Genomic DNA, 72,089 nt, shown 5'->3' on the forward strand with positions numbered 1-72,089 from the left:
ACGTGCACAACTTTGCACTCCTCTTTCACAATGAGCTCGTTGTCCTAGCGACTCTTCATAGCATTGTAGGTGGACAATATAGAACGTTTGTTTTCCATGTGGAGACTGAGTTCTCCCTTTGATACATTTATCAATACATTTTCCATTGGCTACGAATGGCCGGCCAAGGATAAGCGGCACAGTACTCTTTGTCTTCTGGTGTTTCGCATCTTGATAGATTAGGAATATCGTACTTTTAAAAAATTAAAAATTGATGATTCCGATTAACTTTGTTGTATTATTTTTGATAAACTTATTTGTAAATTTATAGACTTGTTGATATTTATGTTATTAAGATTCAAACCTTGTGGTTTGCAATATCCTCTTTTATGCACTAGCTTTTAATATTTTCTCATCTAATACAGTATATATTTAATTATGTATATATAATATTGGCTTTATTCCTACGAATAAATCCAAGTAATTTAACTAATTGAACCATAAACTAATAATTTCGATCATTATATTATATATCAGGTTTTTAATATATTAGTTGCACTAGTTGGAAGTACTCTCAGAAATATCAAGCAACGTCAATGTTCTCTGTTTCTCCTTAATTTTATTAGATGTGTTGTTGATTACAAATGGATTGATTAATCTATGTGCAGTTTGCCAATTTTGACTATTGTCTTTTTATATTAATTTTTCAACTTTACATGTTATTATTGTATGCTGAAAACAACGACGATTCGTGTGCATATTTCAAGATTTCATATTTGAGTAATAATTTGTCAACATACTGTGTTTGTCCTATCCTTCTTTGAATGACCCAAATGCGTAAGCTTGTTTCCGCAATAAAGTCTAAATTATTTATTGATTTACTCTTATTCAATTACTTGATACCTCTTTAGCATTTATTAATCACCAAAAAAATATAAATATATTATGAATTTTATTGTAAAATTTTCTTTTTCGTAATTCTTGTGAAAATACCGTTCAACTTATAGTGTAACTCAGATGGAAGGAGTTTTAAATTAGTTAAACTGTCACACCTCATGCCACATCTAGTCAACTAGCCTAAATCAAGCCAGTTTTGACTAATTTCAGCAATTTATAAGACGAAAATATACCATAAAAAAGTATGCATACTAGTCTCTTCTTTCCATTCTAATTGAAGTATTTCTAGACATGCCCACCGGTTCCGGTTCCGGCGGTTAACCGCCGAACCGGAACCGGCGGTTCCGGTTTCAAACCGGAACCGTGGCCATTTTCCCGAACCGGAACCGTCGGAATTCGGGTCGCGGTCCGGTTCCGGTTCAAGATATTTCGAACCGGAACCGTCACCGAACCGGCGGTTCCGGGCGGTTCGGAACCGGCGGTTAACCGGCGGAACCGGCGGTTAACCGGCGGAACCGCCGGTTCGGGCGCGTATTTCAAGGCATGTGGATGGGGCAGACCGGCGGCAGCTTTTCAGCTGAAAAAACCGGCCGGTTCCGGCGGTTTTTGGGTCGTGAACCGGCGGTTAACCGTGAAAACCGGCGGTTAATCGCCGGTTCAGGGGGTTCCGGTTGCGGCGCGAGAAACGAGGCGACATGACGTAGCTTTTGCAGACGGTTTCGTTGACCGAACCGGCGGTTTTTGTCCCGGAAACCGGCGGTTCCGGCGATTTTCCGCCAAAAACCGCCGGTTTTGCCGAAAATTCAAATTTTTTTTTTGTTTCAAATTTCAAATTCGAATTCTTCCATTTCCCCCCCCCCCCCATTTTTATCTATAAATACCCCCCTCTATCCTCATTTACATTCACCCCACTCTTGTGTTAATAAGAGTTTCTCTCTTCAATCTCTCAATTCTCTCTCTTTGTCTCCAATTTCTCATTTGTGCTATTGTGCTTCCATTTAATTACGCAAGTGCTACTCTTATTACGCATTGTTATACACTTATACTTGTTCCCGTAGTTCTATAAGTTGTCTTCCTTTCTCAATTGCTAAAACAAAAAAAAATATTATTCCATATTTCTACATTTCTACATAGCAATATGTCTTCATCCCGAGATGCATTGATTATCTATAAATTTTTCCTTTTCCCCCCCCCCCCATTTCATGTTTTTTTTATTTACCTTCCGAGTCCCACGAGGCGACGATACTTGTAAATTATATTATATTGTTGTATGTTGTTGTATTGTATACTTATGTATTGTAAATTGTAATGTATCGTTGTCTGTTACAACTCAAAATCAATAAAATTTATTTCATTTTCTCCTTATTCGTCTTATTTGTGCTTGAATTATGCATTGTCTTGTTCCGATTTATTGTATAAAGCCAAATTTCAAATTTTAAAAAAAATAATAATTGAACCGGCAAAACCGGCGGTTCGAAAACCGGAACCGCCAAAACCGTCGAAAAACCGGCGGTTCCGAACCGGAATCGGAACCGGAACCGCCGGTTTTCGAACCGGAACCGTGAAATAGCCTCACGGTTCGGTTCCGGTTCCGCCATCGACCGAACCGGAACCGCCGGTTCGTGAACCGTGGGCAACACTAAGTATTTCTAATTTGTCTCATTTAATACTTACGACAATTCTTTCTCTCCAATTAACTACGTTAACCAACAATTCTTAATATCTCGTGCAGACTAAGAACTATATCATTTTAGCTAGGACGTAGGGAGTATATAAAATAAGATTCGCATTCCACTAGGTTTTTAACTTGTTTTTTTTTATAAGATCTAATAAATTTTTTCAAACATTTAGGGTGACATGAGTTTTACTGCACAATTGGTAAATTAAGAAATAAAAAAAAAGTTATTGGAATATATTAATGGAGAATGAGATATCTTATTAAAGAGAAAGTAATTACTAGTATAAAAAATAGACTATTTTTATGGACCGATCAAAATAAAAGAGTCTCTATATTTCTACCACGGAAAAAGTATATATAAACGGGGTGTTTCAAATTTTCCTTAAATAAAATCTTGATCATTGACCTATTAATTAATTTAGTTAATCAAATACGACTAAGTGTTGTATGTTGTTGAATTTTCTCAATCGCCATCTCTCTCGTACACATACGTATGTCATAACTGTTAGAAATATTATAGTCATTTACAAGGGCAAACTCTTACTATTATAAAAGAACTAAAAATTAAATGGTAAATAAAATAAAGTAAGTACAATAAAAGGAACAAGATGCAAACTATAGTCTTCTTTAAGTCGAGTCGAGGTATCCCTCTCTCCGCAAGATGAGATACGCCCTGGCTAGTGCTCAGGGATTGGCGCAACGTCCCCAAAGATGAAATGACTTTCCTCCTACCGAGTTGAAGTACCTCAAACTCGTAGGCACCGGCGAACTTGAATTGGAGGCGAGAACCGGGCAATGCAATGCTCCTAATGATGCGAACTAGAATGCTTGAGAGCTAAAGAGAGGAGAGAATGATTTGTTGGTGTGTTTTCCAACTCTCAAATCCACATCTATTTATAGGATATGAGTGATCATATGAGAGGTCTTGGCATTAAGGAACCTCATAAACATTTTGGAGGTTACCCTAGAAGTGAAAAGCCAAAAGACTTAGAAAATGAAAACCTTAAAGCTCTTCAAATTTCTCACGTTTTCAACAATCTCCCACATTGGTTAGAGTGCTGCAAACTCAACCAACACCAGACACAAATGCATGTATGCAGACTCTTTGCTCAATTCTCGAGAAACGATACTGTATTTGGAGAGGTAACTTGTGATTTTGAACCTTCCATAGTCAACACTATCGGACATACCGGCGGGCTAGTAGACGCGATGCCTTGAACTATTCCTCCTTGGTCTATGCCTAGTCAATAGCATCAACACAATATTGTCTCAACTCCATCAGTTCTCACGTTTGTGTCCGTTTTGGCCGTAGAACACCTCTTTGGAATTCATAAGTGACTCACACACACGAAGCGGTCTCACTTCTCACTTGCATAGGTGATTCTTTCATGAGTATCTTGCCATACTGCATCTCCTTGAGATTTCAAGAATCATTAAAAGTCAAAAGACTTAATCTCTTACCACGTGCAGTTACAACACTCAATGCTTTCTAAAGAATGGGCGAAGATTAAAATCTTCTGAGTGTTACAGCTAGATTTGTATAGCTTCGTTTTCCCATTGAACCAATCCCATGGGATCTCCAATCGTATGGTTGGGTTACCACTATACTCATCTTTTAAGATGTGGTTTTCAGTTTCATTTCTTTTAGCAATTTATGCATTTGATCACGGTTTAAACCTTTTGTTAACGAATCCGCTAAGTTATCCACTGACTTTACATAGTCAACTGAGATAATGCCACTTGTGATCAACTGCCTTACGGTATTATGTCGCAGACGAATATGTCGAGACTTACCATTATAAAAGCCACTTTGTGCTCTACCTATAGCTGCTTTGCTATCACAGTGTATCAATACTGTGGGCAATGGCTTCTTCCAACATGGAATACATTCTAGGAAATTTCTGAGTCACTCGGCTTCTTCCCCTGCTTTATCCAATGCGATAAACTCAGATTCCATGGTGGAATGAGCAATACACGTTTCGTTGATTTCCACGAGACAACACCGCCCCTCACAGTGAACACATACCCACTTGTCGAAAATGAGTCTTTTGAATCAGAGATCCAATTTGCATCACAGTACCCTTCAAGTACTTGGAGATATCTTGTGTAATGCAGCCCAAAGTTAATAGTATACTTCAAGTATCTCAAAACTCTACACAGAGCTTTCCAATGTTCCTTGCTAGGATTGCTCGTAAATCGGCTCAACTTGTTTACAGGACAAGCAAGATCAGGTCGAGTACAGTTTGTGATAAACATCAAACTTCCAATGACCTTTGCATACTCTTCTTGAGCAACAAAATCACTCATATTCTTGCTCAGATGGACATTGAGCTCCAAAGGATCTTTGCTGGCTTACAATCAAACGAGTTGAATTTCTTAAGCATTTTCTCAACATAATGAGATTGCGTTAAGGAAATTCCCTCATTAGTCCTCAATATTTTGATTCCGAGAATCACATCAGCTAGACCCATATCTTTCATATCGAAATTTCTTTTCAACATGTTTTTTGTCTCGTTAATAATGGCACTATTGCTGCCCATTATCAACATATCATCAACATACAGACACACAATAACAAACCCGTTATATGTGTTCTTAATCTAAACACACTTATCACATTCATTAATAGTGAATCCATTTGTCAACATCACGTTGTCAAATTTCCAATGCCATTTGAACGGTGCTTGCTTCAACTCATATAATGACTTTACCAGTTTGCATACTTTACGCTCTTGTCCAGGCACAACAAACCCTTTGGGTTGTTCCATATATATTTATTCTTCCAGATCACCATTCAGAAACACAGTTTTGGTGAATCTCAAGATTGTGCAAAGCAGCAATCGCAAGAAGCACCCGAATGGAAGTGATTCTCGTAACAGGTGAATATGTATCAAAAAAGTCATACCCTTCTTTCTGCTTAAAGCCTTGGACAACTAGGCGAGCTTTGTACTTATCTATAATACCATCGGGCTTATATTTGCTTTTTAGAATCCACTTGCACCCTAAAGCCTTACAGCCTTCAAGAAAGTCTACTAACACCCAAGTGTTATTTCTCATGATGGATTCAATTTCACTATTGATAGCTTCTTGCCACCACGCTGCGTCTGGGCCAGACAAAGCTTCCGCCAATGACTTTGGTTCACCATCCAACATAAAAGTTATGATGTCTGGACCAAAAGTCTTAGCAATTTTAACTCTTTTACCACGTCTTGGTTATATATCCTCAGGACTTGACCTCGTCCTTTTTAGAGGATTAGAACTAGTGGATTCATCCATCATTCTTTCACTAGAACGATCCTCCTGCTTCTTGCAAGGGTACACATTCTCAAAGAATATAGCATTGCTTGACTCAATTGTTGTTCCTTCAGCCACGCTAGGCACAACTGACCTATGGACTAGGAAACGATATGCACTACTATTAAGTGCATGGCCAATAAAGATGCAATCGACTGTTTTAGGGCCTATTGCAACTTGTTTCGGAGGAGGCACTTCTACCTTCGCTAAACACCCCCACACTTTGAGGTATGTATATGAAGGTTTCTTTCCCTTCCACAATTCATAAGGAGTCACATCCCTATTTTTTTAATGGAATTTTGTTCAGGATATGATTCGCTGTTAACACAGTCTCCCCCCACATGTTCTAGGATAAACCAGAATTAATCAATAGAGCATTCATCATCTCTTTAAGTGTTCGATTTTTTCGTTCAGCAACTCCATTTGACTGGGGAGAATATGGAGCCGTTGTTTGGTGAATTATACCACTTGCATGACATAATTCTGCAAACGGAGCTACATACTCACCGTCTCTATCACTTCGAACACACTTAATTCGACAATTAAGTTGATTTTCGGCTTCATTTTTGAAGTCTTTAAACACTTCAATTGCCTCATCTTTACTTCTTAATAAGTAAAGGTAACAATACCTTGTGCAATCATCTATAAATGTGATGAAGTACTTTTTATCACCTCTAGTTTGCACAAATTTTAAATCACATACGTCTGTATGAATTAATTCTAGAGGTTTTGTGCTCTTTTCTACCGAGCGAAACGGTAGCTTGGTCATTTTTGCTTCAACACGGACTTCACATTTCTTTTGTGAGTTAATCTCGTAAACTTTTAGTAAATCAAGATTCACTAATCTTTTTATAGCATTTAGATTTACATGTCTCAATCTATTATCCCATAAATCAGAGCTTTCAAGCAAATAAGAGGATGTGTCATCTTCCTTACTGCTTATTCCTTTTCCACGGTGAATGACCGTAACATTCAGCTCAAAAAGCTCATTCACTAGGTGACCTTCACCTATGAACTTTTCATACTTGGTCAATATAACCTTTTCACACTCAAATTCTAGTGAAAATCCATGATTTACTAGAAGTGAGCCTGACACCAAATTATTTCGGATGTCTGGGACATGCAACACATCCTTAAGGGTAAGAACCTTTCCTGATCCTAATTTTAGGAACACATTACCCACACCAACCACCTTAGAAGAGGCTTAGTTTCGCATACGTACTTTTCTACCTCCAACAGATTTGTAAGTAGAAAAAACGCTTCTCTCAGAGCACACATGACATGTGGCACCAGTATCAACAAACCATTCATTTGGATTATTACCATGGTCCATGTCGGAGACCATTGCGACCACCTCGTGATCTTTGTTGTTTATAACAACACGTTCAAATAATTTGCACAATATCGTCTCCATTAATAAGTACACAATTATATTAAATCATATGTGCATTGATATATTCAATAACCTATGCATCCCAATTACTACTACCAAGTCTAAATTGGTCTTGCTTGTCAGATGACAAACGATAAACACCATTCTCAAGAGAATAAATCTCAAGGAATTAACCACTCCATAGCGCATCGACATGATTTCAGCAAGAGTACAATATCTCGTCTTGCGATTGTTAGAAATATTGTAGCCTTTTACACGGGCAAACTCTTGCTATTACAAAAGAACAAAAAACTAGAAGGTAAATAAAATAAAGTAAATACAATAAATGGAACAAGATGCAAACTATAGTCTTCTTTAAGTCGAGTCGAGGTATCCCTCTCTTCGCAAGACGAGATACGCCTCGGCTAGTGCTCACGGATTGACGCAACGTCCCCAAAGATGAAACGACTTTCCTCCTACCGAGTTGAAGCACCTCAAACTCGTAGGCACCGGCGAACTTGAATTGTAGGCGAGAACCGAGCAACGCAATGCTCCTAATTGCGAACTAGAATGCTTGAGAGCTAGAGAGAGGAGAGAATGATTTGTTGGTGTGTTTTCCATCTCTCAAATCCACACCTATTTATAGGATAGGAGTGACCATATGAGAGGTCTTGGCATTAAGGAACCTCATAAATATTTTGAAGGTTACCCTAGAAGTGAAAAGTCAAAAGACTTAGAAAATAAAAAGCTTAAGGCTCTTCAAATTTCTCACGTTTTCGACAATAACGTATTAACATGTGGAATGGAATCATTTGATTTTTTGAAAAATAAAATATATTTTGTTAGAACTGCATGAAAAAAGCATAAAATTTATCAAAGCGCCATAATAATCTAAAATACATAGCAAATGCGGTCACACGCTATTCGGGTCCACTCGCATAAATACTATTGCCAACTTCATGATATATATATTTGAGCTTGGAACTTGGAAGTATTAATATAATATTATTTTATTATTTGTATATACTCCATATAATAACTAAGGCATTGGCATGGTTATACTCTTCAGCTAGACGAAATAGTTGACCCAATGCTGAAGAATTATTATACAATTATTATACCGTATCTCCATAGTTTACAGTTAACTTTGAATAGTTTGGATTATAATATATCATTATCATAATTATACAAGTTATGAAGCACATTTATTTATGAGTTTTTATACCATTTTAGCCAAAAAGATTACAATATCTCATAATGACTAAGGACTTAAAAAACAGATCAAAAGAATTTGGGGCTTTCTCTATGACTTAAAAAATAGATGAAACAAATAACTGCCTTTTTGGTATGATGGAATGGAATAATGGTATTCCTACTTCCATTTTATTTATTTGTTTGATATTTTTTTAGGAATCACTATTTCATTCCTCATGAGAATATTCATTCTCCTCATTTAGCCAAAGAATGGTCATTTCATTTCATTCTCCTCTCTTTTTATTTTAGATTTTAACAAAATTCAACATATTATTATTATTATATTTTATTGTGTTATATTTAAATTCAATATCACCTCAAAATTATAATTTTAAAATAAAACTAAAATTTTAGAATTTTTAATAATTGGAAAAAATTCCTAACGCTACACACTGCGTAGGCGCACACACACACACTCACATACTGCACACTTGATGATTCACACACATTGCCCACGCAACACACACTAGTAATATGCGTCAATTAGTACACAGAGAGAGAGGTTAGTGTGTGTATTGTGTTTTGTAGTGTATATGTGTGTGTATAACGAGTTATGTATCATGTATGTGTGTGTTTGTGTGCATAATGTGTGTACTGGCAAGGTACCCACAATCTTCTTTTTGGATATAAAAATGTTATAGTCAAGAAATGGTGAGCTAGTAACCTCGACAATACATCACACGATCAACAAAATCAACAAAATTTGCCTCGAAAAAAAAACTATACCACAATATGACGTGCTAGATAGCAAACTTCCTACCACAATATGATCACAACACACACAATTTAACCGAGAGAACGACCCTAAAAAGCCACACACCAAATCATACAACTGAAACTTTAAAAACCCATTATTGTGTAATTTAGAGGCTAAATATGTAGCACGGATTCACTCAAAAAAATGATAAATTTTCATAAATACTCCTAAACTGCAAGGGAACAACAGCATAAATTTTCTAAAAATACTCCTAAATTTAGGTTTTCCTTTAAATCGTCTTGAACTTATTTTGAATGAGGAAGTACCCATTTCTAAATTTAGGTTTTCCACGAGATTTTATATAGCATGTTTTGTGACTTAAATGGAGAGAATAAAGTAAGAAAGAGAAAAAAAATAGAAAGAGTGATATTTCTAATTTTAGAAATGTGTCATTTAGAGTGGGACATCCCAAAAAGAAAAATGATTAACTTAGAATGAGATAAAATGAGTATTACTTATTTCATAGTGTTTGTAACTTATTCACCTAAATTAATTTTAATTTCGGCAAATTTATGCAGCATGAGTTTAAGCCTTAGTTAAATGTGATCAAAGACTTAAAAGTAAATAGTTGTTTCATTCCACATACATTTTTTTCCTTATTAAGAGCTTTCGTATTTTGTGATAGTCTGATAGAGTATAGCCAACTTTTATTGATTACGCTATAATACGTAGCAATTAAATCAAACGTATCTCGTCATTAGGAAATCTAGTCAAATAGAAACTACTGGACCAAAAAAGAGTGGACGAAAAGAACTCAACAATTAAACACGTGTAGAAAAATGATTGGCTTGCTATAATACACGCGACGCACGAGGGCATTTTCCCTTGCTAATATGTTAGTTAAACACAGATTATTTATTACCACTACACGACACGAAGGGGTATTTTGGAGATTCAGTTGGTCCATATCATATTTATTCCCCAATTTAGCAATATTTTAGTATATACCGTGGTTAAGACTAAGATGATCTATTTTTGAACCAATTCACCGGGGGCAGATTAGTCAATTATTTTTAAATGACCCCACTTCATGCGTTTAAGGTCATCCACTACGCTGTCTCTATACCGTCCCTTAAATACTATTTGACCACTATTTGAGGGCCCCACTGTCCTTTTTTCCTCCATCCCTTAACTAAGGGACGGAACCTGCAACGCTCCGTCCCTTAACCGTCCCTTATTCCGTCCCTTAATTACTATTCATTCAATTTCATTTTTTATTTTTTTTTCTCAACCCAATTCAATTAAAACAAACACACTTTATTAAAAACACACTTTATTAAAAAACACACAACATAAAAAAACACACAACATAAAAAACACACAACATAATTTAAAATACAAATTTAAAGAAAAATAAAAAAACTACTCTGCCGGCTAATCATCCTCCGGAGGCGGTCGAGGTTGAGGGGGAGTCGGAAGGCCAAGTTGTGCTGCCATATACACAATTCCGTTCCACTAGGCCGTGAATTGGGCATACGAGAAGCGGGAAGTGTCCGCCATTGTGGCGGTCATGTACGCCACCATAAGTGTGTCCAAGCCTCCCCGCGAGCCCGATCCCGAGGCCGGCTGGCTTGATTAGCCTCGGCCCTTCCTTGTTCTAGCCGCTTTCACCGCCTTCGTCCCTTGCGGCCGACGGCGCCCACTCGCGGATCCTCCAGCATCGCCGACCGTACCCGCAAACTCATGGGATTCAGCCTCAGGTTGGCTGATGCCCTCAGCGGTGTCACCACCAGACGAGTATTGGCCACTCGCCGTATGCTTCGTGCGCTTCGAGGTTGAGCCCGAGCTGGAGCGAAAACCGCCGGCCCACCGTTCCTCGTCCTTGACGGCCTGCCAAACATCAACAAATCTGAATTGATGACGTTCGTCCTGGTAGTAGGCGCGCAAAGCGGACATCAAAATGTCGGTTGCCGTTGCGCCGCTTTGGTAGCGCGCCGCTTCGGCCGAGTAGATGCCGCAGAATATTTTGACCTGTCGGTCGACTCGGTCAAAGTGAGAGCGGATCATTTTAAATTTGTGTTTGCGGGAGCCTTTCGGCTTTATCTGGTGGTAGACCTCGCAGATCTTTTCCCAGAAACACTTCCGAGATTGTTGATTCCCGACGATGGGATCGTACGAGACGGTGATCCAAGCGTTGTACACCGCCAGCGTTTCGAGGTTGTTGTACGGATGCCGGCCTAGATCCTCTTCCTCTTCCTCCTCGTCCTCGCCCGCCTGGGGTTGTACACCGCCTCGGCCACCTCCACTGCCTCGGCCTACTCCCGACGTGGGATCAACGGGAAAATCCTCCCGGGTCTGGGATAATCCCTGCGAATACCGCGGGGCGGAGGGACGAACATATGCATCAAGGTCAAAATTGGGTGGTTGGTACCCCCCTGGCGTCGCCGAACCCTGGGTCCCCGGCGTTGACGAACCGGAACCGCCCAATGTGTTGATCATGGTCTCCCAATCGCCGAACGCGTTGAGATCCCACCCGCCGGAGCCGGAACCGCCGTAGTTGCCGTCGCCGTCGCCGGACATCTTGAGTTGTTATATGAAAATTTGAGAGAAAATTTGAGAGAAAATTTAGATGATAGAAAGAATAGATGTGTAGTTTTGTGTGAAATGAGGATGACTTTAGGAGTATTTATAGAGTAAAAAAATTAATTAAAAATAAAAAAATTAAAAAAAAAACAAAAAACGGTATTATTACCGTTACAAATATTTTTTCTTTTATTTTTTATTTTATTTTTTTTAAAATTCGAATTTAAAAAAAAAATTTATTGCGTCAGCACGTGACGACGCCCACTCGCGGGCCGGCGAGTGGGCGTCACGCACGACGCCGGGTCGCGCCACGTCGCTTAGGCGCGTGGCGAGACAGCCCGTCTCGTGGCTCGACGGGACGCGACGCGGGACGAGACGCGGGACGGCGCGGCACGGGATGGCGAGCTGCAACGCGTCGCGCCGGGGTCTCGTCTCTCCGTGACGGGACGCGAGACGCCGGCGAGACGCGTAGTGGATGGTCTAACTGCAACTTGAGAGGTTAAAATTCCAACGCTCTAAGAAATAGGTATTCCTGCATTTTCCATTTTTTAATTCCTTTCTTTCTTTTGTTTCATTGATTAGTAGGGTTCACCATAAATCATTAAATGTTAATAAATGCATAATTGTTGGTAGCTAAAGTAATAAATTAAATACAAATCTAATATTCGGCTGGCCTTAAATAGCCATGAAATAGGGAAGTTACTTGGAGTAAAAGAAAAATACTGTACACAAAATAATACTTCCTCCATCCCTAAGAATACGCACTTTGAGTTCGGCACGGATTTTAATGCAAAATTGGTAAACTGAGAGAGAGATAGAGAGAAAAAGTAATTAAAGTATTGTTAGTGGGGAATGTGTTCCATCCATTTAGAGAGAAAAGAGATTCTGAAATTGGAAAGTGCATATTCTTGTGAGACGAAATAAAAAGGAAAAAATGTATATTTTTGTGGGACGGAAGGAGTATATTCTACAAAAATAGTCCATGTCTTTTTCATTTTGAATGTCCAATAAAATTAAATGTTTATCTATTTTTAATAAGAGTATTTTTTTGGTGGATTTCATTTTCCATTAACAGCCATTTTTCCCTTTAATTATTGGCTATAACTAAAATTAGTATTTTTGTGTTTTTTTATTGCCATAACACATTATGAAATGATTGTACGTTAACTTGTGTAGTAGATTTTTTTGGGTAATTATCAATGGTATTCATTGATCTGCAAACATTTCATTGGTCGTGACAATTGACCCTAGAATTTAAAGTTGCTATATATTCTTATTTTAGTTAGAAGAGAGTGACTATAACTTATTATCATATGATAATTGATTAAGTTGTGAGATTCAATCTCATTATAAATACATACTCTCTGCGTCCCACTGAAGATGATCCACTTTTCTTTTTAGTTTGTCCTAACTAAGATGACTCATTACTAAAATTGGAAATACTATCTCTACTTTATTTACTCGCTCTTACTTTACTCTATATACTTACACACAAAATAAAATTGCATAAAATCTCTTGTCGTCTAAAGAAGGGGTCATCTTCTTTGAGACGGAGGGAGTATTCAATTATGGGATACTATTATAATCATTCAAATCGAATAAGCCCTTATATGAATATACTACTCAATCCGTTCCATAGTATTTGAGATATTTCTTTATAACACAGAGATTAAATAAAAAATTGTGTAGTGTACTCTATGAAATAAAAAGATAAAGTAAAGAGAATAAAAATGAGAAAATGTATTACTATTTTTTTTTGAAAAGGAAAATTACTTACTACTATGAAGCCGAGGAAAGTGGGGAAAGTAGTATTTTAAAAAATTATGATCATGAATGATATTAATGAGAATTTCCAAATCTAACCCATGATAGTGGTTAGTGGTTAGAGCATCCGCAGCGGTGGCGAAAGACGCCACCGCCGTCCGCGCCGTTGGCAAGGCACAGGACCGCCGCCGCTACAGCCGCGCCGCTGGCACGGCGCTGCTCGATGTATCGAGCACGTCCGTGCCAGCGGACGCACACGTGGCGTGCTCCCATTCGTCAACGGCATAGCCGTTGTGTTTAAACTTTTTTTTATTTTTTTTTTAAAAATCGGTATTTAATTATAAATAATGCTAAAAAATAAAAAAAAAATATTTTCCAAATCCCAAAAATATGGCCATTTTTTCCCGTTTTTTCTGAATTTTTTTGATTTTTTTTTATTTTTTTTTCCCCAAAATCATCTATAAATACACACATTCATCATCCATTTATCACATCAAATCATCTCTCATTCATCTCTCATTCATAATTCTCATACAAACTATCAACACATTCATCCCCCACTCAAAATCTCAAATGGATTTCACCCATATTATGGCGGAAGCGGAACGCGAAGAACAAGAATACTACGAACAACATCGTGCCGCTTACGAAGCATATGTCGCGGCGAATACCCCTGCTCCTCCTCCTCAACGAACCAGATCAAATCGACGGTACATCCATCGTGACCGGGAGGGAGCCCACGAAAGGCTCGTTGCCGACTACTTTGCCGACCAGCCGCGGTTTCCGGCAGATTACTTCTGGCGCCGTTTTCGCATGTCAAAGCGCTTGTTCATGCGAATTGTCAACACATTGTCCGCACGTGTTGAATACTTTCAAACAGGTGTAGATGCAGCACTCTTCAATGATTGTGAATAATTTTCAACACATTGTCAACATATTCGTCACCACTCTTCAATGATGTGATGAATGGTGTAGCACCGGCGATCGACTTCACCATCAACGGAAATATATACCGCATGGGTTACTATCTCGCCGATGGTATCTACCCAAGGTGGTCGACGTTCGTGAAGACGCTCCACAACCCGCACGACCCGAGACGAGTTCTTTTTGCGCAGCGTCAAGAGTCAGCGCGGAAAGATGTCGAAAGAGCCTTCGGGGTCCTTCAAGCTCGATTCAACATTGTGAAGGCCCCGGCTCGGCTGTGGTACGTGAATAATATCGCCGACATCATGTTCACGTGTATTATATTACACAACATGATTATAGCCGACGAAGGGCCGAGGGCGGCTAGCTTCTACGACGAGGACGAAGCCGGAAGCTCAACAGCGAGGTCTCCCCTACGCCGAGGCGAGCATACGACGGTTGGCCAGAGGATCGAGACAAGACACACAATGCGCGATACTCGAATCCACAATCAACTACAAGAAGACCTAATCAACCACATGTGGGCGAAATTCGGCAACGAGTAGTGTCATTTTTAATTTTTAGGATTTTAATTATGTAATTTTTAATTTTTAGGATTTTAATTATGTAATTTTTAATTTTTAGGATTTTAATTATGCAATGTTTAATTTTATTTGTCATTTGTAATATTTATTGTGGGTTTTAAATGAATTTTAATATTATGGAAATGTTTTTGTGTAATTGAATTTTATATTAATTGTGCTCGTCCTTGCGGAAGAGCACAGTTGTGGGTGTTGTGCTCTTGCCAGAGAGCAGGCATGAATAGTACCGCCCGGGCCCACAACCGTGTCGCTGGCAAGAGCACGGTTGTGGATGCTCTTAGGTGGCGGTATTGACCCGTCTGGTTTGGTAGGCGTTTGTATCGTTATAAACACCCCCAAAAATCCCCTTTCTCATTCTGTAGAAGTCAGAGTCTCTCCAAACTCACCTACGCTCTCTTCAACTAACCTCCATTCCCCAACGCCGACGGAGAGGCTCTGATTTCCAAATTCGGCGGAAACTTTTTCTTCTGTGCTCGGCTTCAATCGCAATTCTTCTTCTCTACATGGAATCCGCTTCCGAGAAGCTTTCCCCCTTCGATTTGATGACTGCGATCTTCAAAGGAATGAAGCTCGACAATTCGAACGCCTCCGCGGATGCTGCGCAGCCCAACGTGGCGGCGATGCTGCTGGAGAACAAGGACCTCATGATGATGCTCGCTACCTCAGTCGCGGTGCTCCTCGGCTGCGCCATCTACCTGATTTGGCAGCGCGGCGCCGGATCGGCGAAGAAGGCGGTGGAGCCGCCGAAGCTCGTGGTTCCTAAGATGTTCTCTGAGGCCGAGGAGGAGGAGGATGATGGGAAGAAGAAGGTCACCATCTTTTTCGGGACGCAAACTGGCACCGCTGAAGGCTTTGCTAAGGTAAATAATTAGCTAATAATTTCAATTACATCGAAATTCTCCACTGAGAGAGGTGGATCGCTGTAGTTTGAAGTAAGTTGAAAATCTAAGATTCGTGGTGGTTGTTGTTTCTAAAATTCGAAATTCCGAGAATACTCTATTTAATCATTTTGATTAAATAATAAGCAAAAGAAAAAAGATTTTTCACTTTTACTTTAGGTTTTTGGAAAAAAAGAGTGGTTCAATTACATCGAAATTCCGAGAATAATCTATTTAATCGATCTCAATTATTTGTTAAATATGTTTGATTTGTTTTGGTGATAATGATTTGATTCTGCTGCTGTGTAGGCCCTTTCTGAAGAAGCTAAAGCTAGATACCCGGATGTCAACTTTAAAGTGGTTGACTTAGTAAGAGTTCTCTTACTTTTCCGATTTCAGTAATTAAGTTTGCAGATTCATTAATTTCCGTTTCTAATGGCGTTTTGATCTGGTTAGGATGATTATGCGGCTGATGATGAAGAGTATGAGGCTAAGTTGAAGAAGGAGACTTTCGCATTCTTTTTCCTTGCAACGTAGGTTCATCGTTTGTTGAATTATGAGTCTCGATTGCGAAAAGATGCAGTTTTCCCCCTTATGGGTGAAATTGCTTTTGTGTATAAACTCATGTTTATAATAAGTAATTTAATGAGTTGTTTGGGATTGCCTGGTTGCAGATATGGAGATGGTGAGCCTACCGACAATGCTGCAAGGTTTTATAAATGGTTTGGCGAGGTAAAGAGAGTAATACAGCATAATATTTTTTTACCTTAGGGTTGATTTTGATAAAGTTTTGTGCTCCAGGGAAAAGAAAAGGGAAACTTGTATAAGAATCTCCATTTTGGTGTTTTTGGCCTAGGAAACAGGCAGTATGAACATTTCAACAAGGTCTGTATGCACTCTGTTAATTGTAAATGTGAACAACTGCAAGATTGTCTACTCACATGTTATCTCTTTAATTTACTTGATGACAGATTGCAATAGTGGTGGATGAGATTCTCGCCGAGCAAGGTATGCAACCTCTGAGAGTAAATTTTTTTGTTTGAGTGTTTTCTTAGAAACGTGATTGTTAGGATTTTCGAAATGTTTGAGTGGCATGGTTTACAGATTACATGGTCTTATAAGTTGGAAGTTAAATTGGAATCTATGATGAAAAGGGAATGAGTTTTGGTAGCCATGTAATTTGTTATCCACTGTTTCTTACCTGCACTATTTAACTCCAGGTGGAAAGCGGCTTATCCCTGTGGGTCTTGGAGATGATGATCAGTGCATTGAAGATGATTTTTCAGCATGGTATTGAGAGCATGCATAAGTTTTTACTCTATAATTCCATCCATTTATAACAATATCGTAAGGTTTTTCCTAAATCCTAATTTGTGCTCAACATTGCAATGCAGGCGTGAGAATGTGTGGCCCGAGTTGGATAATTTACTCCGTGATGAAGGTGATGCAACAACTGTTTCGACTCCATACACTGCTGCAGTTTTGGAATACCGTGTTGTGTTTCATGACCAACCAGAAGAACTGGCATCAGTGAACGGCTTTGCCAATGGTCATGCCAATGGCACTGCTGCCTATGATGCTCAGCATCCCTGCAGGTGATGATGTGCTCCTGCATTCTCTTTTTATCATGTATAATATTTCCTTTTGCCTAACCTTCTAGGTTTATTTTTCTTTCTTGTAGAGCAAACATTGCTGTGAAGAAAGAGCTTCATACTCCTCTATCTGATCGCTCTTGCACTCACTTGGAATTCGAGATATCTGGCAGTGGGTTAGAGTGAGTCTTTTATTTCTTTTCCATATTCAGACGGTTGGATGTTCTAAATACTGATTGGCCTGTTGTATCTGAATTAATAATTGCTTGTTCTTACCGCGATTGCTATGCGAAAGGAGAATCTTTTCTTTTCGCTAACTTATTATTCTATTCCTCAGGTATGAAACAGGGGATCATGTTGGTGTGTACTGTGAGAACTTGATTGAGACTGTTGAGGAAGCCGAAAGATTGCTTGGTCTCTCTCCTCAAACATACTTCTCAGTTCTCGCTGATAAAGAGGATGGCACGCCACTGGGTGGAAGTGCCTTGCCTCCTCCCTTCCCGCCTTGCAGTTTGAGGACTGCACTAAGCTGCTACGCTGATCTTTTGAGTGCTCCTAAAAAGGTATGCTGTGTAACCGTGTTGCGCTGTTCCCTGGATTTTTTCGTTTGTTACTCTGCTGATGAGAAATTGTTTGTAATTGTTACAGTCTGCTTTGATTGCATTAGCTACTTATGCTTCCGACCCTAGTGATGCTGATCGGCTTAAACATCTTGCGTCCCCGGCTGGAAAGGTTCGGACATGTTTAATTATATATTTCTACATTTATCTCCATCATCTTTAATGTCTGAACTCAATCTGTATTTCAGGAAGAATATGCACAGTATGTCGTTGCTGGTCAGAGAAGTCTGCTTGAGGTCATGACTGACTTCCCATCTGTCAAGCCTCCTCTTGGTGTTTTCTTTGCAGCAATTGCTCCCCGCTTGCAGCCTCGATTCTATTCTATCTCATCCTCCCCGAAGTGAGTATCTATGATAGCATCGCGGCTCTTGTTCAGTCTATCAATTTATGTCCCCTGCTCTAGTCCATTCGGCCTCATTTATTTTAATCTATATTCATCAACTTGATTCTCAGTGCTTTATAATTTTTACTCCAGGATCGCAACTTCAAGAATTCACGTCACTTGTGCATTGGTGTATGAGAAAACTCCCACAGGAAGAATCCACAAGGGTGTCTGCTCAACATGGATGAAGGTATTTTCATTTTCTACTTTAAAGTTGTCTCGTGTATAGTAGTTTCATCCTAATTGATGAGATTGTCAAACTTGTTTGATGATATTTTCATCACTATAGGCGATTTAGTCCATTTTTTGCTCACCTTATTTCTCGTAATCAGAATGCCGTGCCATTGGAGGAAAGTCCCAACTGCTCTTCAGCATCTATTTTTGTTAGGACCTCTAACTTTAGACTCCCTGCCGATCCTAAACTACCAATTATCATGATCGGCCCAGGAACTGGCTTGGCTCCGTTTAGAGGTTTCCTTCAGGTTTGTTTCGATTCATTCATGTTCTTACATATTTGGCCATTGAGAATTTATGTATAGACAATAACATCGTAACTTTCTGTTTGTATTTCAGGAGAGATTAGCTTTGAAGGAATCTGGTGCAGAACTTGGTCCTGCTTTATTTTTCTTCGGTTGCAGAAACAGAAAAATGGTTAGCAACTATTTCACCATTTCCATAAATACATAAAACCTTATTTATTCAAGTTTTTATGTATAACCTTTCTCAGGACTTCATTTATGAAGATGAATTGAATAACTTTGTTGAAGCTGGAGTGATCTCTGAGCTCGTCCTTGCATTCTCACGTGACGGACCTACCAAGGAATACGTTCAACATAAGATGGCACAAAAGGTACAACTCAATTTTATGTAATCAACCACTCAAAACTCTCGAGCAGCTGCATTTAACATTGATGTTTCTATACCAATCTTGTCATATTTATCCCTATCTAAACTTTTACTTGTGAAAAACAGGCCTCGGAACTGTGGAATATGATCTCAGAAGGAGCCTATGTATACGTATGTGGTGATGCTAAGGGCATGGCGCGTGATGTCCACCGAACTCTCCACACTATCGTCCAAGAGCAGGTTCGTGTCTCTGAAGCAAATAAAGGGTTTTCATGAAATATAGATTTTTTATTGATGTAAATCTAAAACTACTTTTTTTGCATCCCAGGGCTCTCTGGACAGCTCAAAAACCGAGAGCTTTGTAAAGAATCTGCAGATGACGGGAAGGTACTTGCGTGATGTATGGTAATAGTTGCTACGTACGGCGATTAATAAAAAGCCGGGAGGCTATTATACCAATCGGCTTTGCACGAAGAGCCTTGTGAATTACTAGGAAGGTAATGTGCAAAGAATTGCCTACCAAAACCCAAGGGATGCCTCAACTGTTGTAATCTTACTTTCTTGTCATTCTTTACAACTAGTTTATTAAGGGATTTTTTTGTTCGGTTGCTATGGAATTTAAATATATATATGTCTTACATACAAATAATTACTGAATTTTATGCTAGTAAACGATTTAGGTAAAGGTCCGTTGTAATTTTATTGAGCTGGGAGGATATGTGCATCTGACTAAACATGGTAATTTGGCACCTATATATGTATTCTTTTCTTTTGTTTAATATAAGTATTGGTTTTTGATTAATTCTTTTTGTACTTCTCTGTCCATTGGTTACTGTACGATTTCTAAGCTTTAGCATGAATGAAATGTATCTCGACTATTTTCTTCTTTTTCTTTTGTAATATACCCTTCATTCCATAACACTTTGCTTTTGCTTTTTAATTTGTCATGTAAAAGATGTCATATTTATTTTTTAAGTTCTCTCTCACATCAATACATCCTCCCGTTAATTAAAGGTGATTCACTTTCTTTTTTATTTTGTTCCAACCACGATGACTCTTTACCTAAGATGGAAACATCTTCATCTTCACTCTATTCACTCTCATCTTCACTTTACATTCTCAACTCAATACACAAAATAAAACTGCATAAAATTTCGTGCCGCCCAAGGAAGGGGCCATCTTCCTTGGGACGGAGAGAATATAAATATAGTATTATTTTCTCTCTCCAATCAACACATAAAATAACATCTCCTAAAATCACGTGTCATTATCCGTGTGCCATCTACTTGGAACGGAGAGAGTATAAATTATAATGTACGGTCATAAATAGCTACATTATATTAGTATTGCGTTCTTTCACAAAGTATAGTCTTATTTTTTTATTTTTGGCCGTTCATGTTAGTTTCTATCTATGTACTCCCTCCGTCCCGGGCTACTCGCACATTTGCTTTTCGGCACGGAGATTAAGGAATGAGTGTATAGCAAAGTCAACAATTGCGGCTGTAGGTGATAATTTTTACTAAAAATGGAAAGAGTGCAAATAACTTGGGACGCCCAGAAAAGAAAATAGTGCATGTAACACGGGACAGATGGAGTATAATACTCCCCCCGTCCCTTAAATTTTGTCAAATTTTTTCATTTTCGTCCGTTCCACAAAATTTGTCACATTTTACTTTTTACCATTTTTGTTAGTGGACCTCATATTCCACTAACCCATTCCAACTCACATTTTATTATAAAACTAATATATAAAAGGAGGACCCACTCTCCACTAACTTTTTCAACTCACTTTCCATTACATTTCTTAAAACCCGTGCCCGGTCAAAGTGTGACAAAATTTAAGGGACGGAGGGAGTAACTCTTTTTTCTAATGAAACGGGTCTCATTTATCATTAATAATATTTTTTTTTTATCTATTTTTATCCTCTATTTTTTCTTAATTTATCAATCTACTTTAAAATTTATGTCGTTCACTACCAAATTTAATTTATATTAAAATTGTGTCATTCACTGACAAAATTATTATTGGTGGACAAAGGTAGAATTGTTACTTTACAGTTATGAGCAATTCAGGCAAGATTTGGAAGCTCGTTGGATTTCAACGTGATTTAGAGCCAGCCCTAGATAACTCCAATGTTGTGTGTAACTAACTCTAAGGTACTACGAACACACAAAGTTAGGAACTGTATCGAGAGAAAATATCATATCATGTGAAATATAGTGAGACGTTGAGTTACAGAAGTTTGCATCAAAAGAGAAACAAACAAATTCTTTCACAAAAAGCTTTGAAGGAAGTGATGGAGGTTAGATGCATCAAGTACTTGCTTAGAATATAAGTGGGAGTAATATAGAGTTTTTTATATACTTATAAGAATGTTTTGATTAGAAGTTGGAGATCGCTAGAGAATATACTAAAACCATGTTTCATGCTTCTTTATTATTTCTCTGTCCACCATTTAAAGAATGTTTTGCTATTTTATGCTGTCCACGATTTATACAACCATTTACTTTATTTCACTTTTAGTATACTGCCATATTCCACCAACTTATTACACATGCAGTCCAATATAAAACTAACACTTTAAATAGGTTTCACATTCCATTTACTTTCTCCTTTTACTTTTCTTCATAGAGTCAAATAATTTCTTAAAATATGTGTTAAATCAAAAGGGCAGGAGTATAATCCTTTTCTCCTCGAGTTAATGAGAAGAAATATTTATACCATGTAGTTGATTTCTCTGTTTAATACTCACCTTAGGAGCGGATGATAAGTACCGAAAAATCAATATAATTAAAGGAGTTTTATTGCTGTCATTAGTGAATTTAAAATCAATATTCACTCCACCACCCTGCTTCCGTAGATGAATTAATTACGTAAATAAATATTCTGCCTAAATAGATGGACAGGGTAATTGGGGAGAATTTTCGATTGCACGCCTAATTCGAGCGGCTCTATATTCCACGTGGAAGAGTCTTGATTTTTAGCTTTTTCTTTTGTATATTTTTTTATTTTATATTCTAGAACTAGTTTTTTGTTTCACTTTCCTTTCTCTTAGTTTAAAAATATCCAGCAGTTCATCTTGACGATGACTCGGGCCTTCACCTCGAGTCGTTTTATTCGATCTTCATTATTCTAATCTATTTCCAATATAGTATTTTGACTTTTGTGACAAAACTTAGGAGTATTAAATAATATTTCTTCCATCCACGAAAAATAGTTTTATATATGAACGACACAAGTTTTAATTAGAAATTGATAAAGTTTGAGAGATGAGAGAATAAGTAGATAAAGTAAAAGAGAGAAAGAAAAAAAAGTAAGAAAGAGAAAAAAATAAGTGAGAAGCAAAAAATAGGTAAAGTATGAGAAAATATTTCTATTTTTAAAATGATATTATTTTTTTCGTGGACATTTTAAAATGACAAAATGAAATTATTTTTCGTCGAGAAGTAGATAAAAAAAGGTGGCAGTTCCCTGCCCTCCAAAACAAACACCCAGGAGAAAAATAGAGAAAAGAAAAATGAGAGAAATGTTAATTTTTCTTAGAGAGAAATTAAACACTCGAAACAATAAAAAATTTTCCTCAAAACAACAATTTTCTTTTTGAACTGACTTCACTGCCTATTAATAGGCCATATAATACTTTATGATATCAGACTTTTAATGGTGAATAAGAAAAAAAATTAATGTCAACTTATGTCAAAATTGATCCAAAACCATCCCTTTTGCAATCAATGTTGCATTTTATTTTTTGATAATTTATTTTTATATAATATTTTTCTTGCAAACTATTTTCTCTCTTCCTCTTTCTCTTTAGCTATAAATATCGGACTAGTGGACTAAATTAAGGCTTAACCATTGAATTTGAAGATTCTTAACGAGTACTATTTGTCGTATTCGCATTTTAGTTATCAACATACATCGATCACTCTTCTAGCTTTGGCCTCCATTTAAGAGTTAAGTGAATCCTAATATTGAAACTATATCAAAAAGAAAGTTGTGGGTTATAAAATCTAAGAAAATGAGAACAATTGAGATATAAATTTGTGATTGTGAATTTGTGATACATAGATAATCAAGGAACAAATTTGTGAATTTGTGATACATAGATAATCAAGGAACAAATTTGTGATTGTGATACATAGATAATCAAGGACCTAAGCGAAACCATAAACAGAAAACTATTAACTATACATCAATTATTTACGACTTATAATATTGTGGATCCCACTATCCACTAAAACTATTTTAACGACCCTTCTCCTTATCTCTCTTAGTTTATCAATTATACATTAATTTTCGTAACGTCCCAAATGTCTTTATTGTTTTGAGACGAAGGGAGTATATTTTTTTAATTAAATTTCAAAGATCACTCAATAAACATCACGCAGTCGGATTGTTCAAAGCAATTCTACAAGAAAAGGGCATACATATTAGCCTGAATTATACCACACAAAGTACGAAAATATAATAAATTTTCATCAGTGACAATGGACCTTCGAGTCATATATATGTATACAATGGCAATGAGACCTCCGGGTCATATTATACAACAACAATGGACCTTCGGGTCATATATATATATATATATATATATATATATATATATATATATATATATATATATATATATATATATATATATATATATATATATATTATATATATATGTTTGATAAGGCATATTTCATGCATCGCTTTAGGGGTAAAATGTATGCTACTTGATCAGTTTATCGCGCAAAGCAAGTGTTAATTGTGCAGGAATGCCGCTTGACCAAGGCAACAAGGCCAAGCTGATCAAGTTGGTACAAAAGGTGAAAAAGGCGAAAATCGAGTGAAATGATCAAGGGGGTGATCAAGCAGTTAGGCGGGGACCACCGGTATCTAGAAGACAGACACGTGAGGCTAATGAGCTGGATGGTGATCATCATTCTGTTATCAAGGACGACGTTCTAGAAGGGGACACGTGCTGAAACGCAAGACGCAAGGACGGAGCCGAGTCATCATTCTGTTATTGAGGAGCGACGTTGTTCTAGAAGGAAGACACGTATCAATCGATGAGACGCTCGATCACAGTGTGAGCGAATATCCTCTTCCGAGATCGTTATCCAGCTGGAGGTCATTGCGGCGAGCTTATAAATAGAGGACGTGCCACCATAATTAAGGATCTTCTTTTTAGCATCCTCTTCCTTCGACATCTAGCTTAGTTTTCATTTTCTTTTAGTTTAGTTTTTCAATTCCAAAGTTAGCTTAGATAGAGAAATGGTCAGTTAGGGAGAGAGAGAGCGACCGAAAGGGAGCGCGACAGAATACTCAATATCTATTCGGCGTTATCTCAAGTTTTTGACCGGGAACACTCTCGGTTTTGCTCGCTTTCCTATTTTACGAAGTTGTTAGCTTAGTTTAATTCCGTAGTTAAAGAAATGATCTTTTTGTATTCCGCATGTTCGCAGTACTGTTCTAAGTTTGAATATAAAAATCGGAGTTGTTTTGTTTTTGTCATCTTGTTTACTGTTCCAGTTCAGTTTCGCTTTTTTGTCTTTGATTAAGTGTCTGAATCTTTATTATGTTGAATGGCAAAGTGTTTGTGTTTCTCGTAGCATGCTTAGGTAGTTAAGTTCTTATTTCCGCCTGTCGCTTACTTGATCCATTAATTTTGCCAGCATGATGAGTAGCTTGGTCAAGTAGTTAGTTTACATTCTGCCTAGTATAAATCCAGTAGCGTAAAAACCCCCAACTTAAAGCGTGGTAGCAGCCGAACCCTGTTCACTACTCACACACTCGATACACCGGTTTCTCTGTGGGATCGACCCATACTTGCCGTTTTACTGTTAAAGTAGTGCGAGTTTGGGAGTTATAAATTATATTAGTGGCGAGCGAGAGCGAGAACGCCTTGATCAAGTGGCAACGACATTTGCTAAAGAGGTAAAGCCCGGATTACTCGTAATTTGGGATTGGACAGGCAGTCAATATTATTATACTATAGTGGATGATAATAATATTCTATTGGACTTATATTAAATTGGGGCTCAATTTAATTAGTAAAAGTCCAACAGGTTTGGCCCAAGTCCAACCTCCATGGATCCCTAATCTTGTCCATAATAACTCTATATAAAAAGAGATTAGAAAGAAGATTAAGTGTGAATTAACACATTAATTTTCGTGCTCCCCTATGGGAGTGGACGAAAAATCGATTTTTGACAAACTGATATTCTGTCTTCTTTCTAATCAAACCCTTTTCGATTCTGACAAGCTTTGCCCACCCAAAGGTCATTATCTGAGTTCGGGATACAGATTAGAAGGTTCGTGGTTGAGTACAAAGAACATCACGTGGAGAAGGCGCAATCAATCGATAATTCTTTGGAGAATCAGATCGGTAATTCTAAACCGTAGGAATTCATGTTTTAGGTTTTAATTCCTTTTACATGAATTATGTGCGTTCTTGGATGCAATTCTGTGTTTAACATGTAGTTAATTAATCCCATAATTGGTCAAATAGATCTGTATGTATGATTTATTTGTGAATGCATGACTTCCGCTGTGCATGGGGCTCTAAACCCCAGCAATTGGTTTCAGAGCCAATTTTTGGCTCTGATTATGTGGATTAATTTCATGTTATGTGAATTGCTTGAATGCATAAGCGTTGTTTATATGTTTTGTACGTGTAAACAAAGTTCGTATCTTTGATCGAAATTTTTTATTTCTCCGCCTTCACCTTCCACACGTATCGCCTAATTGCACGATTTGAAAGAATCAAATCTCGTTTTTTTTAAATATGTGATTTGTGGTCTGTCATCATTACTTGTACATGTATGAAATGATTACATATGATTACTTATTGTTATTGTAATCATTTTTTCGTGCATATTGTTACGTGGAGTGAATTGCGGTGATATACGCAAGAATTCATTTTGAATTGCGTGAATGTAGTGATTCTATTAACTAATTTTTTGGTAAGTAATCATTGCATGGTATTATGGTTTTGATTAACCATTGTTCAATTCGTACGTGATTTTGTATCACGACGTCGGTGAATCGCTGCATTCGAATTGTTTGAGACATGGAACAACGGTGTTATCCGCAAGGCTGCCGAATCATGACAGCAGCATCACCGGTGGCTGATCTGTTCCTGGAGGGCAAGCTGCGCTCGGCTGGGCGGTCGGCTGGGCGGCATTGTGGATGGTCTTAGGACACAGAGGGAATAATATCTAATTCTACTGCCCTCAAAATAGGAAACAAATAAAGCAACAACTAATAACAAATCATAGATGATGAAACACAACTTAGTTAATAAGACGTTTCTCTTCTAACTAGGGGTGGGAATACAGATATCGGATATTGGGTTTACCCAAACCAGACCCAATACCCTGCAGGTATTGGTGTAATAGCCACAATCTAATTTCCCGAACCTTATGAAATGATTAAAGAGACAGTGAAGCGATTTCCTCTTCGAATACTTTGAGTACGATGATTACACAATTCCAACGTCCGAGATTCATGACTCATAACCAACTTAAACTTGGAAATTAAGAAGAGAACAATGATCGAATAAAAGGGAATGTGTCTATTTATTTCTTAAGCGGATAAAATACAAAGTTTTACAGCCCGAACTACGTTCTAGCTTACAAGTGTACAATGATGAAAAGGAAGGAAGACAACGCAAGGAATATTAAGTGCTAATGCTTGAGTCTTCCCGAGCCAAGGCACATCGCACCACAACCTAGTCTTCGATCGGCCTTCGGGCCAAGAGCAACGAACCGTGATGTGAGAGGCCGTATTCCAGCCAACTACTTCTTCATCTCTACAAAATACAAAAGATAACAAAGTAAATAAGCTAATCAAGTTGCCAAAAACTAGCAGCCGAAACTAAGTAAGGGTATGAGGCCACACTACCTTTTTGAGGAAGACTAAAAGTTGCCAAAATAGGGAGGATGGAGGGCTGCAACTCCTGCACTCTCCCCAGCCTTAACCAAAGGCTGGTAGGACAAGATCAGCCCTCTTTTCAGCCTGCAACGCCTGCCCTTTTTCAGCTACAGCAGCTCTGCAGATTACCACTTAACAGCCCTACATACTTTGTTGTACACCTGCAAAATCACCACCAATATTGCAGTTAAATTGCTGCAGCATCAAAAAAAAAGTTGCTGCAAGAAGAGAAACAAAGCAGTATGGCAGCCCCATTTAATGTCTCACGAGTACACTCTCATGTACTCTCACAAATAGTCAACATTTTCAGCAAAGAAATCAAAAAAATGGCAGATTGCCTCTGCCCCAAATCACTGAGAAATCCCAACAAACTTGGTATCAGTGTATAAGTAGCACCATCTAATTTCACTCCTTCATGACATATCATTTCCACAATTCATGACGAGAGTAAGAAAATGAGTAGAAGCTGTTGTGTTATATTTCATGGCTCCATAATTTATTAGGGCAGTGGCCCATTCTTAAAAAAAACGTGGCCCATTTAAATAAAAAGAAACGGAGTGGTCCTAAATTATTTTATTCGCAGCGGCCCAAGTTTATTTAGCATAGTAATGATCCCATTTTTTTAAGGGCAGGCCTCATTTGCATTTAGGGAGGAGGGCCCAATAAAGAAAAAGTGTGATGGCCCAATTACTTCTCAAAAAAATAAGGGACAAGCCCAAAACGTTATACTCCCTTCCCGTCGCCTTCTCTCTCTTTCCCCCTTTCACTTTGTCTCTCTCTCAAATTCAGCCCTAGCCCCTATCCACGACGAAATCGTCGGCTAAATTTCCGGGTTGTGAAGCTGTCGCCCTCGCCTAGAAGCAGTGACGCGGCTGTCACGGAGCAATCGGCGTAGCCGACGCCGGGTCAGCCTCCTCCAGCCACCGCCGTTGCTATCTCCAGCTCCCTCTCTCGGGATCCGCCGCCGCCGCCGTCGTCAGACAGAAGCTAAGTTTTACCCCTCTCCCCCTTACTCGTCTAGCTCAGGAAAGCTAGTTTTGGAGAAGTTGAATTGGGTTTTGCTTGATTCTAGATAGGTGTTGATTATAGTTAAACTTGATAGTGCTATGCTCTTGTGTGTGTGTATGTGACAAGGCTCGAGAGGAAGTATAGCTTCGTTCCATTATGTTTTCCCTACTTGTTTAAACATGGTTGTGTGGCAAAATTCCACGAAAGGACGTTATGGGGAAAGTTATCCGCCATTTGTACCTGAAAAAAAAACATTTCCCATCATGGGAAAGACGCATTAGCCTCTCGCGTGTTTAAAAGAAACACGCATTAGCCTCTCGCGTGTTTAAAAGAAACACGCATTAGCCTAACGCGTCTTTGCTTTGACCCAAAACCCAGCCCTTACCTATCTGTCAAATCTCCCATACATAATTAATGTGGTGTTGAAAAACAAAAAGCCTGAGCAGGGGGTCAAATCTCCCATACATAATTAATGTGGTATTGATTATTTGTATTACACGAGATGGAGTGTAAAATATGATAGAGGATTTTGTTGAGCTGTCAAATAGGCAAAATGGGGGAAAGGATGAATTATGCATGGGAGATTTGACCCCCTGCTCAGGCTTTTTGTTTTTCAACACCACATTAATTATGTATGGGAGATTTGACAGATAGGTATGGGCTGGGTTTTGGGTCAAAGCAAAGACGCGTTAGGCTAATGCGTGTTTCTTTTAAACACGCGAGAGGCTAATGCGTCTTTCCCATGATGGGAAATGTTTTTTTTCCAGGTACAAATGGCGGATAACTTTCCCCATAACGTCCTTTCGTGGAATTTTGCCACACAACCATGTTTAAACAAGTAGGGAAAACATAATGGAACGAAGCTATACTTCCTCTCGAGCCTTGTCACATACACACACACAAGAGCATAGCACTATCAAGTTTAACTATAATCAACACCTATCTAGAATCAAGCAAAACCCAATTCAACTTCTCCAAAACTAGCTTTCCTGAGCTAGACGAGTAAAATAAGGGGGAGAGGGGTAAAACTTAGCTTCTGTCTGACGACGAAGGCGGCGGCGGATCCCGAGAGAGGGAGCTGGAGATAGCAACGGCGGTGGCTGGAGGAGGCTGACCCGGCGTCGGCTACGCCGATTGCTCCGTGACAGCCGCGTCACTGCTTCTAGGCGAGGGCGACAGCTTCACAACCCGGAAATTTAGCCGACGATTTCGTCGTGGATAGGGGCTAGGGCTGAATTTGAGAGAGAGACAAAGTGAAAGGGGGAAAGAGAGAGAGAAGGCGACGGGAAGGGAGTATAACGTTTTGGGCTTGTCCCTTATTTTTTTGAGAAGTAATTGGGCCATCACACTTTTTCTTTATTGGGCCCTCCTCCCTAAATGCAAATGGGGCCTGTCCTTAAAAAATGGGATCATTACTATGCTAAATAAACTTGGGCCGCTGCGAATAAAATAATTTAGGACCACTCCGTTTCTTTTTATTTAAATGGGCCACGTTTTTTTTAAGAATGGGCCACTGCCCTAATAAATTATGGAGCCATGAAATTTAATTCCTTTGGACCATGGAGAAGTATTAGTCATGAGATTTGCCTTGTCCAATAAGTAATTAAATTGGACTTTGCTAACTTTAATCCAAGTAAGCATTCTAATTTAATTAAGTATTTAAAATCAAAAGAATTTAAATGCGAAAACGATAAAATTTAAATCATAGTATGAGCTTCTAATTAAAATACTAGTATGACGAGAATGTAGAATTTAATTTATAGACTCTCCTAATGTTTTGCCAAATTAAATGATGAATAGCCGTTAATTAATTCCACGACAATAAAGTTAGAATATTTGGAATTTAACTAATGCTCGAATAATTCGGTAAAATCCCAAATAAATTAAATCACTGATTTAATTTATACTTAAAGATTTATGGATTTAGTAAGAAGAAAATAAAAATAATCGCACGCTTGAGAATGCATGCACGCTAAATAAATAGTTACTTAAATCTAATTTAAGTATACTTATTATTTATAAAGGGGCGTCGTCGCACGACAAGTGAAAGCAAGTAGAGGAACGATCACTTGAAAGTTTAAGCAACAGAGGTGGGCTTTTTTTTCAAAATGTGATTTTATGTGAAAACGTGAATATTTTTGAATGAGTTGTCATGTCATGTTTTATTTATGATTACCTATCTGTTAGCTATGCCAAGCAAGTTAAATCGAATTCGGATCCTAGTAGGACCGCAAACCCTACTCGGGCTAGTATACACATATGGGGCCGTGTGCTAGTGCTAGAGTTGGCCGGTCCAGTGACCATCGTGGAATGTGGCCACATTCCCGGTTCACACAAGATCAGATATGGTATATTATGAGATGTTATGTGACTGCGCAGACAAACTTATGAAAAGATAAAAGTTTTAGTGATCGGGAATTATTTTAAGAAAAACCCTGCGCTCACTCAAGTATGGCTGACAACTAAAAGATAAATGTTTTTGGCACTAAGTCCTCTGGATATATCAAATACTCAGCCATGCATGTTGTTTTTTTAACGTGCAGGTTGATCGTGATCGGAGCAGAGGAGGTGTTGGGAGAGAATTTTAAATAAGTAGCTAGGTAGCTGATTTAATATGTCTTCATACATATTACTTCGTCTTGGAACCTTCCGCTGCAAGTTTAAGAATCGTTTAAGCAAAGACTATGCACTTAGTTAACTACTCTGATTTCGAGGTGGTTGTACCTCTTTTCACTATGAGACATTGTTTCCTTGAATTAAGTACTTCTTTATGACGAGCTTGTGACCAACGAGTTAGTTTAGTCGCGAAATAGCTACACTCACTATAACTAGGGAGTTGTGGTCGTGACAATTGGATACCCAATACCCAATTTTATGGGATTGGATAATGAAATATAAGATAATTCGGGTATTGGGTAATCCGATCGGATATCAGGTATTACCTGAATACCCGATTTATTATTTAGACTATTTTTTAATACCCAATTTATTATTTAGACTATTTTTTTATATCCGATTAATTGGTTTTTGACTTTTGAATTATATTGTTGATTGTTTCTATATTTGATTCGATGTGTAATAACATTTACTTATTGCATAACCAATTCTCATAAAGACAAAGATAATCGAGCACTATAAAATAAATGTGATCCATTTTTGTAGTTTTATACGATAAAATATTCTCCCTCCGTTTTTTAAAAATAACAACTATTTTCATTTTTGGTCGTTCCTTAAAAATATAAACTTTAGAATCTTTCTATTTTAGGACATGAGCCTCACAATCCACTAACTATACTTTCATTGTTTTTTCTCTTACTCTCTCTTACTTTACTCATTTTTCTTTTCTTCTCTCTTACTTTACCAGTTTTTCTCACTTACTTTACCAATTGTGCATTAAAACCATTGTCATTTCAAATGTTTCTATTTTTTTTTAATACGGAGGGAGTATGCAATATTAAAGACATTAGTCTATTTCAAATATTTTCTATATTTATATTAATATAATATCAATTCGAATTTGTATTAGTTATTTGCATATGTAAAGAGTCTAGTATTTGGGTACCCGATTCGTCGGGTTTGGGTACCCGGAGTGGGTATTGGGATACCCAAAAATAAATCGGGTCGTGTATCGGGTAGGTATTTTATACGATTTTCAAGTTTGAGTACCTAGTTTTTTCGAGTCGGGTACCCATGGGTACCCGTATTCCCACCCCTACTCTTAACCAATAAGCAATTACTATTAAAAATATAAGAAATTATTATTGATCCTTTTAATAAGCAAAAAAATATATAGAATAAAAATAGCCACAATAATTATCTCTTCCAAAGATATCTATGATAGTTATGTCGTCCAACGTATCCACTTGCCAATTTCATTGAAAACGACATAAATCCTCGTCCCAAAAGTTTTTTTTTTTTTGGGTAATCCAAATGTTTTTATTTGGTATAAGTAATACTTGCACACTCCAATTAAATCAAAGTCTAGCGCGTAGATCTTTCCTTAAAATTTTACCGGTGGATGCTTTTGGAATTGTATCAGTGAAAAATACACGTTTGATGCGTTTGTACGGCGCCACCTGCATCACAATTATTCACCACAATTATGATACTATCTCCTTCCCACACAATTATTCACCACAATTATGATACTATTGACAATCGATGACGGCACAAACAAGCTAGACAAATTTATATAGCTATGCGACCATTTTCATCTTATACGCTTACTCTCTTCATCCCATTTAGAGTGATACATTTTTCTTTTTAAAATATCTCACTTAAAGCGACACATTTATTAAAAAGAAAATATCTTCATTGCTATTTTTTTCTTTCTCATACTTTAAATAACACTATATAATATCACGTGTTGAAAAAAAAATGTTTCGCTTTAAACAAGATAAATGCAATATTAACTTTTCAGGAAAATTAAAATAACGTAATACCTGCTTTGCTATATAGCTCTTGATCTCTAGCTCGGTAATATAAGCACCATTTGCTCGGACGACAAATGCAACTGGAACTTCTCCAGCGGCCTCATCCGCCATACTGCACATCAAAATCGAAACGATTAAAAATAAAAATTCGGGTGTAGCTCATGTATTTACAGAATAGAAAAATATGACTCACGGCACAACAGCAGCTTCAGATATAGAGGGATGAGCAATGAGCAATGCTTCAAGTTCAGCAGGAGCAATATGAAAGCCTTTGTATTTGATCAATTCCTTCAATCTATCTACTATGAATACTTCATCATCGTCGTCTATGTACCCTAGATCGCCTGTATGCAGCCACCCTTGTTCATCAATCATCCTCCTTGTCGCCTCCGGATCATTATAGTAACCTTTACCAACGTCCACAAATCGTACAATCAGGCTAAGATTATTGAATAATTAACACACATGCACATTGAGATTAATTACCTTTCATCACAGCGTCTCCCTTGATGAAGATCTCCCCCATCTGACTCCGAGGAAGAGAGGCGGTGGTGGAGGGGTCGATGATCTTCATCCGCGCGTTTCTAATCACTGTTCCACATGAACCAGCCTTGAATTTGAATGGCCTTTTGGCGAACCCTAAGCTTATAGATAGTAATCCGGCTTCAGTCATGCCATAACCCTGTGCATTATACATCATGCACTTCAACTTTAGGAACAATTCTATTTTTGTTATAGAGAACTAATGGAATTCCATTTTAATGAAGGAGATTAGATTTATTCCGGATGGGGGAGTGACGCACAAGGGTTATGCGTCGTTATTATTGAACGACGCACAACCCTTATGCGTCGTTGGTTAACGACGCATAATCGTTATGCGTCTTTGAACGACGCATAAGCATTATGCGTCTTACTCTAATGACGCATAACCCTTATGCGTCACACTGGTAAGCATTCCCGCCTATCACCCGGGTGACCCGGGTTCGATCCCCGGCAACGACGCATTTTTTTAAGTGATAAGTATTTGATAAAAATGAGTTATTCTAAACATTTGTTTTTGACAAATAGATATTACTCTTATAAAAGACTTAATTAAAGAAGTTAAGAATAAATGCCCAATCTAATTGGTCCCCCAAAACGAATAGATGTACATTGACAAATTAATTTATACTTCTATTATCTATGACCGCTGTTTATTTTATTTTATATATTAAGTTTATTTTCGAATATCTTAAAAATTACTATTGTTTATGCCGTTAATTGTATAATAATATAAAAATCAAAACTTTATTCACTTATAGATTACGCTTATATAGAATACATGGGCATAATATTATATACTATTAATTACATAATCCAAGTCTTTATGTTATAAGAAAATAAAATAATGCTTATTATAAAATAATTTCCAAAAGTCCTTGCTGCAATAGTAATAATAATAGTAAAAATGCGCCGTTGCCGGGGATCGAACCCGGGTCACCCGGGTGATAGGCGGGAATGCTTACCAGTGTGACGCATAAAGGTTATGCGTCATTAGGGTAAGACGCATAATACTTATGCGTCTTTAAACGACGCATAACGATTATGCGTCGTTAACCAACGACGCATAAGGGTTGTGCGTCGTTCAATAATAACGACGCATAACCCTTGTGCGTCACTCCCCCATCCGGAATAAATCTAATCTCCTTCATTAAAATGGAATTCCATTAATTCTCTATAACAAAAGTAGAATTGTCTCTTCCTTATTTTCTCAACTTATCAAAAGATTCAAATTTACTACTAGTGATGAAAAAATATAACTATACTATTGTTTTTGGAGTATTTTTTAATTTATTTATTGTCAAGCCATTAACAACAATTAGCCTTGCATTCATAGTAACTTCTATTACAATTTGATAATATATAATTACCGAATTAATTTATCTAGTAAATAAATCAGGGAAGGATGATGTGGTTTTTGATCAATATATATCAATGTATCAATGCACCTTATACATATATATAGACAAATGATGTCTATGGGTGTGTTATATTGCTAACTAATTCTTAAATTACTAACTACAACTAAAATGATATGCATTGGATCATTAAATCAAGACACAAGATCATTCATCTACGAATCTCAATACGAAGCACAAAAATTGTCAATTAGGGGTATCTGTGTCAATTAACAAAAAGTTAGTTATAACTAACTTTTTAAGAATATCTCGAAACTTTAAATGATTATAACTTTCTCAATTTATGTTATTTTTTACACAAAATATTTCAAATTGAATATAATTTTATAAGAATTCTAACGAGATCTCACTTGCATATGCTCCGATGTCGAAATTTGAATTTTTTTTTGAATTTTCATTTTCAAGTATCAGTTTTATGTCAATATAACTATCATAATATGTCCATATAATACATATAAAATGTCAATGCTAAATTGTGTTGACGTATTAATGAATCGTATTGATATATTTAATACACTATATTGACATTTTGATCCAAAATCTTAATTTTGGCAGTTTTCTAATCTTTTTAATTTTAAATAATAATAAAATGAAATTACACATGTCAATTTATAGACCATTAGATCTCTACATATCTTATGGTTTTAAATTAGTTGTAGTTAGCCATTAAAGATTGAGTTACCAATTGATCACTCCCTATAGACAAAACTAATTAAATGTGACGTGATATAAACGAGACAAAACTAATAGCATGTCCGCATGTTGGCCCATTCACGAAACATCGATACGTAATAATCTCTAAAAAAAATCCTCGGTGGAGTGGACAGTGGTTGAGTGATGAATGTGACTCACATGCCAACACATAAATTATTTACAAAACTTTCTCACGATACGTTTAACTGTGACTGTGACGGTTCAACGAGAAATCATTTCTATCATTTCTCACTAGGGCTAGATATATCCTCAAGTAATTTGCACAAAATGTATGTATATATAAAGCAATATAAAAATGAAATAGTATCTCATACCGAGTCATATGCATTATTGGAATGAAAAAATATCGATAAAAAGCTCAATTAATGCAATAAAATTCAGTCTAATGTAAATTATTCTATAATATAATATTGTTGTCGTGAAGTTTGGTCAAGTTTGATCAAATTGTTTAATACTCAATCAGCAGCCAATATATTGTCACCTTGTTCATTTAAAAATCTGTTTAATACTTCTACACAGTCAACTCAACAAAATCATTACTTGATCATTTAATATCTTAAATCAAAATCATACCAGTAAAAACGAAACCAAATGAAATTTTCAATATCTATGGTATTCAAATTCTAGTGTTAGCATTAATTCACCAAAAAATGTTAGTATTATAGATTTTTAATGTAAAAAAATGGAAATAATTATGTAGTAGGAGTGGAATTAAAATTAGCGAATTGAGTACCTGGGCAATAACAGCATTAGGGAGCTTTGCTTTGAGAGCTAGCTCAAGTTCTCTATCAGTCGGCGCCGCGCCGCAGAGGACTCTCCTCACCGACGAAAAATCGAACTTCTCCGCCGCCGCGCTCTTGGCAATTGCCAGCAATATCGGCGGCACAAACGGCGCAATCGTCACCCTGTATTCCTCTATTAACCTCATCAGCTCATTGATTTCATACTTAGGCACAATCACCACGGCCGCACCCACACGCAGGCAGACGAGCATCACCGAGATCATACTGTACACGTGGAACATCGGCAGCAAGCAGAGCATCCGATCCTCACAATCGGTGTAAACCGCCGGATTCTCGCCGTCCGTTTGCTGCGACACGCACGCGACTAGGTTTCTGTGGCTCAGCATCACTCCTTTAGGGAGACCGGTAGTGCCGGAGGAGAAAGGCAGCGCCGCCGTGTCCTCCGCCTGGATCTCGACCGGCGGGAGCAGATTCTCGTCAGATCTCATAATTTCAGCGAAATCGAGGATCTCCGGCGACGGCGGGGGGTCGATTGTGGCGATTTTCGCGCCGCAATTGATCACCTTCTCAGCGTAACAAGCGTGGGTGATAATGAGCTTAGGTCTCGAGATTTTAGCCTGAAGCGAGATCTCCGAGGCGGTGTACAAAGGATTGGCGGTGGTGGAGATCGCGCCGAGGAAGGAGGCGCCTAGGAATGCGAAGGCGAATTCCGGCGAGTTGTGGAGGAGGAGCATGACGACGTCGTCTTTGCAGATTCCGAGGGTGTGGAGGCCGGCGGCGACTCTCCGAGAGGTGAGCTCGAATTCGGCATGGGTGAAGGTTTGGGCGGTGGCGGCGTTGATTAGATAGGGGCGGTGGCGGTGGGAGGAGAGGTTTTGGAAGCAATATGTGTGCAGAGGGAGATGAGTGGGTATGTTTATGTCAGGAAGCTTTGACTGGAAAATGTGTTCCTTTTCTTCTTTCAACTCCATTTCCTCTGCTTCTCAAGTTTACTTTTTTTTCTATAATAAAAATTTGTTTGTAGAGGGAGAAATTCACATTATATTTAAGGTGTCGAGCTTCTATAACAGTGTCAACTATAAGGCGGACACGCCCAATAGCCCCGCTCCAGTTTTTGTCCATAGCCCCAAAATTTTGTGTCCGTCATATTAGTGGACACCTCCAATAGCCCTCAAATTCTATAATCAACTTTCATTTTATAATGTTTCAAGTAATTATGAACAAATTTATCGGGCTATACGTAATTAGAAGAACACGACTATACGAAGTAGAAGTAGAAGTAGAAGTAGAAGTAGAAGTAGAAGTAGAAGTAGAAGTAAAATTAAAATTAAAATTAAAATTAAAATTAAAATTAAAATTAAAATTAAAATTAAAATTAAAATTAAAATTACCCGCTACATTTAATCTAGTATAAATCACTAACATGTTTACACTGCGCCACCACCTCCCCTACGTGCCTACACTTCTTCAATCAAATTGGTCTGCAGTGTGTTATGTGATGTGGTCCTGCGCATATCAGCGAAGCATTGGATCAAATATTCATTGCTCCGTGGTACGCCCATCTGGATCGGCGCAGAGGCAACACCGTGACTTGTACTTGCGCCCTCTTCCGGCGCCCATCGCTCTGCCGCAAAGCCTTCATCTTCTATTATCATATTATGCAATATGATACAGGCTAACATAATATTCGCGACATCATCTTCGTGCCAAACTCGTGCCGGACACCGTATAATAGCCCACCGCGATTGGAGGACACCAAAAGCCCGCTCAACATCCTTCCTAGCACTCTCTTGTTTGCGCGCAAAATATTGTTTCTTCGGTCCAACCGGTTGGCGGACAGTCTTCACGAATACGGGCCACCGCGGATATATCCCATCTGCCAATTAGTATGCCCTACTGTACTGCGTACCGTTGGCTACGAAGCTAATTTCTGGACCCTCCCCCAGGCACTCCTCGTTGGAGAGCGGCGATGACTGAAGAACATTGATGTCGTTGTTCGAACCTGCCACACCGAAATACGCATGCCAGATCCGCAGCTTCCAGAATCATCGTTGGATGTTTGCTTTTGAATCCAGTAGTGAACTGGCCTTTCCATGCCACGGGACAGTTCATCCACTCCCAATGCATGCAATCGATGCTCCCTAACATTCCTGGGAACCCGTGCATCGAACCGTGCATATCCAGTAAGCGCTGACACTCATCCGGGTTGGGCTTCCGTAGAAACTCCCCACCGAAAATTTCCCGGATCCCCTTACAGAACTGCCTAAGCACTGTGAGGCCAGTCGTCTCACCCATCTGTACGTATTCATCGAACATGTCCGCTGGTCGGGCGTAGGCAAGCTGCCGGATTGCAGCGGTGCACTTCTGTTGCGTAGACAGCCCGATCCGGCCAGCCGCATCACGCCGGAGGGTGAAGCACCGGTAACGCTCCGCCAAATTCGTCGCTATATAGTTGAACAGCCGCCGCGACATCCTGAATCTCCGGCGGAATATCTCGGGTGGATAACGGGGGTTATCCACAAAGTAATCATCCATTAGACGCTGGTGCGCACCGACGTGGTCTCATGGGATTGTCCGCCGATGAGTAATGGCACGAGGGATCGCATCCTCCGCCAAGCGCGCCGCATCCTCCTGGGCGTCCTGGTGTTGCACTTGTTGAATCAGAGCATTCCAGCTGTCTCTCCACAAATTGTTCATTTCCGACCCCAAATTGTAGTGAGAGAAATTTTTATAGATGTAGAGTTGGAATGGTGTGAAAATAATGAATGGAATGGGGTGTATTTATAGGTGAATTGAAATGAAAAAAAAATAAAATCGGCTATAGTCGCGGCGGTCGGTGCCGCCACTATAGGCGCCGCGCCTATAGCCGCGTCCGCCCCCATTTCGCCCCGGAGTCGGCTGAAGCCCGTCCGCCCCCATTTCGGTATCCGCCCACGCCTCTCCACTATAGCCTGCCCGCCCTCCGCCCCAACCCGCGGCTATAGCCGCGGGCACCCCATAGTGGACACCCTAAGGACTAGTTTGGTTTGTCCGATATTTCAAGATAAAGGTTCAATTTCATCATATATCTATTGTTTGGTTTTCATTAATGATTTACTGCTGGGCCCTCTTAAAACTAAAGGGCCCGAGCGTTTTATCACGTAAAATGCAGAATAATAATCGCCTCAGAGGCTCCGTTTATTTTCTGCCTAGATTCCTGCACCAGCAAAATATGTAAAATTACTATTTTACCTTCCACATCAAAAACTTAAATCCATTTCCGTAAAATCTCCTTCTTCTTCTCTCTTTTTTCTCATATGCATAAGACTAGGGTTTCAAGCTTTTCCAAATACCATCGCCGTAACTCAGTTGAAGATTGAGGTTCACTGCCAGGGCCTTTGTGTAAGTTCGATTGTTTCAGCCGTAGACTGGCCTCGCTGCTATATCCGACGAAGCCCAGTAAGTTAATCGAATTCAAAACCTGCTACAATTGATTTAACTGTTGTGTTTTGCTTTATACATGTCTCAAATCTAGCTCACTATCTGATTATTGCCCAATATGAAACCACATTTCATACTTCCGATTTATTATGTTGAACAAATTTTAAATTATAGCTTCTTCAATATGCAATATCCTTGACCGACCTTAGGTATAGAGAAAATTCATATTTTTTTCATATTTAACCCTTTATAGTTAATTTTCAAAACAATGTTCCAAATCAGTTTTTGTGCTACTTCAATTTTCAATGGAATATGTCTAGCTACCATGCTCACACTTGATATGGTATTGTGAATCATTTCATACGATGAAGCTATTCATTTTGGGGAAAAAAAAGTTTAATTTAAAAGTGGCTCTGATTTTTACAATTTCTTGATATGTGTCGCATCGGAGATGCCTCGCTTAGTGAAACAGGACGCCTCTATTGCTCAATTGATTGATGACATTATCCGTATGTTTGAAATTCAGCGAATTTGTGTCATATTAATTATGAAACGTATAGTTGGTGCGAGTACGTCATTCCAAAGAGTGCCCTTTGCATAACTTCATACGTGGAGAGATGGTTGTCGATCCGATAGGACAACAGCTCGAAGGTTTGTTTGAACATTTAGACACAGGGGAGGAGACCGAGGACATTGAGTATATTGATGTTGTCGAACCGTCGTCGAAGTGGAACCAATACAGAGACACAATGGCTCGTGATATGCGGGCTTAGGTATTTCAACTAGGTGCACAATATAACACACATGCTAAAGTGTCATGTCAATTAAGCTTGTGTGTATATATCTTCAGATGTGGTGATGATAAATTTCACCTGACTTCAATTTTTTCTTCAGGGTCATCATAATGGAGCAAATATTGATGACATTGTTGGTGAAGAATGATTTAGCTATAATTCGAGATTGTTCTGGTTCAGTAGTACAAGTTGTTCGCTTTATATAGTTGTTTTTTTGTACTGGATTCCCACCTAATTGACTTGAGAATGGTTTTTTATTAATGTGGGAACTTATGGAAGGTTGTATTTGTGTACTACTGACTTGAGAATGGTTTTTATTAATGAGGAAAATTATGGAAGGTTGTATTTGTGTACTACTACTTTGAGAATGAATTTTATTCATGTGGGAACTTATATAAGGTTGCATGTCTCTATTACTGCTTTGCATTTGTTCATTACATTCAAATTATAAATAGAAAAATGCTTTATTTTAGGATGAAATTAATAAACAACATATTCACCAAATCAGCATTAGAGCTCGATTGTGAGTGTGCAAATCACAAAATGTGAAGGAATCTAATCAACTGGAGTTAGTGGAGTTGTCAAATAAATTTAGTTGGTTATTAAAGACACTTATACCCACTTTATATCAACTCTTTCACCAAATTTAATTGTGGAGCTGTCAAAAAAATATAGCTGGTTATTTATGACAATTTCACTAACTTTAATTCATCTATCTCACCAAATTTTGGAGCTATCAAAAAAATATAGTTGGTTATTTAAGACACTTTCACCCACTTTAATTTAAAGACTCTTTCACCAAATTTAGTTCATACACACCGAAATGGAAAATATATGGTCTCAGCTGCAAAATCTTTGTGAGTCTTCAACACACAATCACCCTCTTCGTGAAAACCTGTTCTTATTGTAAGGTGCATTCACACACAGCAGGATAGCCTGCTCACTCATGCCCCCATGAAGATGTGGATTAGATCTTCACTGCTCCTCTATATAAGAAGTGAAAGGAGTGTTGTTTACTCAGACACAACAAATCCATTTCCCTATAGAGTTACAATGGCTAGCTACGTTCCACCGCAAAGTGTCTTTCTCTACAAGTCCAATTGGACAGCGGAGATCGACGAAGTCATGCTACGTACCATCATCAAAATGAAGAAGGCTTCAAAATGGAAGGGGGTAGTGATACCAACGGAATTCATCTGTGAGGTAATTGATGTTATTAATGCTGAGGTTGGGATACTATTTTCGTGGGATGATGTGTATAGAAGGTGGCTATTCTTCGAGCGTCGCTACCGCTCGTTCACAGAGGTACTTGCTGTCTTCGGCATCCATTGGAATGTCAACACAAATGTTATCACATGTCCGGAGTCTGCTTGGAAGGACATCTTAAAGGTTTGACACGTTCTTCTTCCCTTAAACCCTCACACTTCTCTCATTAATCGTGCACATGCTAAAGTCTATTTGGTGGATGTTTTCTATTTAACCATTATGTCAACAATGTAGGAGAACAAGCTGGCAGGTGCATACTACTACATTGTTGACCCTGAGTTCAACAATCTGGATACCATCTTTGGAGGTAATGTAGCCAAGATCGAGAAAAAGGTTGAGGTAATCATCCTATCTAACTCCACGGTGCCTGTGGAAAAGAGCTCAGCCTGGGTCGAGCCTGCTGCGAGGTTCGAACGCACACCTACTCGGAGTGAATCTGTGTCTTCTACTGTTCTAGAAGGCCATCCGAAAATGAGACGCAAATTATTTGACGAAGAGTCTGCCAATGAGGGAAGTGGTTACTATTCTCCGGGCTCCAATGGAAAGTTGGAATATAAACGAAGCAATGCACAGGCCTCCACTCGCATCCTCATGAAACCCCCGCCACCCTATGCCTCTCCCCAAGGTAGTTCGTGTGCATCATCTTCAAGCCCATACAAATGGGCAAAAAAGTAGACCGATGAAATCATATCTATATGTAAGCCACCATGAAAATTATGTTGCTGGAATATTTCATTGAGGCTATTGTCTTTAAATGATTTTAGTAGGATGTATTATTATCTAGCGGTGCCCAACTTTTCCAACTTTGTTGTGTTATACAACATGGGACCACTGTTTGCATTTGATATGTTGAAGTTGTTGTTTAAGGCTATCTCGATGAAGGTAGCTTTTTGTTGATCTGTTGGTTTGTAATTTGCAATATATGTGTCGGACTTATTAAGAAAACTTAACTAGTATTATCCATGTTTCTAGTCATCTATCATGATTTTTTTAGTTTACATATTACAAAAAAATTAGTGCGTGTGATATTATTTTAGCTCCAATGAAAGAGACTTTTGTAAGGTGCAATTAAATTAATGATTCTTCTTTAAAAATTATTAAGAACCATATAAATGGTTGGATAACAAATCAATTGAAACAAACTAGACGACATGCAAAGTAATTTCCACCAACATAAGTCAATTCCTAAAGCCATTATAAGATCACAACGTATCATCTAAGGCACCAAAAATAGTTAGAATCAAGGTTCGTCCACACCGGACATCTAAAGCTAAAGCTTGAAGTGAGAATTAGTTGTTCTTACATAAATAGGCAATAATAAGCTACCCTCATCGAGATAATAATATATAATCCACTCGATGACAAAAATTTAAGTCCAAAAGGCGAGCAATAATATATAATCCAAATCAGGTAGCACGCCGCTTCTCAAGTTCACGCATCACGTAGGGATGACGAGCACACTCAGGCAGCCCCATGAAGAAATTGAGATGTTCCACCTTCTCAAGAATTATCTCACCAGCATCAAATTTCTGATCCATGGTCAATCCCGAGATAGTTCCAAGCAAATCATACACATCCTTCTGGGCCTTGGTCGAATTCATAACCTATCCGCATGGACAAGCACTCCAGCCTGGCGTTAGTGTCCTCGTGCATCTTGCTAAGAAGCTCGACTAAAGCATCGAGGGAGTTATCATGCTTCCGCTTTCTGCCCGAGCTTTTGTCAGACACAGCAACCTTGGTACTCTTGGTACTCTGAGGCAAGCTTTCACCCACCTCGTCCGGTGTGGACTGTTTGGACAATGGCTCAGTGGCAGAAAGGTCATCCAAGCTCACGTTGTAGTCCTGAGAACCATTGGAGGTGTTGAGATTCTGGCGGGAGTATAGGCTGTTCACTGTATCCTTGACATCCTCAGCCTCGGCTCCATTAGCGTGGTCTTTTCCAAAGATTTCTTTCCACTGTTCCAAATAAGGCCAAGCCTTATTGCGCATACCGCGAGCATTCCGATCATGCTGCGAGATGATATTAGAAATTTAAGTGAGTCCAAATACAATCACAAAATTTCTTCCATTGAATTAAAAATGATTGAAGCATATCTATTACACATTTCTAATAAACAAATCAAAGCAAGCACGTGCATTTACCTTCACTAAATAAATCAAAGCAAGCATATGCATTGTACCTTCACTATTTTAGCCCACTACTCATCGTCACAGTCGATTTTGAAGTCCCCATTGTAGCCGAAGCCAACACCATTGCGATCAAGAATATTAGTCAGTAGATTGTAAGACTTCTTCCAAGCCGTTATCTTCGAATTGATATGAGGGTTGCCCTTCAGGTCAGTTGATGGAAATTCTCGCTTCAAATTCTCCTCCAGCCTAGACAGATAACCTGCTCGAAATCTGTTGTCGGCTTTCCACCCATGGGTTACAAGATCCTTCAGTCCCAGTAACAGATTGGCCTCTTCACGGTCAGATCAGCTTCGACGAGTGCGATCCCCTTTCGTCTTACTATTTCGACCATAGGGAGAACCAACTGCAATTTCAACATAGCTCAGCAGGAAAATATGAAATATAGTACACTGTGATGAATAGCTAGTGAATGAGGAGCTTACCTGGAGTCCCCTGACTCTTTCCGAGTGTGAACTTCTTAGGAATATAATCAGACATTTTTTTCTTAACAGTGCACCTAGTCCAATAAACAACACACATGAAAATGTCCTTAGATTCTCGAAGTTGGTATAATCTCACACATAAAACTAAGAACAACTAGCAAAATAGTGAATTAAACATAAGAAAAGCCACATTCACCTTATGCAATACAAAATTTCGAAATAAAAGTGAAACAAAAAACTAATTTAGCAATCGTGGCAAACATCAAGAGTTGCAACAAGAATGAAAATTTCACCAATTACACGCATATTGCATCACATATGGATGAAACTGAAGACAAGAGAGTGTAAAAATAATCACATATTGCATCACAAATCGTAAGAGTAATCAAACGCTAACAACGCGTGTAATAAACAAGAGACCGGAGAAGAAAACAGGAAGCGAAAACGAAGAAATCGCACCTTACGCGAGAGTTGTTGGCGGCAGTGTAAAAAAATTAATCACAACAGGGGAGTTACATATTGCACTGCAGCTAGGGTTTGCCAACGATAAAAAGGGAATTACCTAATTATGTTGAGGGTATAATAGTCTTTTAGGGAGTATTCATAGTACAATGTTTGGTAAACCAAACAGAGGACTACTTTTCTGCGCTTATGAATATGACAAACCAAACAGTGAGTCATGCAATTGTTAATGTGCATATCTAGATCCCTTTATTGACCAGATAATTATCTTTACATATCTCCTCAGAGAAACCAAACTAGCCCTAAATTTACTTTGCATTATTAATTTTCAGAAACTAGAGCCAATATATAATATATATTGTTATTTTCGGAACCTAGTCATATTGATAGATAAAGCAGTTTAATGCTAATTTGATAAGTAAATTAAAAGAAAATAAGAGAAATTAATGCTAAACTGATAAATTAAGAGAAGATAAGAAAAATTAAATAAAGTTTAAAAGAGAAAAATAAAATATAGATAAAATATGAGATAGAAAGATAAGAAACTGTAAATAAAGTTTTATAAATTGGAATAATTAATACTCCATAAGACTAAATTTATAGATAAAATATGAGATAGAAAGATAAGAAAATGTAGATAAAGTGTCACGACCGCATCTTGCTAAGAATAGAGAAAGCGGGTAATTCGCGACTAATAAGCGGAATTAACGAAATGGGGAAAGAACTCAAGGAACTTGCAGAAAATGTCAAATCGATTGATACCATAAAATAGAATCCAAGTATTCAATTACATGGTCTCAGACATAGAATAATCATTTCATCAAAGTTCGATGGTGAGACTTTGAAACCCTCACTCAACAAAAGTACAGCGGAATAAGTCCTTACTAAACGACTTCGTGTTTGAAGATATGAATCGTCGAAAGATCCACTTGATTAATTAAAAACATCGACTCCGATCAATACTCCGTCCCCTTGACGTTCAACCTGCACATTTATAAATACATGCAGGGCTGACTACAGGAGTACTCAGTGGACACGTGCCAAAAATAAAACATACATTATATAGTTGTCATCCATCAACAGTATCACACGGGGTTTTTCTTAAAAGGCCCGAGCATACTAAATTCTTTTGTGATCTTAAAAGTCCGACTGATCAGTCTAAGTTCTTCAAATTTCCTACCATGTCTGAGAATCTCGTGCCGTGAAGGTGGCCACCTTCAATGGACACCCTCGCCAGCCAACCTCTCTAGGATGGCTCACGACTCTTGTGCACATTATTCCGAATAGGATTTGCGGTCCTATTGGAAACCGAATTCGTTACTTAATTTTGGCATCGCCAAACTCTCGGCATATAGCCCTATCAGACAGACCTCGAAAACAAACATTTTATGGCATGACAACAACTTTAAAGTAATCACATCTCCATTTTGAGAAAAGATGGTATTTCATAACTTCAAAAGTATTTGCTTTATATCCACACTATAGTGTTGGATATTAAAAGAAAGCCCATCTGATACGCTTATCTCCAAATAACAACTCTCTTCTGGCTCACTTGCCCTTGAATAATTTATCCTTTGAAAATAAATAGCGTAGCACGCTAATTAGTACTTGAACTGTTTTTCCTGAGAAAAGAATGCATGCATCCTATAGGATAGCACCTACATCTTAGTCTCGACTTCTATAGGATTCTTCTTAATCCTACCTTGGGCTTCACTGTTTTGCAGTTATTCTCTTTACTAATTCCGGAAAATTCTATTTTCTCTAGCAGAATTATTTGTGCTCTTATTTAATAAAATATGGGTTCTTGGAAGAAAATCCCTTCTAATTCTTTTCTTCGAATTTTCTTAAGGCCGCCCATGGCGTCGCGGGGCGACGCCGGTCGGCCCTTCGCGTCTCCAACTTTAATATTTCCAATCACCGGGAACTTGATAATTTGTTCGGAAAAATTTATTTAATTGAGCTTCGACTCAATATTTTTCCATCTTCGGAAACTTAGTAATTTATTCAGGAATTACTTAATTAAGCTCCAAGCTCAATCCCTTAAATTAATTCCAACCCAACACTGTATCTCGGCCCAAAACAATTAACCTCTTGGCCCATCGACTAAGAGAAGCCTTTAAATTAATGGCCCAACTCATTTAAATTCCTTAGTGGGGATCGGCCCACTCTCCCCACTTCTTATTATTATTATTATTATTATTATTATTATTATTATTATTATTATTATTATTATTATTATTATTATTATTATTATTATTATTATTATTATTATTATTATTATTATTATTATTATTATTATTATTATTATTATTATTATTATTATAATATTTTTCATCAATTGGGACTACCCCAATAATTAAATTGGCCCAACAACTTTATTTGCTTTAGGGCCCAAAGCAGTGACCCATTTACTCACCTCCCCATCGAGAGTTTCCTCCAACTCCATCTTCCCCCATTTCTAAATCCCTAAATGCAGAACACCTTTCCGTCTCCATCATCTCACTTCTCGCATCCCTAATTTAGGAATTTAGGGGTTGCGTCTCTCTCTTCCAGCGAAAACGTCGTCGTCTCACTCTCCCCGGGCCTCTCGCCTCCGGGTTCTCTTTCTTCATGGCGGAGCTACCGGTTTGGAGGAGGCATCGCCTCGTCCACTCTCCCGTTCCGATGGGAACGCCGACTCGGCGGACGCCGAATCTGCGTCGACTCCCCTCGCCGGGCTCACCTCTGTGACAGCCGAACCGTCTCCGTCGAGCTCTCCTGCCCAGCGGCGACGCCTCGCCGGATCAGTAGCCGCTGTTTCTTCTTCCTCCGCCGAGCGCCACCTCCGTCGTTGGTCAACGTCGGCCAGCCATTTGCACAAGCTAAGTCACCCTTTCCCTTCTCCTTCCCCATTGATTTCTCCGTAAAACTGGAGTTCTTGGTTGATTGTTGTTGTCGACTCGGCGTTATTTTAAATTACCGGGGGTTTGTTGTTTGGTTGTGAGTTATTGGCTTAACTTGGTAGGGTTGGAGATTGTTTAAGTTGTCATAAAGCTGCGATCTTGGGCAGCGAATCTGTTTAATTGATTTAGCTGTTGTTGCTTGGCTAATTCTCGAGTTGCCTAATGATGCTTGCTCATGTTGTGGTGGATATCCTATTTGAGTTTCTATGTTTGGCTATATGTTGTTCTAGCATGATGCATGGTTTGTGTTGGGAGGTTACCTCACTTGGTGAATCCTCTCGGGTTCTCTTTTGCTGCCACCGTCTCGCGCCGCCTCTCCCCACCCGTCGCACTCCTTGCTTTGTGTAAACTTGACAGAATGTGGGTGTGGAGTGGGGAGGAAATCGGCGGTATTTATAGGCAATTGCTTTGGCTCCTTGTGGCAGGATCTTGGGCATTGTTTTTTTTTTCCTAATTTTGGCTACAACTTAGCTCCCCTTTTGAGCTTTGTAAAGGTGTTGAACATGCTACATTGGTGTTGAGCTTGTGGAGACTTGCCTTCTCTTTTGAGCTTGGTGATGAGCTCACTCTCTTGGGGCCCTTTGGTTTTAATTCCCCATATTATGTTATTTGGAAAGAGGACAAGAGGTGGCTGACCTCAAGTCCAATATTGCAGCCTCTTTGCTATTTGTCTAGCCTACTTCCTCCCTTTCTAAATTGGGTTTGTGTCTCCTACCCCTTTAAGTCTTGAGTTCTCTTCCTAACCCCATTATTGTGTTATCTTTGTAGGTATATGGCTGCCAAGGTTTGGGGTCTTGTGGGGGTGCCGAGACCGAGGAGAGAAAAGGAAGGAGAGTATGGTAGAATTTGGCTAGTTGGCCACTTTGTTTTCTTGCCAAAATGTATAAACCTCCAAGCATGTAGTGATAGAGTCCTTAAAGTGAAGATGTTGCATTTCTATAATTGTTGTTGCATAGTCTCTCTCAATTGTACTCATCCAAGTGTTTAGCTAATAAAAGTATATCATTTACTTTTATTCTTGAGTAAATTTACTTGCACTTTGTTTCTCTCAACCTCAATAAAATTTATTTCAACGTCGGTAGTTACAACGGAAATTCCTAGATTCACATGTCGTCTAGACGAGAATTAATTTTGCTAATAAACCCAGTTTATCTAGAAAGAAAGGAACGGAATTCCGGGGCGACACATAAAGTAAGTTTATAAATTAGAACAATTAATACACTAATTTTATAAATAAAATATGAGATAGAAAAAAATGTGAATAAAGTAAATTTAAAAATTGAAATAAACTAAAATCATGACACTACTTTTTTTAATGGAAAGAATATTAAAATTATAAACCGGAAACAAACGAGACTCACCATGCCAGTGTGAGAAGGCAGGAATTTGATACCCTGTCTTTTTTTCTCCTGGACCAAAGGTCCCGCAGATTCCGCTTTTCCAAATCAACATCTAATTGGTCCTTGGTTTGACCTCCCGTAGTGGTCCTTGCTTTTAAGAAAGCGGAGCGGGGCCAATTTCTCGCATATGCAATATGCGAATACCAAGAGAGAATGATCTAAAAAAAATTTGGATGTTAAAATTTTAAACGAATACACCTGCAGTCATCAAAATTTTTCTTTCACGTCTTGTTTTTCAAGGGCAAATTGTATGTAAAGTCATGAATTTTTAAAATAGTTTAATTTTTTCCGTAAATTTTAAATGTTGTATGAATATTCATGAACTTTATCGCGTTGTGTAAATTTTCCATCCGACCTAACCTGCTAATTTTTCGACACAAAATTATCCTACATGGTGCGCCCGAGGCGTGACTTGACAAATGACAAATTTAGGATTCAATTCGAATTGTGGAGTTAATGCTACTTTTATGTTGAATTCGATTGGTATGTTTATGTCGATTTATATGTTGAATTCAATTTGTATGTTTTCATTTGTGCTACTTGTATGTTTGTGATAAGTACAGTGTCAGAGATTGCAAAGATAGAAGAGAAACAATCAGAATTAGTAGAGTTTTGCCAAGTCACACCTCCGGCGAGCCACGTAGGATAAGTTGTGTCGGAAAATCTACCGGGTTGGGTCGAATGGAAAATTTTCATAGCCCGGTAAAGTTCATGACTTTTCATTCAACATTTAAGTTTATGGAAAAAATTAAACTATTTTAAAAGTCTATAACTATACTAACAATTTGCCTTTTTTCAATTGCAATTATCTAAACACATATTCTAATCACTAATTGTTTACTACAATACTACTCCCTTCGTCCCACAATAAGAGTCACATTTGGTGTGGACACGAGTTTTAAGAAATGTAAAAAATAGTTAGTTGGAAAAGTTTATGGAATATGAGACCCACTTTTTTTATATAGGTTTCATAATAAAATGTTAGTGAAGTGAGTTAGTGGAACGTGTACCTACTTATCATTTATGGTAAAAGTAAAATATAACTCTTATTATAGGACGGATCAAAATGGTAAAATATGACTCTTATTGTGAGACTTATTGACATTTTAAAATGTCACAGGAGGAGGGGGAGGTGGATTGGAATGGGATTGGGATCCCCAATTATATTTGTCACGGGAGATGGTGATGGGACTGGTGGATTAGAATATCTAAAATTTTAGTTTCGAAGAATTTTTTATCATGGCAATTTTAGAGTTGTAATACTGAAATGTCTTGCATTCATTCCTTAGTTTTTATGTTCAAATGTACCGATGCTAGGATAGAGAAAAAAGTAGAATTTGCCTTATAACAAATGTATAATGAATTACATATGAAATCTTATAATCTTGCCTCTAAATTTTATATCATCTAAAAGATTATTTTGGTTGGTATCAGATGAATGCGTGAAGAAAAGACGTAAGCGGTGTCAAGCGGGAATGGCCCGTCCAGTGGGAGTGAGGCAGCACGGGTGGCTACTGGACAGTAACACTGGTGAGCGCGACAGGCATGTAGACGGGCGGTGGGCAATTTTTAATCTTTTTATACTTAGAGATTTTATTCACGTTAGTATATATTTTCTCACCAATAAAAAAAGGCTACATTTATAACAAAAATAAAAACCTTTATGCTTTGGGAATATGTAAAAAATTTATGTTCTCGAGTATTTCATTCGATGAACACTATAAATTTGTCTTAGATACACCTAGTAGTTCCGTACCCGATGCTAATGCATCAGCTGCAGTTAAGGAACATATAGCAAGTGGCGCAAAGCTAGGAAGATGATGAAGTGTTGGATTTATAGTGAACCATGTATAATGGAAGACTTGCACAAGCAAATAAATCATATATATTGCACAAGCAAATCAATCATATATAAGTTCTATTTGGTCAATTATGAGATTAATCAATTCACATGCTAAACAAATAATTGCATGCTAGAACACAAATAAGATGTATAAAAAAATTTAAATTCTAAATTATACGTTTTAAAGTTACCGAATTGATTCTCCAAATAATCGACGATTGTTTGCACCTTCACACGTGATGATCTTCGACCATGGATCTTTTGATTGTGTTCCAACCTTTAATTTTGATCTTAGGGTAACCTAGGCATGCACAACGGTTCCGAACCGCCGGTTCCGGTTCATGAACCGGCGGTTCACGGTACATCATATGCATGGACTGGAACCGGCCCGCCAAGGGTTCCGGCGGTTCCGGTTCACGAGGCGGTTCAAAACCGCCGGTTTTTGGCATGAACCGGCGGTTCAACCGAAATTTTTTAAAAAAATACTTTTTATTTATAAAAATTGATTTTTATACTTAAAAACATTTTTTACAAATAAATGAATACAAGAAATTCATAATAGCCCATAGAAATTTGATGGGCTTGTGAATTTATGAAACCATTCTTGGTTGTTTCTCTTTTATAGAGACATTCTTGAATGTTTTATGTTTCACTTACGATGTGGGACAAAATCATTCTTGGTTGTTTCTCTTTTATAGAGACATCTTTGAATGTTTTATGTTCCACTTTCGATGTGGGACAAAATCATTCTTGGTTGTTTCTGTTTTATAGAGACATCCTTGAATGTTTTATGTTTCACTTTCGATGTGGGACAAAATATGTTGAAGTATTTTCTTTTATAACTACATGTTTAGAGCATTCATTCATCTTTTTCCAATGTGGGATACAAAACTTTCTTTTATTTTCTACTTTTCTTCATGTTTTGTATAATATAAATAAACAAAATTATTATTCAAATATATTCTTGATAGATAAAAATAAAGAATTATTGAGAAATATGATTTGTATATAGAAAATATTTATTTGTATAATAATTATTGTTAGGTTTATACAATTTGTATAAGAATTATTCTTTCAATGTGTATAATATTATTTATTAGTTAACATATACATAAATTTATAAACCTAAGCAAATCATTAATGATAAAGAACTAATGAATAATAGTTTATGTAATAATATTTGTTGTTAAATTATAATAATAGAAGATAGAGTATTAATATAGGCGAAGAATGATGGGCGATCTATAATATATACTTATAAATAAAGACTTTTATCCCATATTGAAATAAAGAGTAACACATCCAAAATGTGTAACTATAAAAGAGAATATTTCAATATACTATCTTCTAAATTAAATAAAATCCAATATACTCTCATCCAAGTATTGGCATTTTAAAAATCAAATCCAACTTTAAGTATGTAGTATTTTTTTTTTGTCTTTTTAGTCTTTATTATGTATAAAATGTGCTTAAACAAATTTCAAACAATAAGGTGAATATTACAATTTTATTGATAATAAATTTGAATAAGACTAAAAATTACAACTTATAATGAATATATTTTATTTATAAAAATTAATAAACACTACTTAAAGTTAAACCTTTTGATTTTTAAAATATCAATACTTAATATTGGACTTGAGCATTTAATTTGGAAGAGGGTGTATTGAATTATAGGGAAAACACTACTTGAATTATAGTGTATTGAATTATAGAGGGTGTATTTCAACTTATAATGAATATATTTTATTTACAAAAATTAATAAACACTACTTAATATTTTATTTATCATTAATGATTTGCTTATGTTTATAACTTTATGTATATGTTAACTAATAAATAATATTATACACATTGAAAGAAAAATTCTTATACAAATTGTATAAACCTAACAATAATTATTATACAAATAAATATTTTCTATATACAAATCATATTTCTCAATAATTCTTTATTTTTATCAATCAAGAATATATTTGAATAATAATTTTGTTTATATATATCATACAAAACATGAAGAAAAGTAGAAGACAAAAGAAAGTTTTGTATCCCACATTGGAAAAAGATGAATGAATGCTCTAAACATGTAGTTATAAAAGAAAATACTTCAACATATTTGTCCCACATCGAAAGTGGAACATAAAACATTCAAGGATGCCTCTATAAAAGAGAAACAACCAAGAATGAGTTTGTCCCATATCGAAAGTGGAACATAAAACATTCAAGGATGTATCTATAAAAGAGAAACAACCAAGAATGAGTTTGTCCCACATCGAAAGTGAAACATAAAACATTTAAGGATGTCTCTATAAAAGAGAAACAACTAAGAATGGTTTCATAAATTCGCAAGCCCATCAAATATATATGGGCTATTACGAATTGCATGTATTCATTTGTTTGTAAAAATTGATTTTAAATATAAAAATCAATTTTTATAAATAATTTTTTTAAAAAAATTCGGTTGAACCGGCGGTTCAAACCGCCGAACCGCCGGTTCACGGTTCACGATTTCGCCGACCCTGAACCGGCGGTTTGAACCGTTGAACCGCCGGTTCAAACTTGTAAACCGCCGGTTCACGGTTCACGCATCATTCGACCCTGAATCGGCCCGTTGGAACCGGCAACTCGCCGGACGGTTCAAACCGCCGGTTCCGGTTCATGAACTGGCGGGCCCGAACCGACGGTTAACCGCCGGGCCAGTTCGGTTTGTGAGGGTAACCTAAGCTAATCAAAATAGTCTTGGTCTTAAATAGAGAATAGACAAAATTTCTACTCAAAGTAGGAGAGAAATTCATCCATCTCTAGAGAGAGAGGGGAACAAAAGTAATGAAGAGATTTATGTCTTTGTCTCTCTCCTATTCATCTATTTATAAAGTTGTGTTGGGCCAGTCAAAGATCTATGGAGGTTTAGACTTGAGCCACACTTATTTGGCTTTTAATTAATTAAATCGAAACCTACTTTAATCCAAGGCCAAATAAATTATTATCATCCACTAGGGTAAAATAATATTGATTGTCCGTCTAAATCCGAAATTACGAGTATTCCGGGTTTTCCTCTTAAATACTCCATTATTTCTCGCTCTTAAGGTATAAATATACATTAATTATTTAATGTCTGATACTACAGGTGGATAAATGGTCAGTTCGGTTAATAACCGAACCGACTTGTCGGTTATCCGACCTTAAAAATTGGTAAAAAACTAACCGAAACCGACCCGATCTCTAGTTTCGTTACTTAACTAACCGATTCGGTCAAAACCGGTCGGTTATCGGTTATAACCAAAATAACCGAACTAACACTTCAACTTTTAATTTTTCACCTTTCATCTACTTTTATTATTATTATTATTATATTGTTATTATATTATTATTTCTATTTCCTAGTAATACATAAATTTGTTTAGGCACTTCAAAAGTTTAAACTTTAAATGATCTAAAAACTTTTCTACGCTAATTAAGGGAAGGGATATCCTATTTTTAAAATAATGGTTAGGCACTTTATTGACTTTGAGATATTATAAATGATAGTGACACAAATTAAAATAGACATTGACAAAAAAATTTCTATTGTGACGCCACATAAATCAATGGAGAATCAAAGTAGTATAGATATGATATTTTAAAAGTATAAAAATATTATAGAAGTTTATAATTTAAAATATAATTGAAATTAAAATTGAATTTAATTTCGGTTATCAGTTAGAAATGCCAAATCGGTACCGACCCGAACACTGTGATTTTCTGTTATCGGTTAATCAATAACCGACCGGTTTCGGTTCCGTTCTTGGTTAACTGAATAACCGAGAACCGTTTACCCACCCCTATCTGATACATACTTTAATTAATTAACATCTTATTCCAGAGTGGTCTAATTCAAAAAATACATTCTTTATTCGTGGAATAAATTCCAACCGGTTAGGTCTCCGGATAATAAAACTTTATTTCAGATACCTCTTAAGGATATTATCAAACTAAACTCACTCAGCGTACGATTAAGTGTAATAATAATCCTAGCACCGCTAAGCACTGATCACCACTGCCTAGAATATCATGATTCTTGAGTCACGAAATACCGCACATTTTGATAAGTCAAAGTAGTGCATAACCAATATCATATGCTCAATGTTAAATACATTGATTAAGAAACAATGATCAATAAGACCTCGTCTTTCAGTAAATAACAAGAAAGACTTATCTCACTGTTCGATTTAAACAAAATTTAAAAAGTAAAAAACGATAGTAATATCTAGAAACGTGAGAAAAAAAATCAAAATCAAAATCCCCAAAACAACCCCCACTCGTGGGGGGAGGAAGTGGGCGTCACGGCACCTCCAGAACACGCTATGTGGTGTTGGCACGTCAGCCCGTGCTCTCCACGGCGGACAACCCCTTGGGACGGGATGCATGCAATGGTGACCCGTCGCCGACCCGTCCCAATGGTACGAGCCAGCTCGCCTAATTGGGCATAGTTGAGGATGCTCTTAACTCGTCTAACAATCCTGTTACAAAATTTATTAGAGTCTGAAAATGATAAAAATGTGGAAGGGATTATATGGCTCATTAAATTGATTTTAAAACGTATTGTATTAATATTTGAATCAGACTTTCGGATTATAAAATTTCACTCATATTTTCAACGGGTAAAATAGTCCATTTAACACGACTTAGTTGAATTGCTTCCACCAAAAGTAATGGAATACTATTATAAATAAAAAGTAGTCGTAAAAAGAAAAAAATTGAAAGAAAATAAAAACAAAATAGATCTGGGCTTGGGTGTAGGTGGCTACTCCTCCACCGACAAGAGAATTAGAGAAATACCGGCGGTGGCGTGATTTGGGTGAAAAACGGGTTGACAATGTCTTACAGTGACACGGTTCCGCTCCATCCCAGCTCCCAATCGGACATCGACGAGATCGAGAATCTCATCCACTCCAACCCCTTACCCGTCCTCCCCGCTCGCCCCCCTTCTCCCCCACGCGCTTCCATCCCCGTCTCCTCCGCTCCTCCTCCTCCCCCCTCCTTCATCCCCTCCAATCTCCCCCCTCCTTCCGCCCCCAAACCAACTCCCGTCCCCTCCGTCGCTCCTAAACCCTCTGCCCCCCCGCCGATTGGATCCTCCAGCGGCGGAATTGCCTCATCGGGGTTCGGTTCCCCTCCTAATACGCTCACCGAGCCTGTCTGGGATACTGTTAAGAGGGATTTGTCGAGGATCGTCAGCAATCTCAAGCTCGTTGTTTTCCCCAATCCCTACAGGGAAGATCCAGGCAAGGCATTGCGCGATTGGGATCTTTGGGGCCCCTTTTTCTTCATTGTTTTCCTCGGCCTCACTCTCTCCTGGTCTGCTTCTGTTAAGAAGGTAACCTTCATTTCACTGATTTGTAGATTACGTTTCAAATATTTGAGAGTTATGATTGGATACTGTTTTATTCTGAGCGATTTGTTGAAGAAATTAGGGCTTGTGGTGAAATTGGGATCTTATAACGTAGATATATCTGTACAAATTAATTCTGCTGCCGATCATCAATCTTCATCATATAGGATTTGATTAGAGGCTATCAGTTTGAAATAGCTTCGGATGATTGATGTAAAAGGTGATAGCTTGATTCTGATATGCATTCACATATATTTATGTTACGATGTAACAGATGCAGAAAACTGACTTGCAGCAGTATGCTTTTTGTTCCTGCGTGCTTCCAGTTCACTATGTGCTCTTAAATCACTTCTTAGTGATATGCACATACACACATTCATATGTACATACATCTATGCATATATAATATGCTATCCTGGTTGGTTTATACTAACTTTGGAGATGGTTGAATTGAGAAACTTAAAATTACCTTCCTATCTATCAATTTATCATCCACATCATGTCAACAACAAGATGGATCCAAGTTTTACTTGTACCAATTATAGGCTAGTGCACTCAAATAAGCTGCTTATTACCTGTGAAATGAGTTTCTTTGTGCGAAATATGTCCTGCCACGTGCCAGTAATCATTCATTATATATTTATTGTATGGGAAGTATGTTTACTTCTAAGTATGTTGAACGGTTGCAACTGAGTGGAACTTCAGAAGTATCTTAGTTGGAAGGATTTGAGTGATAATATTTCGTTTTCCTAAATGGGTTTCAAATATACCACTAACTCTAAGAATGCTCAATGGTCTTACTCAGATTCAGTGCCTACTTTACTTTCCTCCTGATAGTCAAACTCAATATCAAGTCTTTTTATTTAGAATGTTTGAATGCTTTTGATAACTGAAAGTCTCCACAATCTTGCAAAATACTCATTAATTTCAATTGTGAGTATCTTCACTTTTTTCAATGCCTCTCTCCTTAGCTCTGCTTCCCTCCAAAATCATTGTTAACTATCTCTTTTCAGTCAGTTGAGACTTGAGAATTTGCCCACTGGCCACTGCCATGAGTGACCTCTAGTTTCCGGTTTTTACCAAAAATAAAAGATAACTTAGTCTTTTAGTTACAAAAAGTGATGTGTATTTAACATGCAATGTTGTCAAAGCAGTATAGCGGTTCATGGCGGTTCGCCCGAAAAATGCCACAGGGATATAGCGTATCGGTATGGCGGGATATAGCGGTCATTAATTAAATATATAAAATAATATTTATATATTCATATATAATTCAAAAAATTAGAAAATAATAAAAATATAACATTAAAAACTCTAAAAGCATGTAATAAAGCATAAAATAGAAAACAATTATATAAAAGTCTAGCAATTAAAGTCTTTAGTTCAAGTGTTCAACAAAACATAAAACCATGATAAGCTCAATAGACATCAATCATCAAGCTCAACATAGTCTTCTAGCTCATCATCATCACTATCATCGGCATCCATTTCATCTTCATCCTCCATTGCTTCATCCTCTTGATCTGTCACTGAGTGGGGCTGGAGGGTGCTGGCGGGTGCTGGCTAGGCTGCAACAGGAGGCGGCGCCGGCGGCGCGACGGTGGGTGGCAAATTGTGGAAGGACTGAAGGAGTAGAGATGAAAAGCGGCAGATTGGGGTTGTGGAATTAGGGTTTAGAATTATTGGGGTTAGAATTATTGGGGTTAGAATTATTGGGGTGGGCTGATTGGGCCTATGCAAAATTAAATTAAAAAATAAAAAGCCCAATAAAAGTCAAAATTAGCACCAAAAAGTCAAAATTGGGCTAAAATACCGCTATTGCGGGATATGGTAGCGCTATGGCGCCACGACCGCCACGGGTATGGCGGCCGCCACAGAAAAATGCTACGTATCAGTGTGGCGATAGCGTTTTCATTAAAAACTGATATGCTATAGCGCAATATCCCCGCTATAGCCGCTATTTGACAACATTGTTAACATGGCATCATAGGATGACACGTGGACTGTTGGAGGGATACACTTTGTCAATCTTTCATTCATTCTGCAACCACTTACTCAATTCCTTCAATGGAATACCTGTGTTAATTGAAGGAAACTTTCATGTGGAATACTCCTTTAGTTTCACTTTCATGACGAAATCTGCTGGTCCTTGATCGGAGTATACCTCTTCTCTACTAAGTGTGTTGTTGAATAAGTTTTTTTGATTAGCACAGATATTCAATTTTGTGATTTATGGATGTCTTAGTGGCACAATCAAGCAAATATCGTCACTCATTACTTAAATTCATATGCCAATTGTATAAGCTACTTCCATTAGCAATTCAGCATGCATATCTCAGATGCAACTCTGCAAGTGTTAAATGATGTTCCTAGGCTTGATTTTTCATGGTCCATTTGCTTCACAACCATGTGGGCTTATTGATTTCCCAATGATGCAGTAGTGAAGCCTAAAATATATGCCCTTATACTTGCATCCTTCATTAGATGGTATTATATAGTATTAGAACTTAAATGTTAGAGGTACTCCCACAGAGACCCTTTAGATTTTGTGTTACTCTCATATTACTATGTAGCAATAGCTGTAACTTGTATAGGCTACACTCACATGGGGTCAAAGAAAATCTACTTTCAGACACTAGTTAGTTTGGAGGCAAGAAAATATATTAATTCATGCATGTGCTTGTCTTCTTCTACTGATGAATGATGATAAGCTTGTTTGTATTGGTTGTCTATGGATTTATATTGAGGTCTCCTTGTTATTGAGATCCATGTAAGCAGACATTTTCGTCTTACTTAGAGTAGATACATTACATGCGGACCGATGCATAAAATAAATATATGGCCTTTTTTTGTCATTTTTGAAAAACAATTCTGTATAATATAAATTGGCAATATTTTATTGAAAGAAACAATAGAAAGAGACTTCCCTCATCGATTTCTGAATCTCATTGTATATACTATCTTCTTACTCACATTTATAAAAAACTTCAGCATTCTCCTGCTTGTTAACAATTTTAAATGATTGCTAGTGCTAAATCAATAGACTTTTGCAGCAGTCCTCTGTAAATATTAAATAGTACAAAAGCTAGCTCATAATCATATATTTCTGCAGAGAAGTGTTTAGAAAGTCTTAAGTAAAAGTTGATCTGCCAAAGAAGCAAATTAATATGATGCATATGACTAATTGCTCATTGCATAAACCTTGATCTTATAATTCTCAACTTAGTATTTGTTGTATGGCTGGTATTCTCTATGTAGATGAGTTTAAGGTTTTCTTTTTTTCCTTAATGCCTTGCCATTCATTGTTTTGCTTCTTATTTAGAATATGGCATTATAAAAATTGTTTGGAGAGTCATGTTTGGCTAAGCAAACCTAATGTAAAAGTTGAAACCAGTTCACGAACTTTCTTGCCTTGTAGTCCTGGTCTCAGCTGTTGCACTTCATTTGTTTCATTTTTTTGCTAGTAATGTTTGTGGAGTCTAATTTTGGCTTGATTATTGAGTTATTATAAGTTACTGAAGAGATCCAATTTCTTCTAACTTAAATTGCCACTTTCTTCTCCATTCTATTTATGTAATATTGTACAAGCAATTTCACAGGTCGTTATCCAAACCAATATGACTTGCTTTATGAATAGTACAATGAGTCATTATCATATAATGTATCCCTATTAAATTCTGAGGCAAATAACTAAATACTCTGTAACTGCATTTAATTTCAGCTTTTGTAGATTGAATTTACGCTAACTCTTGAGTAGGTAAAATGGATGATGAATGAGTTACTAGAGTAGGTAAAATGTATGACGAATGAGTTTAAGTTTCTTATTCTGGTCTGCTATTGTTAGGAATGGCGCTGCTTCTTGAGTAGAATATGAATTTGGTACTGAACTAAGAGGGTATTTACTTTGGCATGTTGGCTTAGGGATTAGATTTACTTACATGAGATCAAGCTTTTAAACGATTACATGATCAAATCAGCTCAAAATTAATCAATCCATCTAAGTATGTGGTAGTTTTGTCTTTACTACACCAAAAGTAAACACGGTCTAAAACGTTGGTACAAGTAGGGGAAAGGAAACAATGTTTCAGAAAGTGATGTTGGACCACATCCACCAAATGCTTAATTGAAAATAGTTTGGAAATTTCTTTGCTTTGCTTGCCTATCTCAAGCTAATATCGCTTGAGTAATGATCTTCGAATAATGTTTTATTGTTCCAGTCTGAAGTTTTTGCTGTTGCATTTGCACTTCTTGCGGCTGGCGCTATAATTCTGACCTTGAATGTGTTGCTGCTGGTATATCTTTCTCTCTCGCTCTGACACATACATGCACAAAGAACGAGCAACTAAATGCTACGAGTTGCAATTAATTATGTACCTTTAGCATGGACCAGTTTATGTTGCAATTAATAGACAGAGTTGTTACTCTCATGGATCTTGTGTATTTGTTTTAGGGGGGTCACATCATCTTCTTTCAGAGCCTAAGTCTTCTTGGTTACTGTTTATTTCCCCTGGATGTGGGTGCCTTGATTTGCATGTTGAAGGACAATGTAATAATTAAAGTGGTGGTTGTCGTCATCACATTGGCATGGAGCTCATGGGCTGCATATCCGTTCATGAGCAGCGCTGTTGGCCCGAGTAGGAAAGCCCTTGCACTATATCCTGTTTTACTTATGTACGTGTCCGTGGGTTTTCTCATCATCGCCATCGACTGATTCTGCTATACTTCTCATGGTGACAGTTGCATTACATGTACGGCATTAGGTGAATTGATTCCAATTAAAGTTTTGATTTTCTGGGATCTCCTTCAGAATTCAGTTTCTTTTTATTGAATGGTTGGATATATTTGTGAAATGAAATCCTACTTTCTTGACTGTAAATGCGTGCTTATTAATATTCGAAGAAGAGCAGGTGCATTGTGGGATGCCATAGGAAACACTTGGATCACTGCTGGAATATGTTACGCAAGTATGTCAATTATCCAAAGTGGAGGTTTGAAATTTAGAAATATAAATTCCAATATGGTATGTTTATAATAGTGAAAATAGATTACTGGTAAGAGGGTAAATAAATCTCTCTGTACTTTTATTTATGACAGTATATTCACAATCTAGGTATACTAAACTCTACATCATTGGAAAATTAAATTCGAGACGTAATTTTATTTCAATCATATTATTGGGTTTGCATTGGAAGACTAGAAAATTTAAATAAATTCACTATAGGATTCTATTTGGTTGATTATTGTATTAATTCTATTCTTACACTAAAACAGTTAATTGCATGCTAGAATGCATATAATTGATGTAAATGAAACTAAATCACAAATCATGCATTTCTACGGTTAATTAAACATACTATTTATAATTCTCCAATATAATTAATGTAAATGAAACTAAATCACAAATCATGAATTTCTACGGTTAATTAAACATACTATTTATAATTCTCCAAAGAATCAACTTTGACTTGCAATGTCTACATGTGATGTTTTTGTATTGTATTGTAAATCTGTTGATTTGTTATCCAAACTCATTATTCGATCTTTGTGAGGACTAGCAAGAAATAGACAAAACTTCAACTCTATAGGGGAGCAGAATTCGAAAATCTCAGTGAAGGGAATTTTCAAAATCTTAAAATATAAATTAGGGCTTGTGTCTCGTGTCTACTCTCATGAATTAAAAAGTTATAATGAGCCGATGATCCATGGAGGTTGGACTGAACCACACCTGTTGATGTCAGGTTTACTAGGTTATGAAAAACTTTTCAAGGATACAAAATGGCCGAAACTGGGTTACACCTGTTAATTACCATTTCTTATTCGGCATAAGATTTTATGTAGTAGTTTAGTTATGTGAGTTAAGTAGATATTGAATAAAGTAAGAAAGAAAATAAAGTAGGGAGTGATTTTTCTGTTTTAAGAAATGTGTCAGTTAAAATGAGACATCTCAAAAAGAAAAAATGTGTCACTTAAAGTGGGACGAATAAAGTACCTACTACCTTTGTCCTTCATTAGGAGTTCCGGTTTACCATTTTAATCTGTCAACATTAAAAGTCCCGGTTCATTGTTACTATAAATGGTAGGTAAACCTCACATTCCACTAACTCATTTTACTCACATTTCATTACTCTTTCCGTCCACCAATAAACTTCTCATTTGAACATTTTCGTCCATCCACCATTAAACGTTTCATTTGTTTTTTTTACTACTTTTGGTAATAGACCTCACATTCCACTAACTTTATCTCAATCACATTTAATCATAAAACTTAAAATACTATAAAAGTATGACTCACATTCTACTAACATTTTTAATCAACTTTCTATTATATTTCTTAAAATTCGTGACCTGTCACATGTGCCCTTATATTAGTGGACGGATGAAGTATAAAAGTAATGTATTAATGAGTCTCACATCTCACTATCTTTTTCCACTAATTTTTCTTTATACTCCTTTCGTCCCCGTAAATATGAAACATTTGATTTTCAACACGAGATTTTATGTAGTGTTGTTTTATGAATTAGTGAAGAAAGAGTAAAGTAAGAAAGAAAAAAAGTGAAGAAATACTATTTTGATTTTAGGAAAATTGAAATGAGACTCCTAGTAATGGATAGATGGAATGTTATTTTTCAAAAGATTGCTGTTGGTGCAAAAGAGCTTATTCAAGGACCATCTAAGAAATTTGGTCTGGATTTATTAAAAGGCATTGGGAATGGAAAGATGAAAATAATACCATAGCTTAGAGCATTCACAACGCGTTTCTCCACTGGCTCGCGTTCCGTTCCGGAGGAACGAAACCGTGGAGAAACGCGTTGCAAGCCGTCGTTTCGTCGCCAGCCCGTCCCGCGACCCGCCGTTACGCGACGCAGCACGAGACGTCTTGCCACGCGCCTAGGCGACGTGGCGAGCTCCCAGGCCATGCGTGACGCCCACTCGCCGGCCCGCGAGTGGGCGTCGTCACGATGACGCAATAAATATCTTTTTTTTAAAAAAATTCGAATTTTAAAAAAAATAAAAAAATTTGTAAACGGTAATATTACCGTTATAGCCGTTTTGCAATTTTTTTAAATTTCTTTACTCAATAAATACTCCTAATTCATACTCATTTCACTCACAAACACACATCTATTCCTCTCAAATCCTCTCTATTTTCACCCCAATTTTCATCTCAAATCAACTCTGTTTTTCTTCTCCCCAATTTAATCAAACTAATGGATCCTTTTGAACAAATGCGTCAAATAATGTAACAATCACTTGAAGAAGATCGACGACGGGAGGCGGAGGAAGCCGCGCCCCCCCAACGACGCTCTCCTACGTACATCCATCGTAACCAGGAGGAAGCCGCCGCAAGGTTAGTACGCGACTACTTCTGTGATAACCCGGCTCGTACGTGGTTCATGGAGAACATGGTCGACATCATGTATATGTGCATAATCTTGCACAACATGATTGTCCAAGACGAAGGACCCGATGTGGGAAATTGGTTCGACCCCGAATCCCCTGGAAGCTCAACCGCAAGTAGTCCGCCTCGAAGTGGAGCGCATCCGTCTATACAAGAACGGTTATCTATATTTGTGCAAGGACACGCGACTCTAGCGCTCACACCCAACTCCAAGAGGATCTAATTGAACACATTTAGACAAACTTTGGCGGATGAAATTATTAAATTGTGTACTTTTATTTTTAGGAAATTATTACATTAAGTTTTTTTACGAATTTTATGTTGTAAGTTTATTTTATTTAATGAAGTGTGTTTTTTTTAATTGAATTTGGTTGGAAATAAAATTTAAAAATGAAATTGAATGAATAGTAATTTAAGGAACGGATAAGAAACGGAGGGTTGCAGATTCCGTTCCTTAGTTAAGAAATGGAGTTAAAAAGTACAATGGACCCGCAAATAGTAGTTTAAGGAACGGTATAACAACAACTTTGTGTATGGCCTTATATTCCCTCAATATCAATGCATGCCACAGCAGCCCTACGCTTTCCGTATTAATCTACCAATCGCTATCTAAATCTCCCTCCCAAGATTCTTACACTGCTATGATCACATCTCTACCCGATTTCCTCTACAAATCACTGAGAAACCATCACATATCTTCCCCATAACCATAACCATCACCATCTCCATCAATATATGCATAAATCCTCTCTGTTTCTCTCTCTTTTTTTTTCCTTCTCTAGTCTTTATAACATATAGTAAAACATAAATAATGAAGGAGATGTGGACAACCATGGCCTCCATAATGGGCGTGTGGGCCTTCGGCCAGAGCCTCCTCCACACGCTATTCCCCCCGGAGCTCCGTTTCGCTTCCCTCAAGCTCCTCCACCGCGTGTTTAGCTACTTCTCCGCCTATTGCTACTACGACATCACCGAGAGCGACGGCGTCAACACCAACGAGCTCTACAACGCCGTCCAGCTCTACCTCAGCTCCTCCGCCTCCGTCTCCGGCTCCCGCCTCAGTCTCACCCGCGCACTCAACTCCTCCTCCATCACCTACAGCCTCTCCAGCAACGACCGCCTCGTTGACTCCTTCAACGGCGCCACGGTAGAGTGGGAGCACGTCGTCACCCAGCGCCACTCCCCCACCTTCTCCTGGCGCCCCCTCCCCGAAGAAAAGCGCGTCTTCACTCTCCGTCTCAGGAAAAACAACAAACACCTGGTGCTCAACTCCTACCTCGATTTCGTCATGGACCGAGCCAACGACCTCCGCCGCAGCAATCAGGACCGCCTCCTCTACACCAACTCCCGCGGCGGCTCATTAGACTCCCGCGGCCATCCCTGGGAGTCTGTACCGTTTAAGCACCCCAGCACCTTCGACACCTTAGCCATGGATCCGCTGAAAAAATCTGAAATCATGGCCGATCTGTTGGATTTCGCCAACGGAGAGGCCTTTTACCAGAAAACTGGTAGGGCTTGGAAGAGGGGCTACCTCCTCTACGGTCCTCCGGGTACAGGAAAATCGAGCATAATCGCCGCCATGGCTAATTTCCTTGGCTACGACATCTACGATCTCGAATTGACAGAAGTTAACACGAATTCCGAGCTGCGGAAGCTACTGATGAAGACGAGTTCAAAATCGATTATCGTTATCGAAGACATCGACTGCTCGATTAATCTCACAAACAGGAACAACAAGCTAGGGGGAAGGAAGAATGCGGCGGCGTCTCCGCCGCCCGGCGACGACGGCGCCAACACGATTACGCTCTCCGGTTTACTGAATTTCACGGACGGATTGTGGTCGTGCTGCGGGAGCGAGAGGATCTTCGTGTTCACGACGAATCACATCGGGAAGCTCGATCCGGCGTTGCTGAGGAGCGGGAGGATGGACATGCACATCCACATGAGCTACTGCTCGTTTCCGGCGCTGAAGATTCTGTTGAAGAATTATTTGGATCTGGAAGAGAGCGATGTGGAGGGGGAGGAATTCGCGGCGGTGATCGACGAGGCAGAGATGACGCCGGCGGATATAAGCGAGGTGCTGATTAAGAATCGCCGCGATAAGAGCAGGGCGGTCGTTGAATTGATGGACGGGCTCAAAATTAGGGCGGAGAAAAGTCGATTGAAGAAATTAGGGATGGGGAATGTGGAAGATGAGGAGCAGGAGAAGAGGGCTTTGGAGAGTCCGCAGCAATTGCAGCAAAGTTGCATTGGAGATGTGGTTGATGATGACAAAATGCTTCGAACTTGAGTATGATATGAAAGGATGAAAATCGTGAAACGAATTCCATGGCATTATTGTTTTTTTTTTCATGCTTATAATGAAATATTCATGTAGTCACTACTTTTACGTTGAGTCGTAATCGTTTTTGAATGGTAATATTATAAAATAGCCATTTACTTATTCAGGGAAAAAACAACAAATCTTATTTCGCTCTCTTCATTTTTTTTTACTTTATTCTACTCCATTCGTCCCAAAAATTGACAAAATTGTATATGACACGGATTTTAATGTGCAATTGGTAAAATAAGAGGGATGAAGAAAAATTTAGAGGATTGTAAGGTTCACATTATTAGTTGTGTGTTTGTTCAAAACTTTTATTGTTTAGACTTTGTCTAATTTTGGAGAATGATTAAAAATGGAAAAACTAGTCTATTTTTTGGGGACGCATGGAGTATATTATCTAACAAAAGTTTATTGCTTTGCTTCATGTTGTGAAAGCTCCTGGTAACAAGTTCGAAGTCGATTATCTGGATATTGATTTGTAAAACTCTTTTAGAAATCTCGTTGTGATGATGCTTCAAATTTAACTAACATTGGGTAAGTGAAAAATTGTTCAAATGGATAATGCAAAGAGATTTAAATAAGAAATGCATAATGTGAGTGACAAACAAGGAGAAAACAGCTCAACTATATATGTAAAGATTTTATGTTGGAATAAAGAAAGATATACAAATGAAAAGCATGAGTCATTGTATGATGATAAAGTTGACGCTTTTTGTTCTTTTTTAAAAAAATTGACTTTGTCTTGATTTTTATTACTGAGTTAGAAAAGTAGATTTTGCCTTTTTCCATTTTAGCCTATAAACTAAAGCAGATTTAATCTACGTGGCAACACCAACCAATGCATTTGTTTTCTAAAAAACAGTTTTAGGGACAATATACTAGTTCCATCTTAATACACATTTTTCTTTTTGGAGGTCCTACCTTAAATAACACATTTTTTATATAAAACTTAACTCTCTCAAATTTTTCTCATTCTTATTTTATCATCTCTTCATTTAACTCACAAAATAAAATTATATAAAATCTCGTGTAAAAAAGAAAAAGCTCTATTTAAAATGAAATGGAGGGAGTGTATTTTAATGTAAAACTGATAAAATTAGTGAAAAATAAAAATAAGTTAGAAATTGTTTTAGTGGGAGCATGACTAAGCCTAGGGGTGGGTAGGTACGGTATACCTTACCGAAACCACCATACCGTATACCTTACCGTAAATTCGGTATGCGAAAAAATCATACCTTTATCTTACCAAAATTTTCGGTATACCTTATTTTCCGTATGGAGAATTTTCATACCGATATCGTACCTCATTTTCGGTATGCCGTACCAAAGTTCGGTATACCATACTTTTGTGATATACCTTACTTTCAATATCAATGAAAATATAATATTTGAGTTTTTAGAATACTATTTATATTTTATAGTAATTTAAATAATATACGGGGTATTAAATACTAATATATTTTATTCATATTATATTATATTTCACAATAAATTTTATACTTTAAAAATATATAAAATACTTTATATATTATTATATTCATATTTTACGGTATATACCTTAAATTATGGTATATACCGAATTTCGGTATGGCGTGGTATATAAAAATTCATACCTTTACCTTACCGAAATATTTCAGTAAGGTATCATACCGTACCGAAAATCACGGTATACCGAAAATTCGGTATTTTCGGTATTTTTTCGGTACGATAAGGCCGGTATTTCGGCATTTCGGTATTTTTCCCCAGCCCTAACTAAGCCATAAACCAAAACTTTCAAGTTCGAGTATGTTTAGGTTTGCTGTTTTTAAATTTTATTAATTTATTAATAAAAATATATAAGATGAGATATTACTATATTACTATTGGATAGTAGAATCCGTATATCTAGAAATGTTATACTATGCGATTTTTTTTTCTAAAATTAGAAAATGGATAGTTTTATGTGAAAAATGATAAAAGTGGATTATTTTTTTAGGAATAAAGAGAATGTGAGTACTTATTATTTGTCCGTGTATGGCGCTTCGGAAAAGGTAACCTTTTTTTTAATAGTGCTGAATTAATTTGTTAAGTGCTGTGGTTGTGATTTCTCTATAACTTATTTGCTTTATTGAAAATATTATTTTATGGATTATTAAATTTAATTATGTCAGGAATTTGTTTGGTAGTAGGTTCTACTCTTATTCGCCAGGTTACTAATTTTAAACTTGTCGTTTCGTTGCAGTTTTCCACTTCAGACAGCAATTTGGATCCATGGCATTCTTTTGTTTTATTTTACTATTTTATTTATTTTATGGATATGGACCAGTTATAATAATCAAGATCTATCGCTGTCACGATTAAAATTATCTCACTTTTGCTGCCGATATACTTCATGGTGTTTAGCGTGTGTTTTTGCTCATAATTTATTATGTGTTGTGTTGTGTTTGTTGGTTGAGTTTTGTAGTAGAGTAATTGGAATATTTTCTTTTGGTTTTATCTAGGGCTGGGAAAAATACCGAAATGCCGAAATACCGGCCTTATCGTACCGATAAAATACCGAAAATATCGAATTTTCGGTATACCGTGATTTTCGGTACGGTATGATACCTTACCGAAATATTTCGGTAAGGTAAAGGTATGAATTTTTATATACCGCGGTATACCGCGGCATACCGAAATTCGGTATATACCGTAAAATATGAATATAATAATATATAAAGTATTTTATATATTTTTAAATTATAAAATTTATTGTGAAATATAATATAATATGAATAAAATATACTAGTATTTAATACCTGTATATTATTTAAATTTCTATAAAATAAAAATAGTATTCTAAAAACTCAAATATTCAATTTTCATTGATATTGAAAGTAAGGTATACCGCAAAAGTATGGTATACCGAACTTTGTTACGGCATACCAAAAATGAGGTACGATATTGGTATGAAAATTCTCCATACCGAAAATAAGGTATACCGAAGTTCAGTATACCGAAAATTTTGGTAAGATAAATGTATGATTTTTTCGCATACCGAATTTATGGTAAGGTGTACGGTATGGTGGTTTCGGTAAGGTATACCTAGGCATGCACAAACCGACCCGGCCCGGCGGTTAACCGCCGGTTCGGGCCCGCCGGTTCATGAACCGGAACCGGGCCCGGAACCGGCGGGTTGAACCGGCAGAAGGGTTGAAGGGTCGGAAGGGCCGATTCAGGTTCGGCAATATATTGAACCTGAACCGGCGGTTCAAAACCGGCGGTTTGGGCGGTTCGAACCGCCGGTTCAAAGGGTTATATAGTGTTTCGTAGGTTAGGGGTTCGTAGGGTTCGCGTAGGGGTTTAGTATAGCCGTTGGAACCGGCGGTTCGCAGGGTAAACCGCCGGTTTGAGGGGTAAACCGGCGGTTTGTCGGGGTAAACCGCCGGTTTGTCTGGGTAAACCGCCGGTTCGGGAGCCGGTTTCTGACGGTTCCGGCAACTTTTCAGAGGCTAGGCCGTAGGGTCAGTGTGTAGGCCTGCAAAACCGGTCAGAAACCGCCGGTTTTCGGTCAGAAACCGGCGGTTTTCTGACGGAAACCGTGGACAACCCGCCGGTTTAGGGTTGAACCGCCATATGTTTTTGTATATGCAAAAACAATTACATAATTGTATTTGTATATACTCTAGTCGATGAAGTATATTTCTCTATACGGCTAAATGAGGGAAACTTTTGACAATTCTACTATATTTGTTGATTGTTAGACGAAACTCAACATTTAAAGTTAAATTGCTAAAGGTGTCCTTAATTTAGTTATGTAGAAAGATCTTCTTCGCCGGTTAAGAGTATATATATAATACACTTATACGTTTAAGAACTTCAACATCGTTTCTTGTCATTTGTAATTAGTTCTTCACTAGTAGTCTCATTTGTATTTAAATTTTGTTTAAGACTTCAAGACCGCCATATGTTTTCAATTTGTAATTGTTGTAACTTGTAACGTGTAATTTGTAAACATGCAATTTAATAAAATTGCAACTTTATACGTATTTTTTTCAATTTTATTTACTCACATTTCATAAAAAAACAAACTTGAAAAGTGTAATGTAAGTTGATTAAAATTGAAAAGTTGAAAAATGCAAAAAAAAAAAAAAAAATTCGTCGAACCGTCGAACCGGCCCGGAACCGGCGGTTCAAGCCGAAAACCGGCGGTTTTGAACCGCCCCGTAACCCGCCGGTTTTTTGAACCGGAACCGAAACCGCCGGGAGCTAGGCGGGCCGGTTCAGGTTCATACATTCCCCGACCCTTGAACCGCCGGTTCATGACCCTGAACCGGCGATTTTCGACCCTTGTGCATGCCTAGGTATACCGTACCTACCCACCCCTAGTTTTATCTTACTCGTTATTTTTCTCACCTAATTTTATTGCTTGAGCCTTGGGCTCTGTCTTTTTTTTCTAAAGTCATTTTGTTTCAAACTTGATGGAATGCGTTGGAGATTATATTGATGAAAGGTATTGGAGATTATATGAGATCAAATGACTAGATAAAAATGGAATTTGTTACTTGCAATAAATCAATCTTGTGGGAGCTGATTTCTCGGGATCCCTTCTTATAAAGTGAAGCCAACTAACATGGCAAAAAAATGAGTGGCCCAAAGTTAATGAATGTCATGACATTGGATTGTAGTTTCAAAATAGTTTCAATTGTTTGTTCGTTTTTCCTTATTATTAATTGTAAAATATTAGTATCGTCGAGAAATTCGTATAGCTTGCCTTCCTATTATGACAAAAGTTGAAACTGCGAATCTAATATATAGTCCAAAGCAAACTAATTTTGATGGAATTGTGACTAGATGTTCTTCATGATCGTTGGATAGAAATCTGTGTGTATGTGTTTTAATATTTTCTTTTCTAGAGACTTGAAGAACGAATTAGTGATGGATATAAAATTAGAATCAACTAATGATTTAACTAAAAATAAAATAGGGCATCCAATGCCCGTTGAATTAAATTAGTAAAATATTAATAAAATAATTCCAGATGCTTCAACTATTAGTCAGCATGACACTTTTTGATCCAAAACGATGATCCGACACAAACACACGTTTAGGATTTGAGTCCTTATAGAGTCGATCCAATAATAATCAAAAGATTTCGGGTTGGGTTGGGTTGGGTCAGGTTTAGGCTATCCATTAAGAAAAATAATTATTTTAATTATTTTATTTAATTAATAAAATGTTAAACTTTGCTTTTAATTATTATTATTAAAATATTATCCCTTCGTCCCACAAGAATATGCACTTTCTAATTTTAGAATGTTTTTTCTCTCTAATGAGGTGAGACCCATTCTACACTAACAATAGTAATTACTTTTTCTGTGTACGTCTTTCTTATTTTACCAATTTATATTAAAACACGTGCCGAACCCAAAGTGCATATTCTTCGGGGACGAAGGAAGTAAATCGTAATTTTTTTAAAAAATATTATTTTTACTATCTTTATTTATTTATTTATTTAGATTTAATTTTACTACCATTATAGGAGTACTTTAATTTATTATTTAGATTAAAAAAATATTTAATTTATTTTAATTTTGTAATACCTTATTTTATCGAGTACTATCATGTTTTAATTGTATAATATCATGTTTTAGTTGTTATCGTGCCGCGTCAAGCTATATTGCACCACCTCTTCTCTCTTCATCTTCATTCCTTTTCGTCTCCACGTACCAATTCATCGCATATTGTGCTATGGCTACTGCAACCTCGTTGATAGTAGTTTGTACCTCCATAGAGAAAGAAAATGATTAAAGTGTATAATAAGCTTGGTGTGAAAAATAGTTGAAAGGAGGGGATATTTACAACTGAAAGTGGGATATTAATATAAATAAATAAAATAATAAAATACAAAAAAAATGACCGGCTGACGCGGCCGCAAAAACCACCGGGTGGCCAGCGTCTTTGCTTTGTTGGGTACGCTTCGCCGGACAGGCGATCGATTTTAGGGGGCCGCAATGCAGCTCCATCTGGCGGCCGACCCGAACGAGGTGCATTGTGAATGCTTTTATAAGACCATCAACGTTAAAAACTCACATCAATTTGATGATGATCATATTTCATTTATATATTTATGGATAATTATTCTCGTTATGAGACCTTGTAAAGTGGTGAATGACTC

At 37.5% G+C, this 72,089-nt stretch overlaps 4 protein-coding genes and 2 long non-coding RNA genes across 8 annotated transcripts; 3 read left to right on the forward strand and 3 right to left on the reverse strand.

The window, feature by feature from the left end:
• The first annotated feature begins 15,372 nt into the window (after positions 1–15,372).
• Positions 15,373–20,143, forward strand: LOC121795754 (NADPH--cytochrome P450 reductase-like). Its single transcript, XM_042194346.1, has 18 exons — positions 15,373–15,883; positions 16,211–16,270; positions 16,358–16,434; positions 16,576–16,633; positions 16,703–16,786; positions 16,873–16,909; positions 17,122–17,191; positions 17,296–17,496; positions 17,583–17,675; positions 17,831–18,056; positions 18,142–18,225; positions 18,302–18,453; positions 18,589–18,685; positions 18,828–18,977; positions 19,069–19,146; positions 19,223–19,345; positions 19,468–19,581; positions 19,670–20,143. The coding sequence occupies exons 1-18, from the start codon at positions 15,527–15,529 to the stop codon at positions 19,748–19,750; spliced, it is 2,142 nt and encodes a 713-aa protein (XP_042050280.1). The 5' UTR covers positions 15,373–15,526; the 3' UTR covers positions 19,751–20,143.
• Positions 20,144–26,890: 6,747 nt separating this feature from the next.
• On the reverse strand, positions 26,891–27,947 carry LOC121793723. The gene is made up of 2 exons (XR_006049152.1): positions 27,233–27,947; positions 26,891–27,140 (listed from the first exon to the last, which is right to left on the reverse strand). It is a non-coding gene; the product is annotated as an uncharacterized LOC121793723 (long non-coding RNA).
• Positions 27,948–32,038: 4,091 nt separating this feature from the next.
• On the reverse strand, positions 32,039–37,133 carry LOC121795756 (4-coumarate--CoA ligase 1-like). Its single transcript, XM_042194347.1, has 5 exons — positions 36,109–37,133; positions 33,190–33,385; positions 32,897–33,110; positions 32,713–32,815; positions 32,039–32,346 (listed from the first exon to the last, which is right to left on the reverse strand). The coding sequence occupies exons 1-5, from the start codon at positions 37,087–37,089 to the stop codon at positions 32,245–32,247; spliced, it is 1,596 nt and encodes a 531-aa protein (XP_042050281.1). The 5' UTR covers positions 37,090–37,133; the 3' UTR covers positions 32,039–32,244.
• A 5,699-nt stretch (positions 37,134–42,832) lies between these two features.
• Positions 42,833–45,627, reverse strand: LOC121793988. 2 transcript variants are annotated; one of them, XR_006049213.1, is made up of 4 exons: positions 45,558–45,627; positions 44,211–44,284; positions 43,779–44,131; positions 42,833–43,608 (listed from the first exon to the last, which is right to left on the reverse strand). It is a non-coding gene; the product is annotated as an uncharacterized LOC121793988 (long non-coding RNA). The 2 variants fall into 2 exon arrangements; XR_006049212.1 differs by lacking the exon at positions 45,558–45,627 and having other exon boundaries at positions 44,211–45,181.
• Positions 45,628–55,609: 9,982 nt separating this feature from the next.
• LOC121795757 (protein YIP4a-like) lies at positions 55,610–61,104 on the forward strand. Of its 2 annotated transcripts, XM_042194348.1 has the most exons (3): positions 55,610–56,213; positions 60,446–60,520; positions 60,679–61,104. In XM_042194348.1, the coding sequence occupies exons 1-3, from the start codon at positions 55,713–55,715 to the stop codon at positions 60,937–60,939; spliced, it is 837 nt and encodes a 278-aa protein (XP_042050282.1). In that variant the 5' UTR covers positions 55,610–55,712; the 3' UTR covers positions 60,940–61,104. The 2 variants fall into 2 exon arrangements, with proteins under 2 accessions (XP_042050282.1, XP_042050283.1); XM_042194349.1 differs by lacking the exon at positions 60,446–60,520.
• Positions 61,105–64,211: 3,107 nt separating this feature from the next.
• LOC121793454 (AAA-ATPase At5g57480-like) lies at positions 64,212–66,044 on the forward strand. Its single transcript, XM_042191459.1, has one exon. It carries the CDS (start codon positions 64,439–64,441, stop codon positions 65,915–65,917), a length of 1,479 nt encoding a protein of 492 aa, XP_042047393.1. The 5' UTR covers positions 64,212–64,438; the 3' UTR covers positions 65,918–66,044.
• The last annotated feature ends 6,045 nt before the right edge of the window (positions 66,045–72,089 follow it).

Source organism: Salvia splendens, chromosome 3, assembly GCF_004379255.2.
Source record: "Salvia splendens isolate huo1 chromosome 3, SspV2, whole genome shotgun sequence".
Classification (NCBI taxonomy): Eukaryota; Viridiplantae; Streptophyta; class Magnoliopsida; order Lamiales; family Lamiaceae; genus Salvia; species Salvia splendens.

Excerpts from the sequence above, each read along its gene's own strand:
- LOC121795754 (XM_042194346.1), top strand. The coding sequence starts at position 15,527 with ATGGAATCCGCTTCCGAGAAGCTTTCCCCCTTCGATTTGATGACTGCG. Across the intron at positions 17,497-17,582 it reads GATGCTCAGCATCCCTGCAG|AGCAAACATTGCTGTGAAGA; the intron begins GTGATGATGTGC and ends TCTTTCTTGTAG. Across the intron at positions 18,226-18,301 it reads TTGCGTCCCCGGCTGGAAAG|GAAGAATATGCACAGTATGT; the intron begins GTTCGGACATGT and ends TCTGTATTTCAG.
- LOC121795756 (XM_042194347.1), bottom strand. The coding sequence starts at position 37,089 with ATGGAGTTGAAAGAAGAAAAGGAACACATTTTCCAGTCAAAGCTTCCT. Across the intron at positions 33,386-36,108 it reads CTAATGCTGTTATTGCCCAG|GGTTATGGCATGACTGAAGC; the intron begins GTACTCAATTCG and ends TATAATGCACAG. Across the intron at positions 32,816-32,896 it reads TCTGAAGCTGCTGTTGTGCC|TATGGCGGATGAGGCCGCTG; the intron begins GTGAGTCATATT and ends TTTGATGTGCAG.
- LOC121795757 (XM_042194348.1), top strand. The coding sequence starts at position 55,713 with ATGTCTTACAGTGACACGGTTCCGCTCCATCCCAGCTCCCAATCGGAC. Across the intron at positions 56,214-60,445 it reads GGTCTGCTTCTGTTAAGAAG|TCTGAAGTTTTTGCTGTTGC; the intron begins GTAACCTTCATT and ends TTATTGTTCCAG. Across the intron at positions 60,521-60,678 it reads CCTTGAATGTGTTGCTGCTG|GGGGGTCACATCATCTTCTT; the intron begins GTATATCTTTCT and ends TATTTGTTTTAG.
- LOC121793454 (XM_042191459.1), top strand. The coding sequence starts at position 64,439 with ATGAAGGAGATGTGGACAACCATGGCCTCCATAATGGGCGTGTGGGCC.